We start from the raw sequence: 72,089 nt of genomic DNA on the forward strand, positions 1-72,089 counted from the left end.
TGACTAGATCACCTTCTTTTGCATTTTTTCCATTCATTTCCTTGATATCCCTGAAACTTTTTTCTTTCAGATGAATTTTTTTTATATAAAATATTTTAATATAATTTTCTAATAGTTTGGTAAGGCATTGAATAAATAGATGAATTTAGGTAGAATTGTCATTTTTATAATATTGCTTTGGTCTATCTATGAGAATTGATATTTTTCCAATTGTTTAGCTACAACTTTATTTGTGTGAAAAGTGTTTTATACTTGTGCTCATATGGTTCCTGGGTTTGTCTTGGCAGGAAGATTGTCAAGTATTTTACATTGTCTATGGTTGTTCTAAATGAAATTTCTCTTTCTATCTCTTGCTGCTGAACTTTGTTGGTAATATATAGAAATGCTGATGATTTACATGGGTTTACTGTATATCCTGCAGCTTTGCTAAACTTGTTAATAATTTCAAGTAGTTTTTAGTTGGTTCTCCAGGATTTTCCAAGTATAACATCATATTTTCTGCGAAGAGTGATATATTTGTTTCCTCATTGCCTATTCCAATTCCTTTAATTTATTTTTTCTTCTTTTATTGCTATAGCTAACATTTTAAGTACAATGTTAAATAACAGAGGTGATAATGGGCATCTTTGCTTCACTCTGATTATATTGGGAAGACTTCTAGCTTATCCCCATTACTGATAATGCTTGCTGATGATTTTAGATAAATAGCACTTATTATCTTAAGGTAAGCTCCATTTATTCCTAGATTCTGTAGGGTTTTTTTTTTTTAAAAATCAGAACAGGTACTATATCCGGTCAAAGACTTTTTCTGTGATTATTGTCCTAATATTGAACCAGCCTTGCATTCCTGGTATAAATCCCACATGGTATGATTCTTGTGATATATTGCTGTAATCTCTTTGCTAGCATTTTATTTAAATTTTTTTATATCAATATTCACTAGGAAAATCAGTATGTAATTGTCTCTGTTTTGGCTCTTCCTGATTTGGGCATCAGTAGCATCTTTGTGTCATAAAAGGAATTTGGTAAGCCACCTTCTTTATCTCTTTCCCCAAATAGTTTATATACTATTGGGATTAATCATTCTTTAAATGTTTGGTAGAATTTGGTTGTGAATCCTTCTAGTCCTGGGAATTTTTTCTTAGGAAGTTCATTAGGGGCTTGTTAAATTTCTTTTTCTAAGATTGGGTTGTTTAAGTATTTTATTTTTCTTCATTAATCTGGATAATTTATATTTTTGTAGATATTACCTTAAGATGATAATATTTAATTTAACTTTTTGTTTTCATTGTTCATTATTAAATGTAATTTTTGTTGCATTATGATTTGAAAAAGATGTATTTACTGTTTCAGGTTTTCTGCATTTGACTGTGAGGTTTTTACGTCCTACTACATGGTCAATTTTTGTGTAGGTGCCATGTATTGCTGAGAAAAAAGTATATTCCTTTCTATTTCCCTGAAATATTCTCCAGAGATCTATCATATCTAACTTTTCCAGAATTTTATTTACCTCCTTCTTTCTTGTTAATTTTTTAGTTAGATTTATCTAGTTCTGAGAGGGTAAAGTTGAGATCCCCCGCTAGTATGATTTTATTATCTATTTCTTCCTGTAACTCATTCAACAATTCTTTCAGAAATTTAGATACTATACCATTTGGTGCATATGTGTTTAGTATTGATATGACTTCATTGTCTATGGTATCTTTCAGCAATGTGTAGTTTCCTTCCTTATCTCTTTTAATTAGACCCATTTTTGCTTTTGTTTTGTCTGAGATCATGTTTGCTACCCCTGCCATGTGTATATCTCTGCCTTAAATGTGTTTCTTGTAAACAACATATTAAATGGGATTCTTTTAAAATCCATTCTGCTATTCACTGCTATTTTATAGGTGAGTTCATCCCATTCACATTTATAGTTATGATGACTAAATGTGTATTTCCCTCCATGCTATTTTTCACTTGTATATCCCCCTCTGTCTATTATACCCCCTGTTTGTGCCCTGGCCCATTCCCTTCTCACAAATGTTTTACTTCTGATAACTGCCTTCCCCAATTTACCCTCCCTTTTATCAGTCCCCCTCTCCCCTTTTTATTTTTATTTTTTTATTTTTTAAATTTATTTATTTAACTTTTAACATTCATTTTAACAAAATTTTGGGTTCCAAATTTTCTCCCCTTTTGTCCCCTCCCCCCCTCAAACACTAAACATTCTAATTGCCCCTATGACCAATCTGCTCTCTCTTCTATCAGCCCTCTCTGCCCTTGCCTCCATCTTCTCTTTTGTCCTGTAGGGCCAGATAACTTTCTGTACCCCTTTACCTGTATTTCTTATTTCCTAGTGGCAAGAACATTACTCGACAGTTGTTCCTAACACTTTGAGTTCCAACTTCTTTACCTCGTTCCCTCCCCACCCCTTCCCTTTGGAAGGCAAGCAATTCAATATAGGCCAAATCTGTGTAGTTTTGCAAATGACTTCCATAATAGTTGTGTTGTATAAGACTAACTATATTTCCCTCCATCCTATCCTGTCCCCCATTACTTCTATTCTCTTTTGATCCTGTCCCTCCCCATGAGTGTCGACCTCAAATTGCTCCCTCCTCCCCATGCCCTCCCTTCTATCATCCCCCCCACCCTGCTTATCCCCTTATCCCCCACTTTCCTGTATTGTAAGATAGGTTTTCATACCAAAATGAGTGTGCATTTTATTCTTTCCTTTAGTGGAATATGATGAGAGTAAGCTTCATGTTTTTCTCTCACCTCCTCTCTTTATCCCTCCACTAATAAGTCTTTTGCTTGCCTCTTTTATGAGAGATAATTTGCCCCATTCCATTTCTCCCTTTCTCCTCCCAATATATTTCTCTCTCACTGCTTGATTTCATTTTTTTAAGATATGAGCCCATCCTCTTCAGTTCCCTCTGTGCACTCTGTCTCTATGTGTGTGTGTGTATGTGCATGTGTGTGTGTGTGATCCCACCCAGTACACAGATACTGAAAAGTTTCAAGGGTTACAAATATTGTCTTTCCATGTAGGAATGTAAACAGTTCAACTTTAGTAAGTCCCTTATGACTTCTCTTTGCTGTTCACCTTTTCATGCTTCTCTTCATTCTTGTGTTTGAAAGTCAAATTTTCTTTTCAGCTCTGGTCTTTTCATCAAGAATGCTTGAAAGTCCTCTATTTCATTGAAAGACCAATTTTTCCCCTGAAGTATTATACTCAGTTTTGCTGGGTATGTGATTCTTGGTTTTAGTCCTAGTTCCTTTGACTTCTGGAATATCCTATTCCATGCCCTTCGATCCCTTAATGTAGAAGCTGCTAGATCTTGTGTTATCCTGATTGTATTTCCACAATACTTGAATTGTTTCTTTCTAGCTGCTTGCAATATTTTCTCCTTGACCTGGGAACTCTGGAATTTGGCCACAATGTTCCTAGGAGTTTCTCTTTTTGGATCTCTTTCAGTCAGTGTTCTGTGGATTCCTTGAATATTTATTTGGCCTCTGGTTCTAGAATCTCAGGGCAATTTTCCTTGATAATTTCATGAAAGATGATGTCTAGGCTCTTTTTTTGATCATGGCTTTCAGGTAGGCCCATAATTTTTAAATTGTCTCTCCAGGATCTATTTTCCAGGTCAGTTGTTTTTCCAATGAGATATTTCACATTATCTTCCATTTTTTCATTCTTTTGGTTTTGTTTTGTGATTTCTTGGTTTCTCATAAAGTCCTTAGCGTCCATCTATGCCATTCTCATTTTGAAAGAACTATTTTCTTCAGTGAGCTTTTGAATCTCCTTTTCCATTTGGCTAATCCTGCTTTTGAAAGCATTCTTCTCCTCATTGGCTTTTTGAACCTCTTTTGCCAATTGAGTTAGCCTATTTTTCAAGGTGTTATTTTCTTCAGCATTTTTTTGGGTCTCCTTTAGCAGCATGCTGACCTGCTGTTCATGCTTTGACTGCATGTCTCTCATTTCTCTTCCCAGTTTTTCCTCCACCTCTCTAACTTGATTTTCAAAATCCTTTTTGAGCTCTTCCATGGCCTGAGTCCATTGAGTGGGCTGGGATATAGAAGCCTTGACTTCTGTGTCTTTGTCTGATGGTAAGCATTGTTCTTCCTCATCAGAAAGGAAGGGAGGAAATGCCTGTTCACCAAGAAAGTAACCTTCTATAGTCTTATTTCTTTTCCCTTTTCTGGGCATTTTCCCAGCCAGTGACTTGACCTCTGAATATTCTCCTCACACCCACCTCGCCTCCTGATCCTCCCAGCCAGCGTTTGGGGTCTGAGATTCAAATGCTGCTTCCAGCCTCAGGGCTTTTGGCGGGGGCAGGGCTGCTATTCAGTGTGAGATTAAGTTTAGGTGCTCAGGTCAGGGCAGGGCTGCCTCACAGGCTCTCTTCCATCAGGAGGTTTATGCAGAGACCTTCAACAATGGATCCAGGCTCCTGCCTGCTTTGGGAGCCCCTGTCTGCTCCCACCTCCGCTTCTGCCTCCTGAGGGGGCCTGTGTTATGGGGGCACCCCACTCCCCTCTCGACCCCCCAAAGAGACCCTCTCACCAACCCCCGTCACGTGTGGGTGGAGGGACTTGTGCGGCCGCTGGAGATCCCGTCCCTGAAGCCTGCTCGGATCTGCTCCTCTCGGTGCTGCGCCCGCGGCAGGGCTGTACTTGGCTCCCAGTCCGCGGTGCAAAGGACCTTTTGTGAGAGGTTTGCAGGTCCCTCTGGAACAGAAATCTCCTTCGCTCCAATGTTCTGTGGCCTCTGGTCCTGCAGAATTCGCAGTGAGTTGCCATTTACAGATGTTCTATGGGTTGTGGGTTCAGAGCTATGTGTATGTGCGTCTTTCTACTCTGCCATCTTGGCTCTGCCCCCTCCCCTTTTTATTCTCATCCCTTTTTACATCCTTATAGAGTAAGATAGATTTCAATCTTCTCCCTCCTTTCTTCAGTGCAATTTTTTCTCACCTCTTTATTTTGTTTTTTTCATCCCATCAAAGTTACCTTATATTCACACCTTCTGTCTACATATACTCCTTCTAATTGATTTTATAGTAATAAAGTTGAGTTACAAATATTATCTTGCCATATAGAAATATAAACAGTTTAACCTTATTAAATTCCTTATGTTTTCTCTTTCTGGTTTCTTTTCTACCTTTTTATGTTTCCCTTGAGTCTTGTATTTGGAAGTCAAATTTCTTATTCAACTCTGATCTCTTAATTAGAAATGCTTGAAACTTCTTTATTTGGTGAAATGTCCATTTTTTCCCGAATGATTTTATTAACTTTTGCTGGGTAGGTGATTCTTGGTTGTAATTCTAACCCCTTTGCCTTCTGGTGTTTCATATTCTAAGACCTGTGGTTGTTTAATGTGGAAGCTCTTAAACCCTATGTAATCCTGACTGTAATTCCACAATATTTGAATTGTTTCTTTTTAGCTGCTTACAATATTTCTCCTTGATCTGTGAGCTCTGGAATGTGGCCATGATGTTCCTTGGAGTTTTCATTTTGGGATCTCTTTCAGGTAGTGATTGGTGGATTCTTTCAATTTCTATTTTGCCCTTTGGTTCTATTATATCAAGGCATTTTTCTTTGATAATTTCTTGAAAGATGTTGTCCAGGCTTTTTTTTTTGATCATGGCTTTCAGGTAGTCCAATAATTCCTATATTATCTCTCCTGGATCTATTTTCTAGGTTAGGCCTTGGTGGTACATTGCTCTACACTTGGAGCCTTGCTGCAGCCCCCCGTGTGGAACTAGTTGCTGGTGCTGCTCTTGGATCTCAACCCCTTCCACCACACTGAGACAGACCTTTCCTGTCATTCTGGTAAGTTGCTTCTCTGCTCTTAGACCAATTCTTAGAAAGTTTTCTAGTTGATTGGAGGGAAATTTGGGAGGGCTTCAGAGGGTTCCTTTCTCACTCCACCATCTTGGCACTGGAAGTTCTAAAATAAATAATGTTTAATGAACTGGTGGTGGTGGGGTTGAGCTAACTAATTAATTAATGAGAAATATGTTGCATTTTTTGTATCTAATAAGAAATACCCAAATATACTTCTGAGTTACCCTAGGACCCAAGACCATAAGATTAAATATGGGAATGAGTCTAGTAGCAGGCTAAAGGATGACCTATGGGTTAATTGACCCAAGATCCTTATTAAACCTTGTCGTATATTTGTAGGCTCTATGTTTAGTTTAAAAATAAACATGAAGATGGCTTTACTCACATGTGGCAGGGATAACAAGATAATCTGGAATCCGGCTCATCCCTCTCCAAGGGAAACTGCATTGTGAGAAATCTCCAAGGAAATCTACTATTGTAGAGAACAGTAGAAGGGCTATGACTGGGCATTTGCTCCTTCTCCTATTTATGTCAAGGAGGGAATATTAGGCTATCCATCACACCTCATATATTGATACACAAGAATACAATACTTTGGGGGGAGGGGAAGAGGATCAATGACACGTTCCCCTATTGTCAGCTTGATTCCCTGTCACTGAACAATACGTATACAAAAGACTCTCATAAAATACTTCTTTATTAAATTAAGTGGTAAACTGAATTATGGAAGTTATACAGATTAAGATGAACAAAAACCCAGAAAACAAACTCACAGGGGTAATTGGACTTTTTAGCTGGGAATGATCTAAGATTTCAGTTCAAGCCAAGAGAGTGATCTCATGATAGGGAAATTGGAACTCAGCAGTCTCTAGGATTGCAAGCAAGAGTCATTTTAGGGACCAGCTGCCCATATGTCTATGGCTCCAAGGAAATCTCCTGTCTATCATTCAAAAAGTTTTCAATTTCTCTCTGGATTGCTTCTTCCAAAATTCTCCAACTATCTCTAAAGAAATCTATTTTCTCCTCATGCAGGTCTGTAGTTTCAAGGCTTAGTGCTCTCCGTTAATCAAGAGTCAGGTCTCCTTTTTGTTGTTGAGTTGTTTCAGTTGTATCTGACTCTTTGTGACCCCATTTGGGGTTTTCTTGGCAAAAATACTGGAGTGGTTTGCTATTTCCTTCTCCAGCTCATTTTACAGATGAGGAAACTGAGGCAAACAAGGTTAAATGACTTGCCCAGAGTCACACAGCCAGGAAGTGTCTGAGGCCAGATTTGAACTCAGTTCTTCCTAACTCCAGACTCAGTGCTCTATTCACTGCACCAGCTGCCCCCATGTTTCCTTACACATATGCAATGGTAGGGTTATAGACATAGTTGTTTGTTTTTGTTGTTTTTGGTCATTTATTCTTATGGAACATAAGCCTCTTGAAGACAGGAACTTTGCATTTTTGTCTTTGTATTCCCTGAGTAGAGCAAAGTGCTTGGTACAAAGCAGGTGCTTAATAAATGCTGGTTGATTGATTGATGGACAATATAGTTTTCTTTGATCTTTCTAATACGGTTTGGATTTCCAAACTTTCTGAACATTTAAACATGTTATTTAATGTGATTCCAATACTTTCTAGTCTGCTAACAGTCAATGGATGAATAAGAGTTCTAAGAAAGAGCTTGTTTTGAATCAAGGGAGGTTTAGACAAAATATCATGTAGGTTGAAGGGCTGAACTAGTTCTCCCAACAGGTAGAAGTGGTACATAGACATAACTATCAAGGACAGAGAAAAATTCAAGTCAACTAGCACATGCCAGGCACTGGACTAAGTGCTGAGAATGGCAGGAAAAAAAAGAGAAAAGATCAGTCCCTTTTCTTAAGCACTCACAGGCTAATGGAACGGAAAATAGATAAAGGGAAGGAAGGGAATTGCAAAACTCTCTGTAGTTCAGATTTACAGGTTTTAGTCCAAGTCTTCATCATTGTAGAGAAATTGGTTTTGATCTGTGCCATTGAACTTGGGAAATGAACAACCAAACTCTTTGCTTATTTCTTCTATGTCAGAGATCTTAGAAAACTTCTCAAGGTAAGCAGACAATTAAGCTGACCAACTTTGGCTGGGGAAATTAGAGGGAGTTCCCTCAAAGCCCTTTGTCAAAGAAAGAAAAGTCAGAAGAGTCATTCATAAAGAACAAATAACCCTCGGTACTATCCTTTACTGGTTAAGCTCTTCTGGTTTTTTGGGTTGCGATTGTGGCAGGTTTTACCTTGTTAGTCTATGCTTTAATTTTCAGTTTCCAGGGGGGTGTCCCTAAAAAAGTTTTTGATGAACTCTAGACTCCATCTCCTCATGTTATAAATTTTTTGAAGGTAGGGATTATGGGAAGGAAGGAAACAAATATTTGTTTAAGCAATCACAATGTGCAAGGTGCTGTTCTGTTATTTGTCCTTTATTTTCAAAGAGGATCAATGACAGCATGGAGTGGTTTTGATTTGTGAGCAAATTGGATTTAAGTGAAGCCGAGTTACACAAATCTGTCAATTTCACTTTCTCTTTCAGAGTCATCAAAATCCAGTGGCTAGACATACGTCAGGCTGATTGATAATGTCTTGGGATGCATCTTGGTGTCTTCAATGTCAGACCAAACTCTAAGCACACTACAGTGCCTATATCTGTTGCCTTTGTGGTTAGTAGAACAAATGGCTCTCATCTACTCATTCCTAACTTACTAATGGGTTTGAGATCTGTTGGTTACCCTCAATCTGGTTTAGCCCATCTGTGGAGATAGTTTTATTTGGGTATGACCATTATGCATGGAGCCATATGTGAGAATTGGATGAGAGGTGGACACTAAAGGTTAATGAGCAGCCCTGTAAGCCTTTATACAAGAAGGGCTAGGCCTCCCTGAACACCCCATATACCCCGAAGTACTGTACTAAGTGCTTTACAAATATTATTTTATTTGGTCCTCACAACCACCCTCTGAAGTAGGTGCTGTTATGATCCCCATTTTAAACTGAGGAAACTGAGGCAGAAGTTAATTGCCTTGCTCAGGGTCCTACAAATAGTAAGTGTCTGAGGACAGATTTGAACTTTAATCTTCCTGATTCCAGGTTCAGTGGTCCAAGACATCCCTCCTGTGCCAAATAGCAACCACTCAATCTAGTTTCTCAGAATCACCAATGATCTCTCAGTTGCTAAATCCAATAGCTTTTTCACAATCTTCATTCTGCTTGTACTTTGCCACATTCAACATTGTTGAATATGTCTTCTTGGGAATTCTCTCTTCTTTTGGCTTCTGTAACATTGTTCTTTTGAGTTTCTTCTCTTTTCTGTTTGACTAATCCTTTTGGTCTCCTTTGATGATTCATAATCTTCTTCCCAACCTCAAAATACAGGTGTCTCTGAAGGATGTGCCCTTAGTCTTATCTTCTCTTTTTCTTCAGTGATCTTATCTCTTTCCATGGTTTCAATGATTACCCAAATGCCAATGATTCTCAGTTCTATATATTTAGCTTGACTTATTTAGCTTTGAATGCTATCTACTCCCACGTTTCACCACATTTCAACTGTCTGTTGAAAATTTCTGTCTGCCTATCTTATTAGCACCTGAATTTCGATACATCTACAACTAAACTTATCACCTCCTTTTCTGGCTTTTCCATCTCCCCATTTTCCTGTATCCTTTGATGACCTAACAACCTTTTCAGTCACTAAGGCTCGTTTCAGGGACTGCCGCTTCAACAACTTCTTTCCTAATTACCCTCTCTCCCCAAATCTCAGCCCCAGTGAAAATATTTTCTCATATTCAAATTTCTTTAGAGCACTTTGTCTGGATTTTTTTTTTGCCTCCATATTTAATCTATTTTACCTAAATATTTAACCTAAGCTTAACCTAAATTAACCTAAAATATTTAACCTATTTAATTTATTCTTATACATATTATGCCCTATCTATTAGAATATCAGCTCCTTGAAGGCAAGTTCTATTTCATTTTTTAAATCTTTGTATTCTAAGTATTTAGGAGGTGCCTTGATTATAGCATTTTTTTTTGATCAAATTGAGTGCCATTTCTCTAGTGCCTAGAACAGTGTTGAGCATCCTATCAAACTATAGTCTTTCTTCTTCTAACAGCATGTGATTGGAGGATGGCTAGTGAGGCTCATTGATGTGATGTGTACCAGTGGGGCATAGTTTTCCCTGGCAAGATGCTAAATATCCTGTATGCTAGTAGCCTCAATGTTGAATGGTATCACCATATTTAAGGTCAATAAACATATAAGGTCAATGGGTCAATAATTTCATGGGTTCAGTGACCCAGACTTCATTAGGAGATTCCTTAATCCACCACCCCGCAAAGGTCCATACAGATGCATAGCTAAGATAGCCATCAGATCCAATGAGATACACTTCCTAGTTGCCTTCTCAACATTGTTTAGTATTGTTTCCTCCCCCCCTTTCCTGGTATTAGTCATGGTTAAAAATGTCCACATCATCATAACCAATTTAGCTCACAGTTTTTCCCATTGTTTTAAAATAGCATTTGGGCATTTTATTTTTAAAATTATAAAAGGCAACAAGAGGATGTTGATGAGAACTGCCATTTTTTTTGGTATGATGCAATATGTACTGTGTGCCATTTATGTTTAGATGCAGCCATTACAGCAAATCTTGCCCATGTAACTATTTGTCTTTTCTATTACATTTATTTAGTGCATGTTTCATTAATTATAAATTCATGATAATTCAGAGAAGATTATAAACTTTCAGAGTTGGAAGGGCTCAACCAATCACTCAGTCACCTGGTATTTATTAAACATCTATTATGTGCCAGACCCTATAATGTGTGCTAGGGATATCGGTACAAAACTGAGAAAGTCCTTGTCACAAGGTAAGGTTATATACTACTGGGGGGAGGGAGAGTGTGCAATATATAACATATTCATAGATAAGCAAATATAGTGACAAGATTTAGACAAAATAAATGCAAATAGACACAAAAATGTAAATAAATACATGGAACTCCACCTTTGATCATTATACTTTTTTTCAAGTTGTCCCCAGTGCCTGGAATACACTTATTTTTTCTCACCTCTGACTCTTAAAATCCCTACTTTAATTCAAAGCTCAGTTCATGAACCACTTTCTTGAGGTATCCATTTATTAGTATCTTTCTCCAAAACTACCATGCATTTTTTTTTGTATATATGTATATGTGTTCTATGTTCTATATACTCTATCTACTGTACCACCTAGCTGCCCTTAGCACCTTACTAGGTAGTCACTAAATGTTTATCAATTGATCGATTGACATCACCTCCCTGATGTCATTCATGGTCCTCTTTGAGAGCAAAGGACAAGCAACAACCTCTATGAGTAACAGTAGGAGCTGCCCCACTGGGGACCCAACTGTGACCAGTTGGGTAATATAGTTCCATTCTCTGTGTCATTTCTTACCCAGCCTTGATCACTGAATGGGCACTGCCTCAGTCAAACTGAAACCTGTTAAAGACCTTAGCTTGGAAAGGCAAGGTCTCTCCACTGCGTCCAGGACCATCTCTAGTTGTCCTGATCTATATCTTGCCACGGGACCCAGATGACTCTGGAGGAGAAAGTGATGCTGGTGACTTTGCACAGCCCTCCCTCACTTGAATCCAATTCACTTGCATATCATGGCATCACCTCCCTGATGTCACGATCCTCTTTGCCCAGTTCTCTCTGATGTTGTGGTTTTGGACCTCCTTAAAATTCTCATCACTTTTCATTGACTATGCTCCAGCTTGCCACTGTCCTTCTTAAAATGTGGTACCTAGAACTGAACTTTGTTCTGTCGCTCTTCAGCCATATCCAGCTCTTCATGATCCTGTTTGGGCTTTTCTTGACAAAGATATTGCAGTGATTTGCCATTTCCTTCTCCAGCTCATTTTACAGATGAAGAAACTGAGGGAAACAGGGTTAAGTAACTTTCCCAGAGTCAAATAACCAGTAAAAGTCTAAGGCCAGATTTGAATTCAGGAAGATTAGCTTTCCTGACTCCAAGCCCTGTACTCTATCTTCTGGGCCATCAAGTGCCCCAGAACTGAACCCAGTACACCAAATGTGCTTTGAGTAGAGTAGAATACAGGGCGATGATCCCTGTAGTGCCCTGACTACCAGTCAGGGAATTAAACTTTTTATTGACTGAGCCCAAAATTGTGTTGCATTTTTAGCTGCCACATCATAATGTTGCCTCATGTTGAATCTTCACTCCACTAAAAGCCCCAGGGTTTTTTTTCCTTCTCAAATGAATTGCTTTCTAATCATGGTCTCCCAAGCCTGTATTTGTGTACCTGATTTTTTGGAACTTAAGGGCAGTACTTTACACTCATTTTTATTAAATTGATTATAGGTAGATATGGCTCCCTGGTCCCACCTGCCATTTTTTTTCGAGGGCAGGGGAATTCAGATTCTGTTAACTTTCCCATTTTCAAGTCATGTGGAAATTTCATAAACTCAGGTTGAGTGTTTCACACATAGGCTGGAGTTAGGTTTTCTGGGTAAGTAAGTATGGTAGGATGGTGCTCAAGTTATTTAAGAGAACAAACTGTTCCCAAATAGAATTCTAGGATGCTGTAAAAGAGGACCCTGACATACACAGGGCCTTCTATCACAGGTTCTTTGATCTGCTTTTCTAAAAGGAAAACCACCTTTTGAGGGTTTAGCAATCACTTGAATCAAGCACATGCAGTTTAGGGGAAAAAGTCAGCACCCTGAACTTCAGAGAAAATACAGAGAAATCTAAATCGACAGACAGGGTTTCCAAACTGTCTAACAGCAAGCATTAAATACATCACAAATCAACAGACATATGCAAACTTTTTGACTGCACACACATAGTTACCCCATCAGGAAGCACCAATGTCTGGGTTTTCAAAGCCAGGTGGCTGCTTAGCGGCTTCCCAGAGTCTCATCTGGCACACAAACCTTCTTCCAAAAACTAGGCCCCAAAGTAAAACCTCACCCTCAGAATATATATACCCTTTTTGGAGCCAGAGGGAATCACAACCCTTGAGAAGCGGTGCCTCATTAACAAAAGATGTGGGCTTTCCTACAAATCTTCCCAGGCCCTTTAATAGGTGGAGAAAATCTTTAATCACATTAAAAGAATTAATGATACAAATACATATACTGTTTCTATTTAAAGAAACTCTTGTTTCTTTAATATTTATTTCCATATCATATTTATAATTATAAATATATTTATAACATAAATGGAGCAAAAAATGGTAATGGAATGACACTCATGCTTGGAATGTCAATATAAATGGTTAAAGGTTATTCAAGAATAATGGTCCCAATGAATAAAAAAGTAGTGGTGATAGGAAAGGTATTGCTTCTTTTTGTTTTCGTTTTTTTAAAATTTATTTATTTTTAGTTTTCAACAGATACTTCTGCAAGATTTGGAGTTCCAAATTTTCTCCCCATCTCTCCCCTCTGCCCACCCCAAGACAACTTGCATTCTGATTACCACTTCCCCCAATCTGTCCTCCCTTTTACCACACCTCTTCCTTATCTTATCCCCTCTATTTTCTTGTAGAGCAAGATAGATTTCTATACCCCATTACCTGTATTTCTTATTTTCCAGTTGCCTGTAAAAACAATTTTTAACATTCGTTTTTAAAACTTTGAGTTCCAACTATTCTCCCTTCCTCCCTCCCCATCCATCCCCACTGAGAAGGCAAGCAATTCAACATAGGTTATGTATGTGTAGTTATGGAAAAGACTTCCATAAAAGTCATGTTGTGAAAGACTAACTATATTTCCCTCCATCCTATTCTGCCCTGCCCTTATTCTATTCTCTCTTTTGACAGTATCGTATCCTTCCTCAAAAATATTTATTTCTAATTATTGCCCTTCCCTGTTGCCCTCCCTTATATTATCCACTCCACCCCTTTGCTTCTTCCCTTCCTCCCTCCTATAGGGTAAAATAGATTTTCATATTAAATTGAGTGTGCATGTTATTACCTCCTTAAGCCAAATGCAATGAGAATAAGGTTCACTCTTTCTCTCTCACCTTCCCCTTCTTCCCTTCTATTGAAAAAACCTTTTCTTGCCTCTTTTATGTGAGACAATTTGCCCCATTCTATTTTTTGCTTTCTCCTCCTTATATATTCCTCTCTCACTCCTTAATTTTATTTTTTTAAATATCATCCCTTCATATTCAACTCACCCTATGCCCTCTGTCTATATGTATACAATCCCTCCAACTACCCAAATACTGAGAAAAGTCTCAAGAATTACAAATATGATCTTTCCATGTAGGAATGTAAACAGTTCAACTTAAGTAAGTTCCTTATTATTTCTCTTCCTGTTTACCTTTTCATGCTTCTCTTGATTCTTGTGTTTGAAAGTCAGATTTTCTATTCAGCTCTGGTTGTTTCAACAAGAATGCTTGAAAATCCTCTATTTCATTGAATGACCATTTTTCCCCCCCAAAGTATTATACTCAGTTTTTCTTGGTAAGTGATCCTTGGTTTTAATCCTAGCTCCTTTGACCTCTGCAATATCATATTTCAAGCCCTTTGATCCCTTAATGTAGAAGGTGCTAGATCTTGTGTTATCCTGATTATATTTCCATAATATTTGAATTGCTTCTTTCTCTGCTTGCAATATTTTCTCCTTGTCCTGGAAACTCTGGAATTTGGCCACAATATTCCTAGGAGTTTTCCTTTAGGGATCTCTTTCAGGAGGCAATTGGTGGATTCTATCAATATCTATTTTACCCTCTGTTTCTAGAATATCAGGGCAGCTTTGCTTGATAATTTCTTTAAAGATGATTTCTAGGCTCCTTTTTTGATCATGGCTTTCAGATAGTCCAATAATTTTTAAATTGTCTCTCCTAGATCTATTTTCCAGGTCAATTGTTTTTCCAAAGAGATATTTCATAGTCTGCTATTTTTTTCATTCCTTTGGCTTTGTTTTATAATTTCTTGATTTTTCACAGTCATTAGTTTCCATCTGCTCCATTCTAATCTTTAAGGAATCATTTTCTTCAGTGAGCTTTTGGACTTCCTTTTCTATCTGTCCAATTCTGCTTTTTAGGGCATTCTTCTCCTCATCAGCGTTTTGGATCTATTTTGCCATTTGGGTTAGTCTATTTTTAAGGCGTTATTTTCTTCAGCATTTTTTGGGGTCTCCTTTAACAAGCAGTTGACTCATTTTTCATGATTTTCTAGCATCACTCTCATTTCTCTTCCTCTGTGTCTCTTATTTGACTTTCAAAATCCTTTTTGAGCTCTTCCGTGGTCCGAGACCAATTCATATTTTTTCTTGGAGACTTTGGATGAAGGAGCTTTGACTTTCTTGTCTTCTGTTTATATGCTTTGGTTTTCCTTGCCCCCAAAGTAAGCTTTTGTAGTCTGATTCTTTTTCCGTTTTTTGGTCATTTCCTCAACCATTTGCTTGACTTTTGAGCTCTTTGTCAAGATAGTTCTCTGCTTCCAGTGGGGTTGGGGTGGGGGGTATACTATCAGCCACTTGATGCCCTCTCGACCTGTGGGCCTAGAGTTCCAGAAATAGTCACTGCTACTGCTGCTGCCTCTGTCCCCACTGCTGCTGTGGGCTCTTCTTCCATGGGCTCCTCCACTCCCTCCACCTCCTTGAGGCTGGGACCAGATCACTCTACTCTCTCACACAGGTCCCATAGGTTTTTTCTATTGACCTTCCAATTTATCCTTGGCATTTTGGGGTCATGAAGTGTGGAAACTGCAAAAAGTGCTCGAGATTCTGTCCCCCCAAGGCCTGCTCAGGTCCCATCTGTGCCAGCGGGGGACACACTGGACTGCTCTCTGCTCCCAGCATGGAACGATAGATACTTCTCATCGACCTTCAAGGCGGTCTTGGGCTGGAGATTTGCTTCACTCAGTCATTCTGTGAGTTCTGCAGCTCCAGAATTTGTTTAGAGTCATTTTTTACAGGTATTTGGCTGGGTTTGTGGGGAGAATGCTAGCAAGTCTGTGTTGTTACTCTGTCACTTTGGCCCCACCCTCTAAAGAAACTCTTGCTTCTGTCCTTTACTCCTAGTAAAGACTCTTGGTTGATAAAGATTCAATTAGAGGTACTTGATTATTTATATTAAAACAAAAACAGCAAAAGATCCTACTTTGCTTGCTATTATAATCCACCCTACCAGGATCCTTGTCCTTATAATTTAATTGGCCATGCATGCTAGAACAAATAGAGGCATTATACTTCTTGATTATACTAAAACAAAAACAGCAAAAACTTTGCTCACCGTTACAGATGTAGAGTTAGAAGAGATCTTAGAAATCATTTAGTGAAAGCCTTTCATTTTTCAGATGAAGAAAATGAGACTGAAATAATTTTAAATAACTTGTCTGAGCACCAGAATTGGAATCCAAACCTAGGACTCCTCCCTCCTAATTTAATGCTCTTTCCCTTCTATTGAAGGGAAATAAATCCCTTCAATAATTTTTAAAGCATTTGTTAATGAGAGTTTTTTTTTGCTAATTTTATATAATTTTAATCTGATCTTTAAAGTAGGTTTCCTAAAGATTTCTATTGGGCAGAATAACACACACATTAAAAAACAATTTCTGTATGTACTTGAAAGTAATAATACATTTCTTTATGCACATTTTTTATACTAAATTTTTTTGAATGAAATTTTTCACTATTTCAGATTAGCCTTCCCCTTTAATCTGATTTCCTAAAGTTTAATTATAAGATTGACAAAGCATTTTGTGATAAATATAATTATAAATGTAATTCTTGAACATGACATACTTAACATTATGCTACCTACTTGGAGTGGGGATGTATCTCTGTCATTCCCCCATCCACTCACTAGATTGGAAGCTCCTTGAAGACAGTGCATATGTTTTATTTCCTCTTGGTATCCTTAATCCTAGCAAAGAGCTTTGATTGGTAGGGTTGTATGGATAGGTGGGAGAAGGGATACAAGGCTTAGAAAATCATACTGTGTGATTTTTCCTCCCTCAAACTTTTTATGAAAGTGAAATTATATATGTATAAAATATTAATTTCAGAGTGGGAAAGGAATTTACAAAAGGCATCATGCATCCTGAATTTGTATGTGCAAAGTGCCAGTCTACCTTGTCAGGGGGCAGTTTGGTATGGTAGGAAGAAATTTGGATTTGGAGTCACGAGACCAGAGTTTGAAGCCTCACCAGTCAAGTCCCATCACTTCTCTGGGTCTCAGTTTTCTCTTCTGTACATGGGTAATAATACTTAGAATTCTAGCCTCATGGGATTGTGATGAAAAAGCACTTTGTGAAGCTCTCAGTCTCTGCCCAGCTACCAGTTACTAAAGCAGCAAAGTATTGCCCAAAGTGCTGGGTAGCACCAGCTGTTCTGTTCCTAGCCTTGTTTGTCATCATGATAGTTCCTGCCTGGGGAACAAATAGTCCCAGTGAAACAATAACCCCACTGTCATTATATCTATAGAACTGACAATAACAAAATATAGATCTGAGACTGTGACAGATGAGGAAACTAGTGCACATGGAGGGAAAGGGACTTACCTGACAGGTCATACAATGAGTCAGTAATGGAGCTGTAAATAGATGTTGCCTCTCTTGACTCTATATCTAATGTACTAGCAACTTTCCTAGACTGCACCAACTTCTCCCTTCTATAAATCTGCTTTGTATTTTAGATATTTGCATGCTGTCTTCTCTTTCATGATAATAGCTGGCATTTATATAGTATCTTAAAGTCTGTAAAGCACTTCAGAGATATTGTCTCATTTTGTCTTCCCTACAACCCTGGAAAGTATGTGCTATTATTATCATCCCCATTTGACAAATTAGGAAACTGACACTGAGAGAAGTTAAATGACTTCCCCAGGGCCAAGAATATCTAAGGACTTTAGGTCCCAATGCATTATCCATTGTGCCACCTAGCTGCACCCCCTAGGTTGTAGACTCCTAGAGAGTAGAGCCTAGGTCTTGTTACTCTTTAGATCCCAAGTGCCTTGCACATGAGTAGTACATATGGTAGTTACTCAAATGAATGTTTATTGAATATCTGTTGAATGAATCTCCTCCACTGCAGTCTTTGTCTAATGCCTCATTCTAATGGCTGTGTTCCTGAAGGTTGATGTGTTAAGTATTTGCTTTGCCAAGTCCTAGCAACTTAGAGAGACTGTGACTAGGGGCCTGGGGATGAACTGAATGTCTGTTGTCATGCTAAATCTGGTGAGCATCATCCCCTAGTTGGTTATAGGACAATGAATTTTTTTGCCAAAGAGTTTCAAGACCATCTGCTAAGTTGTTGGGAGGTGGCAATCGATAACCCCTTGGCGATGGAAAGAACATCATGCTTGCAGATGCTTGAAATATGGAAGTATTGGATTTTATTTACATATATAAGGCTTTAATGTAAGCCACTAGCATTTATTCAGCATTTATTTTGTGAAGGGCACTGTGCTAAGTATTTTGGATACAAAGATAAATAAAACAGTTCTTAACACTTACAGTCTCCCAGGTCCTTTACATACTATATTTCATTTGACAAAATAAAGGTTTCTAAATCTTCTTTTAGCCCTGAGTCAGAATCTGATCCTGCATTGAAATAATTATGAAGATACTACACCAAATTTCTAATATTTTCCTTTATTTCTTCTTCATTTGCTATGAATGCTCCATTTCATTTATGATTCTGGTAGTTTAAGTTTCTTCTTTCTTTTAAAAAAATCAAATTAGCTGTTTTATTAGTTTAAAAAAGTCATAAGGTTTACTTATTAATTTAACTTTTTGTTTCAATTTTATTTAGTTCTTCTTTGATTTTCTCAATTTCCATTTTGGTGTTTCATCTAGGTTTTAAAATTTGTGGGTTTTCTAGGTTTTTTTTAGTTGCATGCCTAATTTATTAATCTTTTCATTCTTTTGTTGATGAACACATGAGAACACACTCAAATATTTCCCCTTCCTTGTGGGCTATTTTGGCTATGAGGAAAATTAATTTTAATGCTGTATTATTTGATTATTAATATTCATTCGTAATATGCCTTTTCCTCCTATCTTATCCTTCACCTTTCCCCTTAACTTAATGAACCTAAAGATGTGGGAAAAAGGAAGTTGTTTCTTCTACATAAAAGCCAAGCTGCAGAGTAGCAGGAGATGGGGATATTATATTATGTTATATTACATTGTTCTGTTATATTATATTATACAACAATGGTGTAAAGTGTAATGAGCAGAACTGCCATACAGTACTCAGGAATAGCAATTTTGTAACAATGATCTGCAGTGAAAGACTCAGTTACCCTGATGGAGATAATGATAGGAGAGAGGAGGTGTCATGGTCTGCACAGCAGAAGTGAAGTGAGGGCCTGGATCTGGGCAAGGTATTTGTGGCGGAGTTTTCACAGTGGATAACTCATAATAGTCTAAGTCTTTTGTTGTACAGTTGTTGTGTCTGTCTCTTTGTGACCCCGTTTGGGGTTTTCTTGGCAAAGATACTGGAGTGCTTTGCCATTTCCTTCTCCAGATCATTTTACCAATGAGGAAACTGAGGCAAACAGGGTTAAGTGATTTGCCCCAGGGTAATACAGCTAGTAAGTACCTCAGGCCATATTTAACTCAGGTCTCCCTGACTCCATGCTCTATCCACTGTGTCCCCTAGCTGCACCTGATAAGTGTTATATTGGTAGAAAAAAATGGAGGTAGGATTTGATCCTAAGTCTTCTGACTCTATCTATATACAGTAATATTTCTTTTATACTACATTATTGTTCCTGTGGAAAAGCACTATTGTGCTCTGTTGAGATTTTGCTTTTCTGAATTAAAAAAAATACCAAAAACAAAGCAGAAGGAGAGAGAAGTTGTAGGGTGTTGGAGCAGGAAGTGAGAGGAAGGATGGTTTGGACAAGTTGTTCGGGCTACTTGGGCTGTTCATTACTGCTTTTTTCTCCTGCTCTTCCCTTGGGAAGAATGAAAGATGAATTTTTTTTCTCTTTTCCTCCACAATCGATTGATTAGCTCAAATAGTAAGATACTAGTGGCAAGGCTGGAAGGAAATTTAAAGGTTCAAAACTTCATTTTACAAATGAAGAAATTGAGACTCATAGAGGGTAAATATCTTGCCTAGGGTTTAATATGTAGCTAAAGACCTGCCTGGGAGTTGAAAAAATTATGTAGGATATACATCCAAACTTCCTCTTTTACCTTATAAGAACCCTTGGATTGCTTCTGATGTGGAAGTCGTCAGTTTCATTTGCTTGATTTGCATCCAGAAGTAGATGCAAGAGGAGGTAGGAAAATTAGTTCCATACTGACAAGATTTAATGGTGAATAAAGAGGATAAGCAAACACAGAATTTGGAAGGTCACCCACTCGACCAGGACCTCCAAGTTGTTACCTACGTCAAGACTTGATAGTAAGGTGATGACCTTTTGGAGGTTTGGCCCAGATTCAATGTGGCTGCTGTAGGCAGTCAGAAAAACCAAAGAGTAGACAGGAATAGGCATAGATAAGGAGGGGAGGTAGCCAAAGGAGTTGGGACCTGTCCTTTGAGGAGAGCAGGAGGCAGCTCAGGGCAAAGATGAACCAGAGGTTACAGGGAAAGAGAGTTTCTGTGACTAGGGAACATGATTCTCACAATGGGCAGATGTTATGTATTCTGTGCTGGGAGGACAAATGAGACTTTCAAGTTCTCTCCTGTTCATATTTGGGATTTGGGTGGAAAGAAGTGATGGGTTGGGATATTAAAGCTTGCAGCTTCATGAATAAATGAAGGATAATTGATGCTGATTTTCATTGATACTTCCATTTTTCTTTTGTCAGTTAGATTAAATGTTTATTTTAATTAAGCATGGAGGCTTGGCTAATTAGAGGGAAAGGATAGAGAAATTTTCCAAAAGTGGAATGAATAATTCATATACAAACCTTTAGACCAGAGATTCTTATTCTAGGATCTATAAGACCCTCAAGGGATCCAGGGATGGATGGTTAAAATTTTTAATTTTAGGGGGTCTGTGAACTTGTTTTTAACAATCTTTGGATATCTCTATTTTGATATAATTGGTTTCCTTTGCAATACTATGTGTTTTGTTTTATGCATTTGACTTTCCCAGACTGTTAAAGGTATCCATGACAAAAAAGATTCTGAAACTCCTGCTCTAAAAAATTAGGTCCATATAGGAAAATCAAGTAGGTGAAGAATATCTATCTTTCAGACTACTATATGCATTTAGATGGACTCATCCACAAGTTTATATGTTTTGGACAAACACCACAAATGAATAATGTCTATTCATTCCTCTCCACACATATATTTGCTATACTTAGTTCATTTGGTAGATTAATATGTACAATATTCTGTAAGGAATATTCTTTACTTGTTTTGGACTTGGATAGGTGTTGCCCTATGCATGAATTTCTCCCACAAAGCTGTAAGTAGGAGTAGACAAGGTCAACAGATACCTCAGGGGCCACATGCAGGAATCAGCCAGTGATAAACAGGACGACAACAAGAGATGGTTTTTCTTTTGATGTTGGTATTTGTTAAGTTATTGAAGTTAAGTCTTCAATATTTGGGAAGACTTACAAAGGCTCTGTTGACAGATATATGAGTAGAGGGAAGAAGAGACACATCTTGCAGGGGAAATGAACAAATATAGTGGAAAAATGTCCTGAACTTGGGACTCTAGGAGACCTTGGTCCAAATCCCAGATCCCAAATTTACTTGCTGTGTTTCTTTAGCTTCAAATAGGGATCATGATAATTTTGCTATCACCCTCCTAGGGCTGCTATGAGGAAAGCATTTTGTAATCTTTCAAACCTTAGACAAATATTAAATGTTTACATATGTGGTGGAATTCTTAGACTGAGGTAAGAGACATAGTGTCCAAGTCTAAGTTAGTGATAATCTGAAAGAATTCTGTTCTGTTCAGATCATTCTGGAATGCTGTGCTCAATTCTGGGTTCTTACATTTTAGGATGATGCAGCAGAGCATCTGGAGGGGTGTAACCAGGATGGTGAAGGGTTTCATAGTCATGTTATGTGAAGACTGGTTAAAAGAATTGATTATGTTTAGTCTGGAAAAGAGAAGATTGAAAGAGAATATAACGGCTGTCTTCAAGTATTTGAAGCATTCTCACTTGGAAGTGAGATTTGACTTGTTCTGAAAGTTATAGAGATGAAGATTCAGGCATGATATAAAGAAAAAAACTCCAAATAATCAGAACTAGCCAAAAATGAAACAGGAAGCTTGAGGAAGTTGTGGTTAACTTGCTAAGTAAAGTACTTCAGTTATTCCATTTCTCAATATAACTGTAACAATAATCTGGAAAAAGAGGGAACTAAATCATGGCCTTAAAACATATGCCTTCTAAAATTGAAGCCCTTACCTTACTCTGATTTTTGAGGATTATGCATTAAAGGTTAGTTTTATTTTAAAAAATAAGGATATACTTGTGTAGATAAAATAAATTCGGATTTAAATGGATTGAGATTTAAACTCATATCATCTAAACAATGACCTAGGTTTAGACAATATGTTGCTGTAGAAGGCCCAGGGAAATGCTATTAAAATGAGTCATGATTTGAAGAGCTACAGGATGAAAACATCTTCAGCCTGGAGAGAGAACCCAAGGGAAGAGGATCTGATCTGAGTCTGTTGTTGTTGAGTCCATCCAACTCTCAGTGACCCTATTTGGGGTTTTCTTGGCTGGATACTGAAGTGGTTTACTATTTCCTTCTCCAGCTCATTTTACAGATAAGGAAACTGAAGCAATCAGGGTTAAGCGACTTGCCCAGGGTCGCACAACTAGTAAGTGTCTGAGATCACATTTGAACTCAGGTCTTCCTGCATCCAGGCTTAGTGCTCCATTCACTGTACCACCTAAATGCCCTGTTCTAATCTGCAAGATGGTAAAGGAAGCTTTTAGTGTGTGTATGGGGGGGGGGGGGAGGGGGGAGGAGGAGAAGGGAGAAGGGGAAGAGAAAACTGACAAGTGGCAATCTCTTAATACTCTTGGTAACAGGATCTAGTAATCTGCCATCATGGAAATATTCCCATCTCTTCTTTGTAACACCTATGTGATCCTGGCTGATTAACAACATTATCCCTTTAAGAGGCCAAATGGATCCACTCTATAGCAAAACTTGTTATTCACTGAAAGTTCTGGTCTTGGTATATTCTTCCTACCTTGCCCTTGCCCTTCTGGTCCAGGCTGACATTTTGTCCTTGTTCTAGTCTCTGAAAGTAGATGAGCTGCCACAAAATGACCCTGTTTGCTCTCTCAGGTCCTGCAGTAACCTGAGCCTCCAACTCTGGCCTAGTAAAGCCTCTGCTGTGACTTCTTTTCTCTAGAAACATCCAAGTTTGGTTCCTCTTCCTCTCTTCATGCAACATACAACTAATTCTGAAAGTCATGAATAAGGCTATTAACCCTTGCTTAACTTGGAAAAACTTAGGACTCATTCCATTTCCTTCAAAAACCATCCTTTATCTAAACTTCACCTTATCTATTAAAGGTATCACCATCCTTCTAATCACTCAGGTTCCCAACCTCAGGTTAATCTTTGATTCTTTCCTTTCTCCCAACCCTAATTTTCAATAGGTTGCTAAGTTTGGTCAACTCTAAGTCCACAAAATCTTTCACACCTGTCATCTTCTTTCCACATACACAGCCTTTATTCTAGTTCCGTCCCTTCTCACCTCTCATGTGGATTATTCCATGTTTCCTCATGTCTCTCTACTTCTAGTCTTTCTCCTCACTAAGTCATCCTCCATATAGCTGCCAAATTAGATAAGAGTATCATAGATCTAGAGTTCAAGAGGAGCTCATAGTCCAACTCCCTTATTTTACAGTTAAAGAAACTGAAACCCAAGAGGTTAAGTGAACTGACCAAAGCCACACAAACATGAAGCATAAGCGATTTTCCTAAGGCACTGATCTTATTGTATAGATTCCCTAATCAAAAATATTTATTAACTCCCTCTTGCCTTTAGGATAAAATATATAGTCCTCTATTTGCTTTTTTAAAGGTATCTATGATTTGGATCCAACCTCCCTTTGTAGCTATTTCATCTTACTTAGAGATGTGAGGATCTCAGCCCACTGGCCTCATGTTGCTGCAAAACTCCCAGTAGGCTTGAACCACATTAAAATGTAATTGGGAAGTGTTTAAGAAAATAAATAAAAATGCAATACAAAATAAATAATGTTAATTTGTGGTTTTCTAAGTCAATCTTAAGCCTTTAGGGATCCAGTTCTTTTTGATTTTGACACTATTGATGTTACTTTCATGAGCCTTTCTTGACTCAACTTGGTGAAGCCTGGAAGAGAGGAATGAAATACAACAAAATATTGAGAAAAGAAGAGTTAGATGTAATCCTTTCCTCCACACTCTTCTTCCTACTTCCACAGACTTTGCAACAGAGATGTGGAAGCACAGGAAAAGCTATAAAGGCATAGATTGCTCTAGAAGCTATAGATGCTTTTGAATTTTGGTGACTTAGAGAGTTGTGAGGAGAAACCAAGGGGCTGTGTAGAGAGGTGGATAAAGAAGCAGGGTTGTTCCTATGTTCCATATTGGCTAAGCAAGTGGTGAGCAGGGTGAAGGCCAATGGCTATCATATGCCAGCTAGCTATGAGCTGCTGACAGTGGTGATGAGGAGACCAAAGTTAAAGCTGAAGTGCTAATCATAATGCTGATGTACTATGAGTGAGACATGATCAAGACCGGCCAGAGAAATTAGGAGTACATTGGTACAAAACAACAAACGTATGTAAGACAACCAGATCCATTGCACAGCATTTCTCTCCCTGCCTCCAACCCCCTCCCTTCCTCCCAATAAGATTCCCTGGAAAAATCAATAGCATTTACTTCCCTTTCCATATTTGATTCCCTTCTTCCTGTTTCTTTCCAATCAGTGAGAGGAGGTATGGGTGGGCAGGAAAGATATTTAACTTCCCTATTCAGGAGGTATTTTGGAAGTCTTGTTCCTTTTACCGTTCATTTGTGTTATGAGGTACTTTGAACAACTGCTAGCTCTATGGGCCATTTAAGGTTATTTTCTTTTTTCTGTTCTTGATTGCAGGGTTTGAGATTGGGATAGAAGTTAATCCAAAAAGGGAAAAAAATTTCCCCTAAATAACCAGGAGTATAGGTGAATGAGTCAATGAGAGTTTTTGTTGTTTTAGTAATATTGCCCAGTCTCTCTCTCTCTCTCTCTCTCTCTCTCTTTCTCTGTAGGTCATCTTTCACCCTGACTCTTAATTCAATATTTATTAATTTTATCTTGCCAGATTCTAAAGCAATCAGGAGATATGATTAGATAATTTCTTATTAGATAATTAAATTGCAATTTCTTATTCAATTATTTAAGTAACGTGACACTTATCCAATTCATTGGATATTATTTATTAAACTAGAGAAAACTCCTTTCCTAATAGTACTCATGTAATTTATTAAATCAAAATTGATAATGAAACAAAGATACAATTACTTACAATATTTTAACTGTACAAAAAAATCACAGATAAAGTCACCTAAAACTCTAATTATAACAGCAGAAGACTTCATTTCTAGAAACCCAGTTTTACCAAGTTCACTCTAGATATTGCCTAAAGTCCCTTAAATTCTTCATGTTTTGTTTTCAGATGAGATTTTCAAGTTATCAATTATTTAGTCTGTTGGAAAATGTTGGCTTAGTTTTTTTCTTTTTCTGCTATTTAGCCATCATAGGAAATAGTCTTTCCAGAAAGCACTGTAAATAATCAACTTCTCACAAACTCTTCATGAACTTCTGTTATGAGTTAAAATAAGAAACACATTTCTCTACATCTTTTTCTTCTTCAAGGAATTTTCTCAATAGTTTATTTCTTTAATCTCTCAAAGGTCAAAGATAGTATTCCTGGAGAAGCACTTCATAGTGACATTTTTACATTTTTCAACAGAAACATAGCTGTCGTCAAAAGTTATCTTTCCACAACATTCCATTAGGCTGTTAGATACGGTGACAATATCTCTGTAGTATCAATATAATTTTTAAAAAAATTAGTTAATTTATTTTTAATTTTCAACATTCACTTCCACAAGATTTTGAGTTCCAAATTTTCTCCCCATGTCTCCCCTCTGCCCATCCTAAGAGATTCTGCATTCCAATTACCTCTTCCTCCCATTTACCCTCCCTTCTGTCACACCTCTCCCTTCTCTCATCTCCTGCCCCTCTATTTTCTCGTAGAGTAAGATAGATTTGTATACCCTATTGCCTGTATGTCTTATTTCCCAGTTGCATGTAAAAATAGTTTTTAAAATTAGTTTATAAAACTTTGAGTTCCAACTTCTTTCCCTTCCTCCTTCTGAACCTATCCCACTGAGAAGGCATTCAATTCAACATAAGTTACACATGTGTAGTTATGCAAAACACTTCCATAAGAGTTATGATATGAAAGACTAACTATATTTCCCTCCATCCTATTCTGCCTCCCATTTATTCTATTCTCTCTTTTGACCCTATTCCCCCTAAAAGTATTTATTCTAATTACCCTGTCCTCCCACTTTCTCTCCTTTCTATCATCCCCACCTCTGTTTGTCCCCTTCTCCCCTACTTTCCTGTAGTGTAAAATAGATTTTCATACCAAATTGAGTATGCATGTTATTCCCTCATTAGGCCAGATCTGATGAGAGTAAGGTTCATTCTTTCCCTCTTACTTCCTGCCTCTTTCCCTCCACTGAGAAAGCTTGTTCTTGCCTCTTTTATGTGAGAGATAATTTACCCCATTTTATTTCTCCCTTTCTCCTCCAAATATATTCTTCTCTCACCTCTTAATTTTATTTTTTTTTTAGATATCATCCCTTATAGGTATATAATCCCTCTAACTACCCTAATATTGAGAAAAGTCTCAAGAGTTACATATATGATCTTTCCATATAGGAATGTAAACAATTCAACTTTAGTAAGTCCTTTATGATTTCTCTTTCCTGTTTTCCTTTTCATGCTTCTCCTGATTCTTGTATTTGAAAGTCAAATTTTCTGTTCATCTCTGGTCTTTCCATCAAGAATGCTTGAAAGTCCTCTATTTCATTGAATGACTATTTTTCCCCCCTGAAGTATTATACTCTGTTTTGCTGGGTAGGTGATCCTTGGTTTTAATCTTAGCTCCTTTGACCTCTGGAATATCATATTCCAAGTCCTTTGATCCCTTAATATAGAAACTGCTAGGTCTTGTGTTATCCTGATTGTGTTTCCATAATACTTGAAGTATTTCTTTCTGGCTACTTGCAATAGTTTTTTCTTGACCTAGGAGCTCTGGAATTTGGCTACAATATTCATAGGAGTTTTCCTTTTGGGATCTCTTTCAGGAGGTGATCAGTGGATTCTTTCAATATCTATTTTACCCTCTGTTTCTAGAATGTCAGGGCTGTTTTGCTTGATAATTTCTTAGAAGATGATGTCTAGGCTCTTTTGATCATCGCTTTCAGGTACTCCAATAATTTTTAAATTGTTTCTCCTTGATCTATTTTCCAGGTCAGTTGCTTTTCCAATGAGATATTTTCCATTGTCTGCTATTTTTTTATTCTTTAGTTTTGTTTTATAATTTCCTGATTTTTCATAAGAGCATTATCTTCCATCTGTTCCATTATAATTTTTAAGGAATTATTTTCTTCAGTCAGCTTTTGGATCTCCTTTTCCATCTGGCCAATTCTGCTTTTTAAGGCATTCTTCTCCTTATTGGCTTTGTGGATCTCTTTTGCCATTCGGGTTAGTTTATTTTTTAAGGTGCTATTTTCTTCAGCATTTTTGGGTCCCCTTTAGCAAGCAGTTGACTTGTTTTTCAAGATTTTCTAGCATCACTTTCATTTCTCTTCCCAATTTTTGCTCTACTTCTCTTACTTGCTTTTCAAAATCTTTTTTGAGCTTTTCCATGGCCTGAGATCAATTCATATTTTTCTTGGAGACTTTGGATGTAGGAACTTTTACTTTGTTGTCTTCTTCTGTTTGTTATTTTGGTCTTCTATGTCACCAAAGTAAGATTCTGTAGTCTGATTTTTTTTCCAATTTTTGCTTATTTCCCCACTCATTTACTTAACTTTTGAACTCATTGTTAAGGTAGTTCTCTGCTTCCAGTGGGGGTGGGGGGTGTACTGTCAACCACTTGATCCTCCCACAATCTGTGGACCTAGAGCTTCAGAAACAGCTGCTGCCTCTGCCCCTGCTACTGAGGTTGGGGGCTTCTCCATCCCCTCTGCTGCCCTGGGGCCAGATCACTCTACTGTCTCACACAGGTCCAACAGCTTTTTTCTACTGACCTTGCAATTTGCCATCCTTGGAGTTTTCAGGTTGTGAAGTCTGGAAACCACCACAGGTGCCAGAAATTCAGTTCTCTCCCCTGCCCCGCCCCAGGCCTGCTCAGGTCCCATCTATGCTGGTGCATCCCATGCTAAACTGTGCTCTACTCCGAGTGTGGTGTGATAGTTGCTTCCCACTGACTTTCTAAATTGTCTTGGGCTGAAGATTTGCTTCACTCCATCATTCTGTGTGTTCTGCAGCTCCGAAATTTGTTTAGAGTCATTTTTTATAGGTATTTGGCTATTCTTGAGGGGAGAGCTCTAGCAAGTCTCTGCTTCTCCTCCTCTATCTTGGCTCCATCACCTATAGTATCAACATCTTATGAGTTTAGTGTAATCAGTGTTACATTTACATATGTTAGAGGGTGATCTTTGTATGTCAACAGTTTGGTTAATTGAAAGGGGGCAGAAAAGGACAGGTGTGTGAGATACACTAAAATAACCCAAACCACTCCATAGAAAAAATGCAGTTACTCAGGGCAAAAATGTGTCTTGTTTCATAACCTCTAATTTATATATAATTGACACAAGCACTTTGAAATTAATTGCTGGGAAACCTTGATCCCTTGAACTGTTTGCTAGCTGTGGGACAAATATGTATCCTGTAGTAAAGATGTAGATAGCAGAAATGTGGGTTTTGGTTTATTGTCGTAGGACAGTAGCGATTCGTTTTGCTGAAGATCTCCTGCTTTGCACCAGTAGGATAAGTGAATATAAAATCAGAGGAGCAGAACTGATCTCAAAACAGAACCTCTGACCATGTCTGGGAAGATACCATAGAGTCTGTACTATTACCTGATGCCTGAAAAAGCTGACCAGAGGAGAAAAGGTTTTTATCTTTTCTTATGTTGTCATGTACTGTTGGGAAGATAGAAGCCTTTCAGATCCATTTACAAATGAGTTGAACTGGAAAAACTCTGCAGACCTTAGACTTTCTGCTTTTGCTGCGCTACCTCAGAACCCAACCAAAGGAACAGACCTGGTAAAACTTTGCAGATTTCAGGTCTAGGGTTTCTGATTATGTGAAAAAGTATAACATTACCTCAGCAGAGGAAAAGGGAGGACTCGGTGGGGCATCCTGTCTAGGATTGGCCCCATTTATCAGTAAATTGTTATCTGGCTACTCCTGAGGACAGCAAAGGATATCACAGTCATAGTCCAGAGTTGGACACACATACCTCGCTGTTATTATTCTTTGTGTCCACTCTCCCCCTCCATGGATACTGTGTATTTTGGTGGGACTATGTGTCTTTAGTTTACAAGTTGAATGTTATCTTCTTGTTTTTTCTTTTTCAAAATAGTAAATGTTTGCTTAAGAATGAATGGAATTCAGTTGACTGATTTGTTTCCTGGGAAATAGGCACAAGAGCTATAGGGTATAAAGGTAGGAGAGTCATCCTCCTACTAGAATTATGCCTAGGACTCTGAAAGAAGTAGTTGTAGAAGTGGAATTCTAGTCCGGCCAGTATGGATGTAGACTGGGTGAATTAGCTGACCCAGAGAGAAGAGAGGGACATGGGTCCACATTTACAGTCTTTGTTTCTTTCTGTCTACCTATCATCTATCTCACTAAACAGACCTTTTGAACCTCTGGAGGGCCAAAGACTTTAACGCAGATTTTTCTGATTGTGGGGGGCACTGTACCCCTAACCCCTGTGATATGGAAGGGATAATTGTAAATTAAATGTTAGTTACACTTATTTATTTCTATTTATTATTATTATTATCATGATCAACTCTATTAGTACTATAGCAGTAGCAGAAATAGTGTGATTTCTTTTCGGAGAGTTCTTTTATTATTGCAATGGCTAGTGCTATTATTACTATCCTTTGTGTGGTGTCAGAAGACTTCTGATACACATGCTCCATGAGGCTCTTTTCTTATATTGAACTGCCTCCCCTCCCCGCTTTCACCCAAAAGAGATACAAGAATTTGACAACTGAAAAAACCCAGCATATTGCAGAGCTTCCTCTATGAGGTATAAGGTTATTCAAAAGAGACCACGCTGATGATCAATACAGAAGAAATCACAGATAAAAGATGTTTATTGTCTAGATTATGGCATACCATGCATCAGTACATACATTCAAGACAAGAACTGAAGACAATTAATTAGGGCTGGAATTGAACAGAAGAGAGTGGTTTGGATTATGTTTGGGAAATTGTCTGCTGCTTTGAACAATTCCAAGTAACTTGCTGGCACAAGAACCCATTTTTACCGTCATTAATGTTCTCTCAGTGCAATGCGCTTACAAATCTTGGAAAACCACAATTGCTGAGACATAAGGCAATGGGGAATGTTACTTAGCACATAACATACAGGGTATCCCCAAAAGTCTTAGTGCAGTTTTCATCTTTCATAGCTCATTATTCCCTGACTATTCTTCAGGAGTATCCCACATAACAATTTAATAGCTTTAGGTGGCTTAAAACTACACTGAGACTTTTTTTGGGGGGGCGGGGAGAATCTGTATTTTCAGTGATGAGCTGTCCTTAAAAAAGTAGTATAAGTGGCATAATAGGGGAAATGTATAATAAAAAAGGAAGTGGGCCAGTCATATGGTGAGAGTGAGAGAACTTGAATGCTCTACTGGTACCATGGAAGCACAAAAATGCCTGAATCAGGGCCTTGAGCTCATTAAGGTTAACCTTTGTGGAGGATCTATAGAAGAATGTAGAAGACTCACACAGGATGAGGTGTGTGACTGAATTGTCATCTGTACTGTTGGAAAGAAGACCTATGTTGATGGATGACACCATAGATCCAATGAAGCACTGAAATAAAAAACAAACAAAACAAAAATAGAAAAAACTGTCTTTAGTGAAAAATGAATAAAAAAGTCTTATAAGCTTTCTCCTCTGAAGCCATCTGGGTCCAGTGGCAAGATATAGGTCAGGATGACTGGTGATGGCCCTCTCTGTTTTGCTATGATTTGGATAAATGAGTTTGTGTGTTACCTGTGATGTGTATTCATTGAGCAACTGGTATTTGGTGGAAAGGAGTCAAGATTCAGATATGAAGCTTGGGGCCCAGCTTTCCCAATTAATGAAACAGCAATCAGAACCTAGCTCATGTCTGAAAACAATATCCCCTAGACTAACAATATTTAGGGGAGCTGATAAATATCATTCTACCCTAGGACTTTCTTCTCTCTGAGGAGAGCACAGTGGTCTCCAGCTGCAATCTCCTGCTTCCCTTTTCAGCAAGAATTAAAGTCTCTTTTGGAGAACGGTTGGGGAAAAGAGTCTAGAGATGTCTGTTCGGTCTCCGTTCTAGCTACACCACACCCCCATTTTATGAGGGAATAGCCCCTTCAGATGGTTGGGCTAACCTTCCTTGAGCAATTCCAGATCTCTTCCTGGATGCTCTGCAATGTTTCAGGACTCAATGTATCATTACTTGCTCAACTCCAAGTCTGGTCTTCCTTAGCAGATGCTTTGTTGAAGGTCATCCAGCCCCATTAATTAAACTTTATCACTAGTTTGAAGGAGTGTTGACAAGCCTTATTATAAATTGAGAATTACCATATGTAGAATAGTTAGTAATGAATTTTATGCCATTTAGAGTTTCATTTTGCTATACTCAGGAAAACTCTCTGAGGTAGGTAGTGAAGAAATTTCCCAGAGAATTTCATTTCCCAGAGAAGAAAACAGAGGTAGACAAGAAAAGTGACTTGGCTGTGATCACATGGTATGTCTCTCTGGAGTCCAGGTTCAGAGTTCTTTTCACTATCTTGTGGTGACTTTTCCTGTTGACTTTGTTTTAGTTGATCTGCTTGCTGTTCTCTAACTTTCTTGATGTCTTGGACTTTGGATCCTGTTTGTTTGGACAGGAAGACTGACATACTTCACCCTATTTTTGATGACTTAACTGTATATTGAAGTGGGAAGCCAAGAATCCCAAAGCCTTGAGTCCCCGCTCTGACTTTCTGCCCTGCTCTGCCTTTCCCCAGCTGGACCAGTGACCAAGGATGCTCAATATGGGGTGGATTTTATGACTGTGTCTCATTCCCCTCTCCCCATCCTAGATCTTGGTTTTTCTTAATGGAATCACCATCCTCTCTTTATCCCAGGATGATAAGATTAGAATCATCTTTCAATTCTTCCTCTGCTTTGCCCCACACATGTAATCAATTGCCAAGTCTTAATCTTTCTACCTTGGAATATCACAGGATCAAAGAACATAGAGCTGGAAAGGACCATCTAGCGAATACCCCTCATTTTTATGAATGAAGAAGCTAGGGGCAAGGGAGATAAAATGATTACTGACTCAAGTCACACAAACATTATCAGAGTTTTGATTTGAATCCATTTTCTCTGATTCCATAGTGCTCTTTTCATTCTATTAAGCTATATCACTTGTTTCTACCTCCTCTTCTTTGTTCCTATTGCACTCATTCTATTTATTCTATTTTTCTTTCTTCTTTTTTTAAAATTATATTTATTTTGTTTTTAACTTACAGAATAAAACAAACATTTCCATAACAAGTATAATTAAAATATGACTACACTCTAAGTTATAAATCTATTATGTACACCTTGCTATTCTTTTAAAATATATAATAAAGTTATATTAATTTCTTTTGTCTCTCTCTCCACCCTAGAGATGACTACTATTAAACACAAATATGTCAATATATATATGTATATACGTAAGTAAAACCATTTTATACACACTTCTATTTGCCAATTCTTTCTCTGAATACAGATTGTGTCTTTCTTCATATGTTCTTTGTAGTTAATTAGGGTATTGATAATAGGGTATTTATATACTCTCTATATTTATATTTTAATTATAAATTATTGTAAATAAATAAAAATATGCATATTTAGAATTAGGGCATTTATAATAGTTAAAATGACTTAGTCACTCAAAGTTGTTCTTAAACAATGTTGCCATTACTGTATATAACCTTCTCTTGATCCTGTTATTTCACTCTTGACTATTTCATGCAAGTTTATCCATGTTTTTCTAAGAACATCAAGCTTATCATTTCTTATAGCATAGTAGTATTCTATGATGATCATATACTACAACTTGATCAGTCATTCCCTAACTGGTGGGCATCCTCCTAATTTCTAGTTCTTTGCTGCCCCAAAGAGAGCTGCTATACGTTTTTAAGAATATTTGGGTTCTTTTCTTTTTTCCCTAAACATCTTTGGAAATAGACCTAATAATGATATCACTGAGTCAAAGAGTATGGGCAGTTTAATACTTCTTTGGGCATAATTCCAGACTGTTCTCCAGAATGGTTGGATCAGTTCATAATTCCGTCAACAATGAATTAACATCCCAATTTTCCTCCCTTCTTGCCTCTAGTAATATAATAGCCTCCTAACCAACATTTTCCCTCCTGTCTATCCTCTTGTTATTTTTCAATTGCATCTGACTCCTTGTGACTCCTATTTGGAGTTTTCTTGCAAACATACTGGAGTGGTTTGCTATTTCCTTTTCCAGCTTATTTTTATGGATGAAGAAACTGAGGCAAGCAGAGGTAACTGACTTGCCCAGAGTCACATAGCTAGTGAGTATCTGAGGTCACATTTGAACTCAGGTCTTCCTGATTCCAAGCTGGGAAATCTATACACTGCATTACGTTGTTGGCCTGTCTATCCTCTTACCAACCATGACCAAACCACTGCCCAAATAATCTTCCTAATTCACCATTATGACTATGCCATCTATTTGGCCCATAACGATTAAATGAAAGAGATCTGAGGATTTTTGTGGATTAGAAACTTTATTTGAGTTAACAAAGTGATAAGTCAGCCAAAACTGCTACAGCAATCTTGGGCGGCATTAAGAGAAGCATAATTTCCAGGAACAAGAAGGCAATAGTTCCTCCTTTCTTTGCCCAGGTCAGACCACATTTAGGGACCACAACTGAGGAAAGACATTTATAAGCTGAAAAGTACCTAGAGGATATCCAGGACATAGTAAATGTCCTTGAGCTCTTGCCATATAAAAACTGGTTGGAGGATCTCAGAGAGGTCTTTGGGTAGAAAAGTCCTTGGGTAGTGGGGAAGGGGAGTGTGTGAAAATTGCATTCAGAAATTTGAAAGGCTGTTATGTGGAAGAAGAATTCACTTCTTCTGTTTGGTCCCAGAAGACAAAACTAGAGGAAAATGGTAGAATTTGCCAAGAAGAAAATTTGGTTTTGGTATCAGGAAAAAATATCCCAGAAAGAGCTATATGACATAGAATGGGCTGCCTCAGGATGTAATGGGTTCCCAATCATTGTAGGTTTTCAAGCAGACCCTGTAGGACCATTTATTGGGTACAATAGAATAGAGATTCTTTTTTAAAAAAGATATTTGTTAGACACACTGTTCACTGAGATTCCTTCCAAATCTTCAAATCTCTGAAATCTGGGAATATTTCCTGGCAGCCAGTACATAAGAGGAGCTTGAAGATGAGAACTAGGAGTTGATTGATAAGGAAAACCCTCGGAAGAGATAGAAAAGGATGGTTTAAAGGGCACATTTAGATTTGTTTATGTTGTTAAGAGGAGCCACCTCTTCATCAAGTGAAGGAGAGAATGGGGGATGATGCCAGGGAACTGTGCTAAGTGCTAGGGAAACAAAGAAAATGCAAAAACAGTACATACACGCAAGAAGTTTATATTCTAATGGGGGACACAGTACATACTATATATAGTTAGATATAACATATGCAAAAAGTACAAGGTTACCCTAGAGGGAGAGACACTAGAAGCCAACGTGGGGATTGGTGGGAGGCAGAATTGAACCGACTTCCTGCAAAAGATCATGATCTTTCCTCCACTTTCTGATGAATAGATACTCCCCACCCCCTGTTCTTTTGATTCCCCCCCACCCCCCTTTCTTTCATGGAATTCATTCAGTGGGAACTTGCCCTTTGCATCATTCCTTCTCTGTCCTCTTTAAACTTTTGTTATCCTCTATTTTCTTCCCTTCTGTCTACAAATATGCCCAGCACTCTGCCATCTTTGAAAATAAAACAAAACAAAACTCTTCATTTAGCCCCTCAAGCTACAGTCTGATATCTCTTCTTTCTTTTAGATTCAAGCTCCTAAAAAGGAATTATCTTTACTCCTTCTCCCCTCCAGCTTCCACCCTCTTCTCTTATGATCTGATTTCTACCTTCAACACTCAACTACCTTTAATCTTTCCAGTGTCACCAGTGATCTCTTAATTGCCAAATTCAATGGATCTTCTCAGTTCTCATTTTATGTGACCTCTCTGCAGCTTTATTTGTCGTCAACATCTGACTCCTCCAGACAGTTATCTCTTTCTTTCACTTCCATAACATCACTCTCTCCTCTCTGTTTAACCATTCCTTCTCATTCTCCATTGCTGGAATATCATACTATTTCCTGTAAAGATAAATATCCCATAATTCTGTCTTGACTTCTCTTCTCAAATCAAGACCCTTTCTTGGTGAGCTCATCAGCTCCCACAGATTCAATGATCATCTCCATGCAGATGATTTCCTAAATTATATATCCATCTCTAATCTTTCTTTTGAACACCAGTCCTACCTTACTAACTGCCTTCTGAATGTCCTATAGTAATATCAAACTCAGTATTTCCATAATGAACTTCCAACTTTCCCCTGATTTCATCTCTTCTCTATTTATATAGAGACAAATACATATTTTGATTCATCTAGGTTTGATACGACATAGTCATCTGTAACTCATCTTTCACCATACTTTTAGTTGTCTTGCCACACTTTTAAAATCCTTTCTTGTACCCATCCTCTTATCTCCACTCCTGCAGTTTCTGCCTTACTTTAGCCTCTCATATTTTCTCACAAAGACTATTACAATTGCTGATTTCTCCTTCTTCTTCCAGTTTTTTCTTTCTGTCAGGCCAACCATCTCATCTGCCAAATATTCCTAGAACACAAATCTGACGATGTCATTCCTCCACTCAAAAACGTGCCATGATTTCCTGTTGCTACTAGGATAAAATGCAAAATCCCTCAGCTTGGCATTTTTAGCCTTTCATAATGTCACCCACCTGCCTTTCCAGGTTTATTTGATCTTACTCCTCTTCATGCACTCCCTGTTCTATTCAAATATATGTTTGCTGCTCTGCTTACAAGACCTCACTTCTTCCACCTTTCTCCAGGTGATCTCCTCTTCAGGAATGGCCTCTCTTCTTAACTCTGTATTTTAGAATCCCTGATTTACTTTAAAACCCATCACAGAGGCAACCTCTTAGGTAAGATCTTTTCTGGTCCCCCAGGAGTTAGTCAGTTAGTCAGACAGTCAGCTAGCCTTCATCATTACCTATGTGTCACTGTGCTAAATTCTGGGATTATAAAGAAAGGGAAAAAACAATCTCTGCTCTTCATGCTCTTTCTTTCTTGAAATTATTTTGAATGTCTATATATTTTATTTGCTTATCTATATATATTATATGTTCCTAATCATGTAACTTTTTGAGGATTTTGATTCATTATTTTTTGTCTTTGTGTTCTCAACAACTAACATTTGGCTTGGATGTCAATCTTCGTGATAATTGGAAAGGGATCTACAGCTTTCCAGCTACCTCACAGTCTGACAAATTATAGAATATCCTAGAGGCCAGGTTTTATTTAAAATGCAAAGAAATATTTCAAATCATTAATAATAAGAGAAACATAAATCAAAGTAAGCCTGAAATTTCATATCACATCCTGAAAACTGGCATAGATGGCAGGGTGTAGTCAAAGTTGGAGGGGTAATGAGAAGATAGGAATACCTCTGTTGGACTAATATGCTTTCCATCTCTCTCCTTTCTGTCAGCAACTCTGCTTGATTTAACCTCCATGGGACAAGATACCCTTCCAAGATAAGCTGGATTTAGAAAATTCCCACTAGAATCTATAAATAGTCAAGATAACTCTGTTTTCCTCTCCAGTAGGTCTCTACACACTTCAGGGACCTATATAGTCTTCAACATTTTTAATACTAACTGTTGACCTGAAATCTTTGTTAAAGAAAAGGCAATAGGCTAAATGCATACATTTTATGATTTAATTAATTAATTGATCAATTCCCTATTAAAGAAAACGGTAACATAATGCATTATGGAGCCAGAAATGTTCTGGTTACCGATACAAAGAATTGGGCAGCCTTAAATCTGTTTTAGGACAAAGAAGTGTTCTGTGTCCTGCAGATTTATGATCTCCATGAGTGATTGACTTGACCATTAGAAAGGAATTTCTTAATTGCATAGGTTGTAAATACAATAAGATAACAGAGTTTGACAAAGTTTCACATAGAAATTACAACCCAAGATGTCTATGTTTTCTTTGCCATTAACATGCCATAACATAGTATATTTCTACAAATATTAAGATATGGAAAATGTCCCAATATTCAAGATAGTGTCTTAGGTTAAAGGTCTCTTAAGGAATGTTAAGTCAGCCCTGGCAGGCTTTTGTTGACATAGGAAGAGACATTCTCTGAGTTTGCTTCAGAGAGAACAAAGGCATCATACTGTAGGGTTGACACCAGTCCTCCACCCCTCTCAATGGGTTTTTAAAGAGTCAATCTCTCTCCTAATGAGAACCACTTTCTCAAAATAATTGATACCTTTTTTTAACATCATCACAATTTATCCCAGCTCACTCCCAGAGAAGAATCCAATAGAAAAAATAACTTAAAAATTTTTTTTTGTTAGATTTCTACCTGGCTTTACTTTTTTGGGGTATTTTAAAAAATTTAGTTTAAGGAAATACAAGATGAGAAAAGAAAAAAAAAGCATTGCCATGTACACAGCAAAACATAAGAGAGGATTCAATGTAAAACAATAAATTTCCATTTCAAGAAAGCCTTGTAATAAATACTACACATTGTTTTCAAAGTTCCCCAACTTTTTTGTATTTCCTTTTGTTATTTTCTGTGCACTTCGTTTTTCTTCTCCCTTCCCCTCAACCTAAAGAAGGGTACAATTAAGCATGGATATTTATCCATCTAGACATCCATAGATATCTATAAACATAGAAATATATACACATAGACACTCTTATACATATGTGTAAGACTGTTTTATGCTTATTTTCACTTGTCATCTGTTTCTCTGCAGGTGAATAGCATCTTCCTTCATAAATCCAAGTCTTTGCATGTTTTTCTAAATCAATCAGCTCATCATTTCCTACACCACAGCCACTTTCCAACTGAATCACATCCTGTCTGAGAGATTGTCTATTGAAGCTTTCCCCTAATTTTCTACATTCCTTCTCTTCTTGGCTTCTCTTCTTGATTTTATTTATACAAGAAAAGTTTAATTTAAAATAATCAAAATTATCTATTTTATGCTTCAACAATGCTCTCACTTTATGATGTAGTTGGTCTTGGTTTACCATACCCTTCTCCTCTCATCTCTTCTCTTAGCATTTCTTATAGGTTTATTTTTAGGTCAACTGTATGTTGAGAGATCAGCCTAATAGATAGTCCTGCCATGGAGTCAGTGAAGGTCTTTCCAGAGGCAGAGAGGAAGGCTGAAGGCAGAAGGAGGAAGACCAGCATTTCCCATCTGATGCATGACAATACTAAGCTACTATGGTCTGAAAACCTGAAAGCCTGGCTCCTGGCTCTCCTCTTCCCTACCTGTTCCTCTCCATTTCTCCTGCTGGTTTGCTCTGCCCTTCTTCATGGCATACAGCAGGTGGTTAATGGATGTTTACTAACTGACTGACAAAGGGTTAAATATTTACTAAGGAAATATAGTAAGAACAGAAGTACAAACACATCTCCCTGAACTGGGGAACATTTTCCCCTCTTGGGAGTGCATGTTCAAACTTAAAGTGACTGCTAAACACATTCATCTAAACAAACTCCCTTCTAAATGTGGCACAGCCATTTCTAAGCTGCTCCTTTGCTTGCAGGACACAGTATCATGACTGCTAGACACATCTATTGCTGAGATCAACCCAACTGATTCTCCTTGGCCAAGCAAGTCTCTCCTCAGAGTTTCAGGGCTCTTGTGGATGAGGTGGTTATGCCAGTCCTTGCCATGGACCCCAAGCCATTATGAGACTTTGGGCAGTTTTTCTGACCTTTCAAAGTGCACAAGATTGTTTTTTCTCCAATGCTCTTTTACCTCAGATCCAGAAAGGACAAACATGTCATGAACAGAAGAAATAGCAGAAATAGCATGTAGTGTTCATGAACTGAATGGTGGCCTAGATGGGGAGATAAAGCAGCTGAATAGCTTCCCTCCCCTCCCCCCATCTGGAAGGTATGGAGTTTTTCTCATTCACCACCATGGAAGAATGAGAGAGGTCAAATCCCCCCCTTTGAGTCATTTGTAGGCACAGTTCTGGCTCAGCAGACAACTAAAAAGCTATTCTTTACCACGAACTGGACAGGAAACAATCACAGAATGACAGTGTTTGCTCCAAATCAGGGAAGAAGACTCATTATTCTGTGTCATCATGCATGCCCAGAAGGAGGTTCTCCGAACGTCCAGGTGGTTCGACACCAGGCGGAACAGGAAGACTGGCTTCCTGTTGCACAGTCTCCCTTGAGAGCTAGGACTACATAGATGAAAAAAGCGTTTCCTACTTTCATCCAATAGAATGTAAGCAGTTTGAGGGTAGGTAGTATATTTTGTTTTCACACTATCCTTAGTACTTAGCACAGTGCCACTGAACACAGAAGGTGCTTAAAAATGTTTGCTTAATTGAATTGAAAACAACAGCATGAATAACATTGGGGAATGGTGAGTTTGAAAATATTCAGTGAATCATCAAACTTGGTTTGGATGAGCAATCAATCTCTAAGGTAGACTTTTCCATCTTTTATTCCTGGACTTAACTGAGTTCAACTTTGTTCAAGATTTTTTCTGTGATCAGAATGATTTCAGCTGTTATTTTGGGGGCCTCTGACTCTTTTTTTACTTTTCATTTTAATGACTAAGACGTAATAGTTTCCTCTCAAAGTGCCAGTGATTTTAAGGTGTGGGGAACTTACTGGTGTGGAAATTCAGTGTACTGTGTGTAACTTATAGTCATAGAGGGCATCAAGACATTAGGCAAGTTCAACTAATCAATTAAAAAGCATTTTTAAGTACCTACTATGTGACAGATACTAGCCATACAAAGACAAAAAATGAAAAAATACCTGACTTCAAGTAGCTGACATTTTTATAAGGAGTGACAATATATATAAATAACAAAATTAATATTCAGTAACTTTTTTTGCAGGGGATGTCATGAGGCACTTATTAATTAATTAAGGAAGGAAGTAAGTATTTAAACTAAGGATTCTGAATATTCTAAGAGCCAGAAGTAAGGAAGGAATGAAGGAATAAAGGCACAGAAATGGAATATTGTGTGTGAAGAGTAACAAGTTGTGATTAGATGGAAGAGTAAGTGACGGAGAGGAATGTATAATAATGTCAAAAAGGTGGGATGGAGCTAGGGTTGAGTTATGACCTGCTTTAAATGACAGACATGAGAATTTGTATTTGAACCAAGAGGTGATAGGGAGTCACTATAGCAAAGATTCTTAATTTTTAAAAATTAATTAATTAATTAACATCATGACCTCAGAAATATGCGGGAGCATCTTGGGAGCCAACTGTTAAATTTCCAGGGTGAACATTTACACCTCAGAAATAGGAGAACATTATAAACAAGGACTTATTGTTTTGTTGATGGTCTCCAGAGTCTAGACTTAAGAAACTGTTAATAATGAAGATGTAAATGAAAAATGTGTCTTGGGTACAATTTTGTTTTTGAGAGCCAGTTGTTAAACATTTGCTAGCACATTCCTACATGGACCCCTTCCACACTCTGATAAAGCCAATGAACTCTTAAGAATAATGCTTTTAAATATATAAGATAAAATAAAAATATGATTACAAAGCAAGTTCATTATATATGTTTTCAAAATATTGAAAACAAAGAAGTTCACAGACCTCAAGTGAAGAACCTTTGGATTAATGACAGGATTGGAAGAAGTAAGAGACAGAAGTCTTGGCATATACAGTTAATTCTACTAAGTGATTTATTTCTGACATCATACATCTGACCTATTTATTTCTGACATATTTCTAACATTTTATTTCTGACATCAAAGAATGAGAATCATGATTTCTAGGTCTCTCTGATGTTCATCTTTGGCTGAGATATATTTCTAGCTTGGATAATGACTATATAAATTTAACCATTTTCTTCATCTTAATTTAACTATCTTAACCTTTTTCTGCATCATGAACTCTTGGGCAATCTGGGGAAACTCATGAACCTCTCCTTAGGACAATATTTATAATGCTCAAAATAAAATGCGTAGGATTTAAAAGGAAACTAATTCTCCTAAAAAGCAGTTATCAAAATATTTTTTTAAAAAGGTTTACAAATCCCAGGTTAACAATCTCTGGGATAGAGTTTACTGAGCAGGGGAATGAAATGTTCAGACTTGTGTCTTAGGACTTGTGTCATTTTGGCTGCTGTGTGGAGATAACTAGTAGTAAATGTCAGAGGAAGGGCATGCTGTCCTTGTTTTTTTCTTCCTTCCTTCCTTCTTTTCTTCGTTCCTTTCTTTTTTCTTTCTTTTTTCTCTCTCTTTCTTTCAATGAGATACTTTTATTAATTACTTTTCCAACCCACTTTTAAAAATTATCATACACTAGGTGAAAAGTTCACTGTTTTTAAAGCCTCAAATTTAAGTTTTTCACCTTGGCTGATCAATATTTTTCCTGTTTTAAAATTTATTTTTAATTTTCTTTTCTTTTTAAATTTTGAGTTCCAGATTCTCTCCCTCACTTCTACCCCTCTGCCACTCATTGAGAAGGCATACAATATAATATCAGTTATGCCTGTGAAATCATGCAAAACGTATTTCCACATTAAAAAAAAGCAAAAAAAATAAAAAGAAAATTATACTTCAATTTTTACTCAGAGTTTGTCAGTTCTCTCTCTGGAGTTGGATAGCATTTTTTTTCATCATGAGTTCTTTGGAATTATCTTGGATGGCTGTATTGATCAAAGCAGCCAAGTCTTTCAAAGTTGACCATCATTATAACATTACTATTACTGTACACAGTGATCTTCTGGTTCCTCTCACTTCACTTTGCATTAATCCATATAGATCTTTCCATGTTTTCTCTGAAACCACATCCCTTGAAATTTCTTATACCACACATTACAATCTTCTTTCAAGTGGGGGTGCTTCAAGTGGGAGCTATGAACTTGTTTTAAAAAATATTTCAGTATAATTGATTTCCTTTGGAATCCCAAGTATTTTATACATTAAAAATATCATTCTGAAAATAGGTCCATAGGCCTCACCGAGCTGCCAAAGAAGTCCATGAGATAAAAAAGGCCAAGAACTCTTGTCCTAGGCATTGTATTAGGTGGCCTCAGACTTTGTAGCTCTGAGATTTGGAGATCTAATTTGCCCATCTGATCACTTATCACAAACGTTGTGGTTTTGGGGACAAGCTGTATGTTGTCTATTCAGCAAAAGTGCAAAGGGGACTGTTATACCTCAAATAGGTATTGGAGTTATGTAAAGAGAACTGGATTTGGCATTGGAAAAATGTCTCTGGGCATCAGTTTTATCATTCATAAAATAGGGGGGTTGAACTAAATCTCAAAGATCTCTTTTATCTCTAAATCCTATGAACTATGAGGTTGAATTTGAAAGCTAAGTTTCCATATTATTTCACATGTTGGTCCTTGATTCCCAATCATAGCAGCTGGTTGATAAAAGAATTATGGAAAGAAGGGAAATCTGTGTCAGGCACTGTGATAAATGGTCTATTATGTGCTACAATTTGTGATAAATACTTTAACAAATGTTTCACTTGATCCTTACAATCCTGTGTGGTAGGTGCCATTGCTCTTTCAATTTTTATAGGAGAAAACTGAGGCATACAGACGTTAAGTGACTTGCCTAGGGACACATAGCTAGCAAAATGTCTGAGTCTACAGTTGCACTCAGGTCTTTGTGAGTTCAGGTCCAGCTCTATCTAGTACATCTCCCAAGCTGCCTCTTATCATTGTGTAAAGCACTTCATTCAGCTTTTTGTTGGTTTTTTTCTCTCATTCTTCTCCTAGGCGTGTTACCAACACATCTCATGTTATTTTTTATACTCTAGGGCACTGATTTGCTCAGACATTCCTCTGAACTCATAGTTGAATTCAGTGACTTTTGGAAATGAAATCACTGCCATGAGGTGAATATTGCTGAATGGATTTAGGGGATCAGAAGTATGCATTGTATTATTTAGTAAAAGCAAGCAAACAAACAAAAACCCCAGGTTTTTTTTCTTAATGAGTCATATTTAAAATCTCCTGCTGGGAAAAGCTGCCCCAACATCTAGCATACCCAATTGTTTCAATTGCCAGAAATGGGCTCTCAATGCCCTAAACGTCTATAACTTCTAATCTGACTTATTGGGTAAATGAGCCAGTTGTGCAACTCTGAAGCCTGAAATACTGCATAATCTCTGGTATTCTGGGAACAAGGGGATCACTTGCTTTCCTCAAATACGAATGTTGTTGATGAAATTGGCAAAGTGACCTCTTATGGAGGGGAGAATGCATGGACCTCAGAACAATAACAGTTACTTTCATTTTTCCCTTCTGTTTCTTAATCCTCTTACAGTGAGGTTTCACCCTAACCATAGCTCTTGGTCAGCATGCCACATCCTGTCACATTTCAATTTAATTTTAAGAATGCTATGGGTGACTGAACAATGCATCTTGGAAATCCCCACCATTAGAGTGCATAATAGAGCCTTGTACACTGATAAAGTTGTAGGGTTATGGTTTAAATCTTTTTTTCACTTAAAAATTATTTATTTTAAACATTTTTTCTTTTGAAATTTTGAGTTCCAAATACTCTCCATCTCTCCCACCCCTCCCCTACTTACTCAGAAGGCAAACAATATGCTATCAATTATACATATGAAATAATGCAAAACACATTTCCGTATTAGTCATATTGCAAACAAAAGCAAGAAAAATAAAGCAAGAAAACCATACCTTGATTTGAACTCAGAGTTTCTCATTTTTCCTTCTGGAGATGGATAGCATATTTTTTCATCGTGAGTCCTTTGGAGTTATCTTGGATCATTGTATTGATCAGAGTAGCTGAGTCTTTCGCAATGATCATTACTAGAACATTGATGTTGCTATGCACAATGATCTACTGGTTCTTCTCACTTCACTTTGTTTTGCTGTGCTTTTTTTCTTCCCTGAAACCATGGCTCTCATCACTTCTTTAGCATGATAGTACTCAGTCACAATCATATGCTAAAGCAGGTTCAGCCAGTCCCCAATTCATGGGCATCCTCTCAATTTCCAATTTTTTGCCCACCAAAAAAAGAGCTGCTTTGGAGGTACTTTTCTTTTTTCTTTGATCTCTTTGCGGCGCAGACCTAGGAATGACCTTGCTCAGTCAAAGGGTCTGCACAGTTTTATAGCCCTTTGGGCAGACTTTCAAACTGTTCTCCAGAATGGTTGATCCAGTTCACAACTGTACCAAGAGAGCATTACTGTACCTATTTCCCCTCATCTCCTCTAGCATTTGTTATTTCTGATAGGAATAAGGTAGTACTTTATAGTTGTTTTAATTTGCGTTTCTCTATTCAATAGTGATTTAGGGCATTTTTTCAGCAGCTAGGTGGTACAGTAAATAGAGTGCTGGTTCTGGGCTCAGGAGGGCCTGAGTTCAAATCAAGCCTCAGATATTTACTAACTGTGTGACTCTGGGTAAGTCACTTAACCTTTTTTGGCCTCAGTTTCCTCATCTGTAAAATGAGCTGGAGAAGGAAATGGCAAACCATTACACTGTCTTTGCCATGAAGACCCCAAATTGAATCAGGAGGAGTCAGCCACAACTAATCAATAAAACAACAACAAGAACAACAAAAAAACCCCAGATAGCTTTGATTTTTCTTTTTCTGAAAATTTCCTGTTCAAATTCTTATCAATTGGGGAATGGCTCTTATTTTTTTTCTAAATTTGACTCAATTCTCTTGTGTTTGTCCTTTGATGCCAAAGAAGACCATGCTATCAGAGAAATGATGACATGACTTGCACTTGACTTTGTTTTGAGTGAGGGAGGGCTGTGCAGATCACCAGTCTCATTTCTGCTCCAGAGCCATCTGAATCCAGTGAGCAGATATTCATCACGATGACTGGAGATGACCCAAGATGCACCGGGAGACCTTGGCCCTTTTAGGCCAAGGTCTTTGCAGGTACTCACTTAAGGTAAGGTAACACCCATTCATTGAATAGGACTGTTTAAGCAGTAGCCAGGGCATGGCCCCTTTAATGAGGTCAAGAAAAAGAAAGACATCAGGCTGGGAGGGAACCAGCAACGGTTACTATTGATAATCACTCTGAAGCCAGGAGGGTCCAGAAAAGCCCTTAGGGAGGCCCCATTGGCGATCCAGCTTCAGAGTGCAGTAGGTTTCAGGTTTTGGGAGAGCACAGCAGTGCAGAGGAGAGGAGAGAAACTAGCCAGTAAAATTCAGTCAACTGGGCATCTTTTGGTCATCCAAATTTACCTTCCTTTGGAGAGGAGAAGGAGGGAAAGGAAGAGGCAGATAGGAGAGGAAGAGCTGAGTTACCCAGCTAGCTGGGTCCCCATTCAGCCAGCTGTGCCTACTCACAGGACTGTGTTCATCCTTCGTTGCTGAAGAGGACCATGCCATCAGAGAAACAATGACATGACTTGCACTCGACTTTGTTTTGAGTGAGGGAGGGTTGTGCTGGTCACCAGCCTCACTTCTCCTTCTGACTCAATTCTTTATACATTTGAGAAATGAGAGAAACTTGCTGTAAACTTTTTTTTGAATCTTTTTTTAAATTAAATTTATTTATTTAACTTTTAACATTCATTTTCACAAAATTTTGGGTTACAAATTTTCTCCCCTTTTATCCCCTCCCCCCCCAAACACCAAGCATTCTAATTGCCCCTATGACCAATCTGCTCTCTCTTCTATCATCCCTCTCTGCCCTTGTCTCCATCTTCTCTTTTGTCCTGTAGGGCCAGATAGCTTTCTATACCCCTTTACCTGTATTTCTTGTTTCCTAGTGGCAAGAACATTACTTGACAGTTGATCCTAACACTTTGAGTTCCAACTTCTTTACCTCCTTCCCTCCCCACCCCTTCCCTTTGGAAGGCAAGCAATTCAATATAGGCCAAATCTGTGTAGTTTTGCAAATGACTTCCATAATAGTTGTGTTGTATAAGACTAACTATATTTCCCTCCATCCTATCCTGTCCCCCATTACTTCTATTCTCTTTTGATCCTATCCCTCCCCATGAGTGTCGACCTCAAATTGCACCCTCCTCCCCATGCCCTCCCTTCTATCATCTCCCCCACCCTGTTTATCCCCTTATCCCCCACTTTCCTGTATTGTAAGATAGGTTTTCATACCAAAATGAGTGTGCATTTTATTCTTTCCTTTAGTGGAATGTGATGAGAGTAGACTTCATGTTTTTCTCTCGCCTCCCCTCTTTATCCCTCCACTAATGAGTCTTTTGCTTGCCTCTTTTATGAGAGATAATTTGCCCCATTCCATTTCTCCCTTTCTCCTCCCAATATATTTCTCTCTCACTGCTTGATTTCATTTTTTTGAAGATATGATCCCATCCTCTTCAATTCACTCTGTGCACTCTGTCTCTATGTGTGTGTGCGTGTGTGCATGTGTGTGTGTGTAATCCCACCCAGTACCCAGATACTGAAAAGTTTCAAGAGTTACAAATATTGTCTTTCCATGTAGGAATGTAAACAGTTCAACTTTAGTAAGTCCCTTATGACTTGTCTTTGCTGTTCACCTTTTCATGCTTCTCTTCATTCTTGTGTTTGAAAGTCAAATTTTCTTTTCAGCTCTGGTCTTTTCATCAAGAATGCTTGAAAGTCCTCTATTTCATTGAAAGACCAATTTTTCCCCTGAAGTATTATACTCAGTTTTGCTGGGTAGGTGACTCTTGGTTTTAGTCTTAGTTCCTTTGACTTCTGGAATATCTTATTCCATGCCCTTCGATCCCTTAATGTAGAGGCTGCTAGATCTTGTGTTATCCTGATTGTATTTCCACAATACTTGAATTGTTTCTTTCTAGCTGCTTGCAATATTTTCTCCTTGACCTGGGAACTCTGGAATTTGGCCACAATGTTCCTAGGAGTTTCTCTTTTTGGATCTCTTTCAGTCAGTGTTCTGTGGATTCCTTGAATATTTATTTTGCCCTCTGGTTCTAGAATCTCAGGGCAGTTTTCCTTGATAATTTCATGAAAGATGATGTCTAGGCTCTTTTTTGATCATGGCTTTCAGGTAGACCCATAATTTTTACATTGTCTCTCCTGGATCTATTTTCCAGGTCAGTTGTTTTTCCAATGAGATATTTCACATTATCTTCCATTTTTCCATTCTTTTGGTTTTGTTTTGTGATTTCTTGGTTTCTCATAAAGTCATTAGCCTCCATCTGTGCCATTCTAATTTTGAAAGAACTATTTTCTTCAGTGAGCTTTTGAATCTCCTTTTCCATCTGGCTAATTCTGCTTTTGAAAGCATTCTTTTCCTCATTGGCTTCTTGAACCTCTTTTTCCAATTGAGTTAGCCTGTTTTTCAAGGTGTTATTTTCTTCAACATTTTTTTGGGTCTCCTTTAGGAGGGTGCTGACCTGCTGTTCATGCTTTGACTTCATGTCTCTCATTTCTCTTCCCAGCTTTTCCTCCATCTCTCTAACTTGATTTTCAAAATTCTTTTTGAGCTCTTCCATGGCCTGAGCCCATTGGGTGGGCTGGGACACAGAAGCCTTGACTTCTGTGTCTTTGTCTGATGGTAAGCATTGTTCTTCCTCATCAGAAAGGAAGGGAGGAAATGCCTGTTCACCAAGAAAGTAACCTTCTATAGTCTTATTTCTTTTTCCTTTTCTGGGCATTTTCCCAGCCAGTGACTTGACCTCTGAATATTCTCCTCACACCCACATCACCTCCTGATCCTCCCAGCCAGTGTTTGGGGTCTGAAATTCAAATGCTGCTTCCAGCCTTAGGGCTTTTGGCGGGGGCAGGGCTGCTATTCAGTGTGAGATTAAGTTTAGGTGGTCAGGTCAGAGCAGGGCCGCCTCTCAGGCTCAGTTCCCTCAGGGGGTTTATGCACAGACCTTCAACAATGGATCCAGGCTCCTGCCTGCTTGGGGAACCCTGGTCTGCCGCTGCCTCTCAGCTTCTGCCTCCCGAGGGGGCCGGAGTTATGGGGGCACCCCACTCCCCTCTCGACCAGCCAAAGAGACTCTCTCACCGACCCCCGTCACCTGTGGGTGGAGGGACTTGTGCGGCCGCTGGAGATCCCATCCCTGAAGCCTGCTCGGATTTGTTCCTCTTGGTGCCATGGCCGCGGCAGGTCTGGTCTGGGCTCCGCGTCTGCAGCGCGACGGACCTTTTGCGAGAGGTTTGCAGGTCCCTCTGGAACAGAAATCTCCTTCGCTCCACTGTTCTTTGGCCTCACTGCTCCAGAATTCGCTGTGAGTTACTTTATACAGATGTTGTATGGGTTGTGAGTTCGGAGCTATGTGTATGTGCGTCTTTCTACTCCTCCATCTTGGCTCCGCCCCCCTGTAAACTTTTTTAATATTAGTTTGTCTATGGTACCTTTTAGCAAAATATAGTTTCCCTTCATGGCTCTTTTAATTAGGTCTAATTTTGCTTTTGTTTTGTTTGAAATCGTGATTGCTATCCTTATCTTTTTTTTTAACTTCAACTGAAGCATATTAAATTCTGTTTCAGTCCTTTAATTCTGTGTGTGACTTTCTGCTTCAAGTATGTCTCTTATACTGTTAGATTTTGGTTTCTAATGAAACCATTCTAATGAAACTATTCACTTTTGTTTTATGTGTGGCTTCATTCTGTTTACTGTGATAATTATGATTGCTCACTCCTCCTGTTTTGCCCCATCTTATTTTCTTCAGCTTATTCTTCCCTGTTTAGCTTTATCCTGTCCCTCTTCAAAAGTCTATTTTGCTTCTGACCACTGCCTCCCTTAACTTACCCTCCCTTTTATCCTCTCGCTTTGTCCCATTCCATTCCCCACTCTGTTCCTACTGGGTAAGATGGATTTTTATACCCAACTGAGTGTGTATTTGTATTCTTACTTCTTTGAACCAATTCTAATGAAAGTGAGGTTCAAGCATTGTCACTCTATTTTCACCCTTTACTGCAAAAACTCTTTTTTATTTACTTCTTTTATGTGATAAGATTTTGCCCATACTGTCTCTCTACTCCCCTTTCTAGTTCATCCTTCTTTCTCACTTTCTGGAGCTCATCTCAACATAATTGACTCATAACCATACTTTCCATTTATGAGGATTCCTTCTAACTGCACTAAAAATTATGAAGTTTTTAGGAGTTAGATGTATCATTTTCCCATGTATGAATGTAAACATTTTAACCATGTTAAGTCTCTTCTAATTAGTCTTTTATGATTCCCTTTTCATTTTTCTGTTGACTCTTCTGTTTGAATGTCAAATTTTCTATTCAGCTCTGGTCTTTTCATCAGGAATATTTGGAAGTTTTCTTTTTCATTAAATATCCATTTTCTCTTTGAAGGATTATATCTAATTTTGCTGGGTAGGTTATTCTTGGTTATAATGCCAGGTTATTCTTGGCTGTGATCCTAGCTCCTTTGCCTTCTGTAATATCATATTCCAAGCCCTACACTTCTTTAGCATGGAACCTTCAAAATCTTGTGTGAGCCTAACTGTGGCTCCATAATATTTGAATCGTTTCTTTCTGGCTGCTTGCAATATTTTCCCTTTGACCTAGGAATCCTGGAATTTGCCTATAATATTTCTGGGGGTTTTCATTTTGGTATCTCTTTTAGAAGGTGATCAATGGATTCTTTGAATTTCTATTTTACCCTTTGGATCTAAAACATCAGAATGATTTTCCTTTATAATTTCTTGAAATATGATATCTAAGGTCTTTCTTTTAATGATGGCTATTAGATAGTCAAATAATTCTTAAACTATCTCTCCCTGATCTATTTTCTAGGTCAGTTTTTTTTTCTAATGAGGTGTTCATATTTTCTTCTTTTTAAAATTCTCCTGATTTGTTTCTTGATGTCTCATGTAGTCATTATCTTCTACTTGCCCAGTTCTAATTTTTAAGGAATTATTTTTTTTCCAGTGAGTTTTTGTACTTCTTTTTCCATTTGGCCTATTCTACTTTTTAAGGAATTTTTTTCTTTAGTGAATTTTTGTGCCTCTTTTACTTTCTGACCAATTTTGTATTTTAAGATATTTTCTTCAGTATTTTTTTGTACCTCTTTTATCAAGCTATTAATTCTCCTTTATTAACCTTTTTGCATCACACATTCCCCCCCCCCCCCCAGTTTTTCCCCTACCATTCTTGTCTCCTTGCAGGAATTCTTGTTGGGCTTTTGTCTAATTAGATTTTTTTTTGAGGCTTTGCTCGTAATTGTTTTCATGTTATTGTCTTCTGAGTTTGTGTCTTAGTCTTCTCTGTCACTCTAATAGATTTTTTCTGGTCAGGTTCTTTTGTCGTTGTTTGCTTATTTTTTCAGTCTGTTTCTTGACTGTGAACTTTATGTTAAAGTTGAACTCTGATTACCTGGGAGTTGGGATGCTCTGTTCCAAGCTTCAAGCTCTTTTCAGAGCTAATTCTGGGGAGTCTTCAAGTTTTTAGAGCTTCCAAAGTGAAATAGTCCTGGGAGAGGTGTTGACACTGCTCTCCTGGTCTGTGCTCTGGTCTCTACCCAAGAAGGATACTTGTTTCCCTGAGAATACAAGTACTAGACCTCTTCTTGGTGCTGGAACTGTGATCAGGTCCCTTGCTTTTCTGCTGCCACAAATGGTAGCATTTTTCTCTATCTTAGAACTGTGGCCAGGGCCCTTAATCCCTTGTGATGGACCACAAGAGCTCCTCTTAACACTGGAAATGTGACCCAGAACTGCATATGGGCAACAGAGCTGCCAATTAGCACCAGTTGCATCTGGTGCCAGCAAAGGGTCCCCTATGATCTCTTTCTGACCAAGTATCTGATCCCCTTCCTGTCTCTGGGCTGAGGCTCCTAAAGCAGCTGTTGCTGCTGTCTCTGCCACTATGCCAGCCATCTCCAAGGCCCACTGCTGGTGCTGCTTCTGCATGTGCTCTGATCTTGTACCCAGTGCAATGGGACAAACTTCTCTAGTCAATCTCCTAAGTTGTCTTATGCTGGAAAAATGTCTCTGACATTTTTGTTGGCTCTATTGCTACACATTTTTGTTTGAGGTATTATTTCAAAGTTGTTTGGAGGGCAATCTTTTTTCTTAAAATAGTATTTTATTTTTTCCCCAATTACATGTCAAGAAAAATTTTAGCATTCATTTTTATAAGATTTTGAGTTTCATTGTTTTCTCCCTCTCTTCCTCTATCCCCCTTGTGAAGATACCAAGCAGTTTGATATAGTTTATACACATCCTATTATGTGACACATATTCCATATTAGTCACAGTAGTGAAAGAAAAAAGGAAAAAGAAAATGGAAAAGAGTAAAGTAAGCAAAAAAAGTGCTTTGATTTGCATTCACAGTCCATTCAGTTTTTTATTTGGATATGGATAGTATTTTCCTGTGTGGCTCCTTTGTACTTATCTTGGATTATTGTGTTGCTGACAACAGCTGAGTCATTTATAGTTGATCACAAAGTCTTTCCAGGTTTTTCTGAAATCTGCCTGTTTATCATTTCTTATTGCAAAATAATATTTCTTATATTCATATATCACAATTTGTTTAGCCATTCCCCAACTGATGCGCATTCCCCCAATTTCCGCTTCTTGGCCACCACACAAAAAGCTGCTATAAATATTTTTACAAATGTAGATCCTTTCCTCTTTTTTATGACTGCTTTGGGATATGAAAGAGAGAATAGGATCTGCACAAAAATATAGCCTGTCTTTTGGTGAATAGTTAAACAAACTATGGAACGTGAATATCATTGTTCCATAACAAACAACCAAATAGACAGTTTTAGAGGAAAGTGGGAAAACCCAATGAACTGAAGCAGAGGGAAGTGAGCAGAACACAGAGGATGATATGTGTGTGTGTATGTGTACATATATATGTATATTTATATACGTAGTAGGTGTATGTATATATGTATATACATATATAATGATAAAAATATTATAGAAACAACTTTGAAAATTTTTACAACTCTAATACATTTATAAACTCTGAGTCTAAATGAATAGATATGAAACATGCTATTACCTGTCTAAGAGGAGAGATAATGAGTTTAAAATGCAGGAGACATACATTTTAAGAATTAGTTTATGGAGGAATTTCTTTTTGCTGGGCTGTGCAGTTAAGCATTGAAAACATTCTTTTTTCTTTCTTAAATTCCTCAATATAGAGAAAGGAGAAGGGGAAAGGTAGGGACAGATTAAACAAAAATGCTTATTAATTAAAAAATTAAAATTAAGATTTAAAAAAGTTTTTAAAAAATTAAAAAAATTCAATCAGAAGAGGAATAGATGCATGTTTCACTCACGTAATCATTCTGTTGAACTTTATCAGAGAATTCTCTCTAGAGAGAGGAATAGATCTTCTTGAGAGAAGTGCACCCTTCAATGGGGGTTTAGTGAATGTAGATCAGATAATGGAGGCCAAAATGAAAAAAAGCGAATATATCAGCATGCTAAGGAAGCTGCTGATAGCAGCGTCAGCATCCTAGGGTACAGGTTGAATTTTTATGAACATTTCCAGATCCTTTTAGAGTAAACAGCCAATCAGCAACAGCATTCTGTGGTAACACTTTTCATAATAGAAAAAAGGGGTAGAGAAAGGGGGAGAATCAGATAAAAGAGGAGGGGGGGGGAAGATTTGCCACACATCTGGCAGTTTGTTATCTGAATGATGAGATATTCCCTGCTCAAGGGCAGGGGATAGAGGCAACCAAACACCTTTTAAAATTGTGAATTTTTTTAAAGACAAAACTGCAAGATTGAAGTCAACATTTTGACAAGACTTTTGGGTTATTTCTTATCCAAGGACAGAAAATAGTTGTTACTGCAATGAATGAGAAGATACACTTTGCATAGTTGGTTCTATTTTATTTTTCTTTTTTTCCCCACTATCATACCATCAGACAGTTGGAAGATTTCTGCATTATTAGTTCATCAAGATGCTATGAAATGGCTGTGGTTATTATCACATTCAATCATCAAAACAACCCTGGGAGGTAGATACTATTATTATCCCCATTTTATAGTTGAGGAAAATGAGGCAAACAGAGGTTAAATAACGCCCAGAGTTACACTGCTAGTAGGTGTCTGAGGTAGGATTTACACCGAGGTCTTTCCCGGCTTCAAGTAGTGTTCTATGCTCTATGGTGCCACCTAGTGGCTAATTGAGCATCTAGAAGGTATTGGACAATGTATGTTAAACTGAAAAGTGCCATACTGTAATCTTCCAAGCTAGTGTAATCTTAGGTAATATTAATAAAAGTATAATGTCCTGGGTCAGGACAGTGATCATCCTGCAGTCTTCTGCCTTGGTCAATTGTCAATTCATTTTTTTTGTCATCATTTCCAGATCATGCTCCTTCCTTCTTCATTCTAGTTCCCCTTCATGTATTGTCTTTCCCTGTTAGAATGTCCCCTCAAGGACCGGTCCCATTCCTCTTCAGGATTACACTCTGAAATTCTCCTACCATGCCTTGACTAATTAATCATTCTAAAACCTCACTCCAGTCTTGGAATTTATACATTGTTAAGTACTTTCTGTCCTTGTGGTCCCTTCTTCCGATTTGACGGCTTCTTCCAGAACTTTCATTTAATGAGGATGCCCAAGTCAATCATATATCATTCTTCTCCAGGCTACATTCCAGATTTTTTCCATCATTCCCTCCCCCTCTCCCCTAAATCTCTTTCTCCAAATCTTTTCAGTTTCCTTTTATGTTTTGTCTTCCCCCGTTAGTCTGTAAACTCCCTGATGGCAGGAGCTAGCTTTCTTTCTCCTTGACATGTTGTTGATCAACTGCTATCTTACTATCTTATTAAAAATTTCCTGACAAATTCTGGTGAAATTATCTGTGTGGGATTACTCCATTCAGAGAAGTCAGTGCCAACCTACAACTGAATGGAAGTGGAAACTTGAAGCTTTTGATGTGACTGATTAGGATAAAAGCATGTGGTAGTTTAAGTTTTTGCTTGTTTTCTTTAACCTGATTCACATAGAAGATTTGATCAACAGAACGCTTTACTCCTGCAGAGGATGCAATGACAAAAGAGTCAATTACACCTTGGACAATGACAGATGTTTTTCCTCCTTAAATTCTCACATATTCAATAAATCAGCTTAAAAGGCAGCAAATGACTCTTATAGAGCACTTTTAAGTAATCTTCATAACAATTTTTTGAGGACTGTGGAATAACAGACTGTAATAACAAGTATTTGTTATCCCCATTTTACACATTGGGAAATGGAACCTTAAAGAAATTAAGGGATTTGTCCACTGTGACGCAAATAGTGAATGTTAGGGGGGTGGGAATAAGGATTAGAGCTGTGATTTTACTGAAATAGAAAAGTCCTGAGAGAGGAATCTCTTTGTAGAGATTGATTTACCCCAGCAATCCTAAATGAAAACAGTGTCTGTAACTCCTATCCCATAGTATTTTGGTAATGTTCACGATGCTATGGAAACTTCTTTCATGATCAATTTTGTTCTCATACTATTCTATAAATACGTTCTCTTCTACCCCTTTCCTACTACAGATGTAGACCACACTTATAATACTATATGCTAATTAGTATTATGATATTATTAGAGATAGTACACTAGATCTGGAATTGAGACCTGAGTTCAAATCTCAGCTCTGTACTTAACTTACTTTTTATGTGACCTTGAGTAAATTTTTTAACCTCTTTGAAACTCAGCTTTTTCATATGTAAAATGAAGGAGTTAGAAATTGTAGTATGTAAATAGAATGGGATATTACAATGAAACCAGAAACTATGAATGTTAATAATTCAGAGAAGCATGGGAAGACAGATAATTGATCCACAATGAAATAATGTGGCTAGAGGGCATAGTGGATAGAGTGTCAGGTCTGGACTCAAGAAGATCTGAGCTCAGAACCAACCCCAGATACTTCCCAGCTGTGTGACCTTGAACAAGTCACTTAGCTTCTGTCTGTTCTTCAAATGTAAAATGGGAATAGTGATAGCATCTACCTTGCAAGCTTCTGTCTGTTCTTCAAATGTAAAATGGGAATAGTGATAGCATCTACCTTGCAAGGTTGTTGTGAGGATTAAATGAAATAATTGTTAAGCACTTAGAACAATGCCTGGCCCAGAGTAATCATTATATACATGTAGCTATTATTATTATGAAGAACCAGGAAAAGAATGACATAATGACTTTAATAGCTTATATGGTAAGAAAAAAAGGGCACAGACAGAACACTATGTAATTCCCATTAGCAAGCTTGACCAAGGAGGAGAGTTGAGAAAATATGCCTCCCTTCCCCCTCTTTTTTTGGCAAAAAATATGCTATATGGATATTGAATATGCTGTAAGTCAGGGCTGATGAGCTGGTTGGTATTGCTGACATTTTTTCTTTCTTTTAAATTTTTGTTACAAGGGCCAGCTTCTCAGAGTCAGGGATGGAAAAGAATATATTTGGGAATGAAGGTGATGTGAAAACATATCAATAAAAATGCCATTTAAAAATGTGAGTCATTGGCCTAGATGATTTCAAAAATTTTCTAGCTTGAAGAAATCTTGCAATTTTACTTTATAAGATTTTGTTCTAAGGAAAACACTTAATAAAATCCAGGGTGCTGTGTAAATGTGAATTAAAATTCCAGCCTCTATGAATCTATTTTTTTATCTGCAAGAGAAGAATCATGGTACTCGCACTACTTATCTTGTGAACTGTTATGTGGAATGTGGTTTGTGAAGGTCAATTTTTACTATTACTGTCATTCTTACTAAATGACTACTCTTGCCCAACTACCCATTAATGATATCTAGCATTTATATAGTTATTCCTTAGAATTAAGGTTGGGGATTAGAATCAATCCTGGATCCAGACACTTCTGGATCCTTATTATCTCATCATCTCTTGCTCCTGTTTCAAGGAAGTTCTTTGGGTTCACTGTGGGACCAGCTTCGGTTCAGTGTCATAGACTTCCAACTGATTTCTAATGTTCTACTTTTCCCCAGATTCTGTCGTTAGAATTGCCCCAGAAACTAATGCAGTCTCCATAACTGATGACACTCTGAGTACAGAGCTCATGTGGAAATAAAAGCTAAAATAACTCACACTCTTGGGCAATTGATTGAGTGTTTGGTGGGGGAGAAAGTCAAAGTTCACCCATTTGGTTGTCTCTTAGTAATTTTGACAAAATGTCTGGTCACCCATACTCCCTCAAAACGGGAAACTTGGTCAGAAGGATGAGATCATCACACGATACAACAGGCAATATAGCATCACCGAATTTTGAGTTGGAAGGAGCCTGAGAAATCATCAGGTTTTGAAATTTGGCAATCATCACAACTCTTGTTTCAGCTCCTTTTTTGGCCATTCTTAGACTTGAGATATCAAGAGCTGCTGGGGGAGAATGGAGCTTGTAAAGTTACCTTGGCATGACCAAGAGAACCATCTTTCCCTTTCCTTATATCACTGATCCTTACCTGGTGGCGGTTTCACCCTAGTCGTGGTGGTCATCTAGATTTCAATACCATGAAACGATATTCAACTTCCTTTTTCACTGAAAACAGAGTTTCACTCGAGGTGGGGGTTTCACTCTCAGTCACTGATTATTTCAGATACAGCGCTATAGGGACTGAGGACCCCATACCTTTGGGACAGGATATTGGCTCTCCTGGGTGTGATTTGGGGTAGAAGAGTCAAAGATCGTGTCTATGATTTTCATATACCTCCAGAGTGTGTATAATGCTCAGTTAAAACCCTAGACATTTCTTTTCCTCTGATAACAAACCAAACAAACAAAAAGAAAAATAAAGCTTACAAACTTTGAAGCCCAAAGCTACGTGGTAGAATAGAGTGGACTTTTCCTAGTGGCTGAACAGCACAATAGCATAGTCCAAGAAGGAGTAGGTATCAATAACTTCTGTCATGAGACAGGCTGGAAAGAAAAATTAGTGGCAGAAATAGGGAGGGGGATCTTTGAATGCCAGCTAGGTGGTACAGTGAATAGTACAGAGTTTGGAGTCAAGAAGACCTGCGTTCAAATCTGGCCTTGTATACTTACTAGCTGTATGACCCTGGGCAAGTCACTTAACTCTGTTTGCCTCAGTTTCCTCATCTGTAAAATGAGCTGGAGAAGGAAATGGCAGACCACTCCAGTATCTTTGCCAGGAAAACCCCAAATGGGGTCTTGAAGAGTCAGACCCAGTTGAAATGACTGTACAACAACAACAAAAAGCATTTCTTAAGTGCTTACTATGTCCAAAACACTGAGCTGAGTTTTGGGGACATAGATACAATGGTCAAGCATGAGGGAGAACAGCTGCTACCTTCTCATGGACTGGCTCTTATACTGGAGGCACCAGGAAGCTGTGTCAATAGTCTGAACCTTAGTCCTTTGAGACAATGAAGTCTTGAGAATGATTTTGATACCTCCTAAAGAAAAGTTAGCCTAGTTTACATGGCAGATATTGCTCCTAACACACTTACAAGATAGTAAAGGTCTTCTGGGAGGACTTTCCACCATTTAATGGCTTTTTAAGACTGTTATAGGACAGCCACAGTCTCAGAGGTGAGAGAGATATGGTATAGGCAGCATTAGAGATAAAAGAAAAATAAAAAGAGAAAGGCAGCGAAAAAGACAGCAAAAATCATAATGGACCTCCCCTTTGGAAGAACTATGAGCTGTATTTTAGGATCCACGCCAAATCTTTGTAGTTCACAGTGGGTTCCTCAATGTGATATGGTGACAACGGGTGGGAGAAGGACCAGGAACACCAGAGTTGTGAAACTGATGACGATATTTCTGGCACAGTCACCAACCATCATGGTGGGTCAGGACCATTTATAGTAAGATAGCTTTGCCCTTTTGCATGCAGCCTGTTCAAAGCAAGGGTTAATGTCAAGAATCTTCTTGTATAACTACTTTCTTAGTGTTTTGCAACCTACTAGCCATGACTTGTCCTCTCTGGGAGTCCCATGAGTGTGTAGAATACCAAATCCTTGTCCCTTTTATATCTCTTTACTGGAAGTTTACCCTTTCTCCCACAGGGCCTGGATAGACAGTTTTATCTCCCTGTTGCCAGAAAACAAACCTCTTTGCAACAGTGCTACCCTTTGGAACTCCATATTCCTTCTTTTCATGATTTTCTTGTGTCTCTCTCATTTCTCTTCCCAGTTTTTCCTCCACCTCTCTTCCTTGATTTTCAAAATCCTTTTTGAGGTCTACCATGGCCTGAGACTATTGAATATTTATTTTGGATGTTTGGGATACAGAAGCCTTGACTTTTATGTCCTTCTCTGATGGTAAGCATTGTTCTTCCTCATCTGAAAGGATGGGAGAAGATATCTGTTCACCAAGAAAGTAACCTTCTATAGTCTTATTTTTTTCTCCTTTTTGGGGAATTTTCTCAACCAGTTACTTGACTTTTGAGTCCTTTGTCAAGAGTAGGGTATACTCTGGGGATCTGTAAGATCTCAGTTCCTCCAAGGTGGCACAATCAAGCATGTACACTGGTCTGGGAACAGGGAGGGATTTTTGTGCCCAGAATCTTAGCAGAGTTTCCTCTCCACAGACATCTGGCCTCCAGTTTCACCGAGTCAGCACTGGAGGCTGAGATTCAGATAAGCTCCGTGGGCAGGGCCGCCATTCAGCGTAAGACAAAGATCAGCTCCCTCAGGGCCTCTACACAAGGCTGAGATAATAATCAGTTCCTCAGTGCCCCCAGGGTTTTTACGATCCAACAATGGATGCAGGCTGATGTAAGGGCTGCTGTGGGAACTGCTGCCACCTGCCTGTTGTGGCCTCTGCCGCTGCTGCCTGCCCCTGCTGCCTGAGGACAGAGCTATGGGAAGGCACTTCTCCCTTCCTGGCCAGCTGAAAAAACCCTGTCATTGACCTTTGCTGCCTGTGGGTTGAGGGATCTGCAAACCGCTGCTACTGTGACTGGAGATTCTGCCCCCAAGGTATCCTCCTTCCAGAGCTGTGCCATGCTGTGCAGCCAAGGCTGGGCTAGGCTCTGCTCCATGTCCAGGTGCAACAGATGTTTCCCGTGGGCCTTTCAGGTCACCCTGGACTGGAAAATCTCCTCCACTCTGTTGTTCTCCACTTCTGCTGCTTCAGAATTTGTTGAGAGTCCCTCTCTACAGGTGTTTTATGGGCTGTGTGGGGAGAGCCCACACATGTGTATCTTTCTACTCTGCCATCTTGGCTCTGCCCCTCCATATTCCTTCTGGGAAAAAGTTGACTAATGGCTGCTAGATTGCCTACTGATAACAATGTAGAAGTACTACATCAGTGCTTGTTTTGGTCTTTGCCCAGGACAAGTATCCCTCCATAGGTAGCAGCATTGCTGCCAGCTCTTTGGTCACTAGGGCTCCTACTGCTGGAGCCATATATTCCTTCCCCTCCTGCTCTATGCAGGAGCCTAGTGATGCTCACTCTAAATCGATCTGAATGATTTCTAGTCCCTACCCCTATGCTGGAACCAACACTGTTTTTCTTTATTGGGCCAACTAATGCTGTGAGTGCTATTGCTGCCCCTAAACTGGTGCCCATTATGCAGAGTTCCTCTGTGGAAGTTCCAGAGAGAAAGTTATAATCCTTAGGAGAAAAAATGGAAATGGACTTTTCTTTAAAATGGATGAAATCTTTTACTTCTTGGCAAATCAAGTGGGGATAAATTTGGCACATTTGTCTATATCCCCAATTCTAAAGCGATTCTCTTAGGAGAAAATGCTCTTGGGGAAGATCAAGCATTTTTCTTTGAAGTATCTTCCCCTTGGACCAAAGAATTCCAGTAAGGTCCATGTGGCACTGTTCCCTATGGTTTCCAAAATGTTATGTAAAATTCCCAAGTTATTCCTTCAGAATTTAGAGTCTGTGTTCTTAGAAAGTTCCAAAATTTCAGTCTTGAGGGAGGAGTCAGGCCTATTTTAGTTGGTGAACCTGTAGATTGCTATCATGTGCAAATACAAAAACAACAAATGAAAGTGTACAATATTATCTTTAGGTTATAGACCTTAAAAATGTGGAACAATTCATGCCTGTTTCTATTTACTAAATCCCTGTAGATAATTTGCTTTTCTGTCCCCAGGGGAAATGAGGATCAGCTCATTGTATATTTCTAGTCCAACTAGAAACATGGAGGACACCCAGGACTCATTTTCTCTCCATTTTCCTTCCTCCATTTAAGTTATGGCATTTTAATCCAATTCTGCCAATGATTGTCAGTTGTTATTATAATAAGAACTTTTTTTTAACAAACCAGAATATATTCTCTTAAATACTTAAAATAATTTTTAACTAGAAGGGTGCATTTTACTAAAAAACTCAAATAAATGATAGCTCAAATTCATAATTGTACAATATTCAGATCAAAAGAGGAGCTAACCTCCCAATGGTATAAATGCATTGCTCTATAGGAATCATTCCACAAATTAACAGCACCTTGATACAATGATTTCCCAAAATCACAATGTAAGAGACTCTAAGATTAATGCATAGAATGATACCATGGATTTAAAACAAAGACACAAAACATATTGTTAGACTAATAACATTAATTCAGTTGAATGCATCTCCAACTCATCTCACATGGAAAAAACCATTCCATTTGTCCAGCTGTTTAGACATCCTATGCTGGATGCATTCTGAGACCATTATAGGGTATTTGTCCCTTTTGTGCTTATAGCTACAAAGATATGGCACTGGCATTTACCATTCAGAACATAAATCAACTATGCTTAAATCATTACTTTCCCCAATTACTTCATCAGATGTCTCCCCTTCCGTCCTCAAAGAACCCTCACTTGACCCTTCTATCCTGGCTAACCACTGTCCTATATCTTTTCTGCTTTTTGTAGCTAAACTTCTTGAAAAGGCCATCTACAATGGATGCCTCCACTTTCCCTCCTCTCATTCTCTCCTTAACCTTTTACAATTCAGCTTGTGACCTTATCACTCCAAGGAAACTTCTATCTCCTCTCTATCTCTCAACCCCCACCCCATATCCAACCTGTTGCCAAAGCTTATCAATTTCACCTTTGCCACACATTTTGAATACACCACCTTCTCTGCTCTGACACTGTCACCTCTCTAGTGCAAGCCCTCATCACTTCATGCTTGGACTATTGCCATAGCCTGCTGGTGGATCTACCTGCCTCAAGTCTCTCTTCACTCCAATCCATCCTCTTCTCAGTGAGTTTCCTAAAGTTTGGGTCTGACTATGTCAAACCCACATCTCCCCTCCACTCAGTAAACTCCAGTAGCTCTTTATTGCCTCCGGGATCAAATATTGCCTCTTATAACATAGCCCCTTCTTATCTTTCCAGCCTTCTTATTTATCCCTTTTTATGTCTTCTTTGAGACAGTGATGCTGGCTTTCTGGGTGTTTTACAAACAAGAAACTTCATCTCTTCACTCTGCCTACTGACCTCCCTGGCATCTTCAAAGTCCCAGTTTAAATTCCATCTCCTATAGGAAGCCTTCTTCAATCTCTCTTGATTCTGGTGCCTTCCCTCTGTTAATTATTTCCTATTTATCTTGTATTTAGCTTGCTTTGAATACATCTGTTTGCATGTTCTCTCCTCCATTAGATTGAGCTCCTTGAGGGTAGTCATTATCTTTTGCCTCTTTTTGTATCCCCAACATTTAGCAGGGTGCTTGAAACATAGTAGGTACTTAATAAAGGTTTATTGACTAAGTGATTGACAGGTTTGGGCTTATACATTCATTCATACAATCACTGGCCATTTGTACTTGTTTGTAGCTCAAATCCTTTGGTTCTTCTCACTAGAGATGGATTTTCTAGAGGCTGAGGAGCAAGAGTTTCTGTCTCAGTCCTAGCTCTGTTGTTGAACAAAGAGGTGTCCTATGTGTTGAGGCATGAGGTTCCCCTATACAGCCTTCACAGTCTTTCTCCCAAAGCTTGGGAAGTAGGTGCAGCTGCCAAAATGAGTAGGCCTAACCTTAGTCAACGGCTTATGACCAAGGAGCTCCCTAGGCTGAGCAGGGTCCTTTCTTTAAAGCCCTACCAACAGAAAAACAGCACCCTTTCCTTCAGTGTTTATGTGTGCTTCACTCTGATTTCTTTCGGAAAAAAGCCACTTAGAGAAAATGACTTCATTCCCAGTAAGTTGGACAACATAGGACATCACAGGAGGCTTTTAAAGTAGGTAAACATTTTTACCTCATGTGGAATCCAGCTTTCCCAGTCTGATCATTCCACTGGTTCAGATGGAGCTGACTTACTCATTCCATTTCTCATCCTTACTCTTTTTTCCAATCCTTTCTCATCCCATTTCTGATAAAATTTCTCCATCTCTTGGGCCAGGCACGGCCATCAGTCAAAGTCTGATAATTGTGGGTCAAAGACAAGAAGACAAGAAATGAAATGTTTTAGCATGCTGAGGACTACACTCTGATAGAAGTTTCATATTCCTGGGGTATGGATTTAGTTTTTATAAACTTTAAGGCAGCCAATCAATAGCATTCTGTGGTAACCTAGGATGCAACAATAAAACATTTCACAAGAGAGGGGAGATTAAAGAAAGTAGGGAATCAGTCAAGGGAAAAAAGGGACTATTCGGAATATAAGTGGGAGGATTTATGATTAGAATAAGAAAATATTCTCTGTTCAAGAACAGGAGACAAGACTAAGAGACTAAATTCTTTATAATTGTGAATCTTATCCAGCATTGGATGAGACCCTCTACTTTACTGTATCCTTGAATAAGGTGTCAAGAATTTCTAATTTTGGGCCACCAGGTAGTTGGATATTTATACATTGTTAGTCCATCAAGATGTCATAATTATGCTTCTCATTCTTTCACCTACCCCCAATACTCATAAATAATTCAGTACTGACTTAGTTGAACCTCTGGGTTGGCCATGCCAGCATGCTAGTCAAACCTGAGGGAGACAGCAGCTCCTGCCTCCTTGTGGACTGACTCATACTTTGACTACCATTAAGTTATCTTATTGGACTGAGCCTCAGTCCTCCAATCCAATTCATTCTTGAGGATATTTCAATATCTTCTTAAAACAAACAAACAAACACCCTTGCTTACCCTACATGGCAGTTATTGTTCCTACCAAACACCCCAATGTCAATTTTTGATAAATATGTATGATAGATGTAAGCAAAGGCAGGCACTGGATGGTGGACACAGGAGAAGTGGCATGATTGTATAAGAAATTATTAGGAGTGCTAAAGCTCAGAATGATCTGAAATTGATGAATGAACCCAAAGAAAACAGAATTTAAGCAACCAAACAAACAAAAAGCTATCCTGGGAGAAGAAAAAGGATCAATAAAGAATCAAGGAGTCACAGCTTAGATGGATGAGAAGAATATAAAAGTCACCAAAGAGAGGACACCAGTGTTTAATATTTCATTTTTGATTTTCTCAGCCAAGGAGGATGAACTTTGTACTAGATATGGCAGAATCCAAAGGACCAACAGTGAGTTGATTCCTGAGATAAGTGAGGGGATAGTAAGAAATCTCTGATGCCCCTGATGATTCAAGTCACTCGATCACAGATGCCTTGATGATTCAAGTAACTGGAATGGTATGAATATTATTGGAGGTACTGAACATCTGGTGGTTGTGATTACTGTACCATTAACATGGATATTTGAAAAAAAATTGAGAATGAGAGGAATGATGCAAGACAGTTTTCAAAAAAAAGAAAAAAGGGAAGGGGGTGGAGTTCTCAAAAAAAAAACCACAGTGATAAACTTTACTTTGATTCCTGGAAAAAAATTGGAATGTGTTATTAAAAGGATGGTTTGTGAGCATATAAAAAAGGAAGTGGTGATCCTAAGATGAAGATGGCTTCATCAAACATAAGTTTATGAAATAAAGCAAAACCCAAAAAGCAGAACCAAGAACAGAGCCTGGGCTAGCTATAACCACATAAAAGAAAAAGTGACCAAGAAGCAAGATAAAGAAAACAGGTTGAGATGTAGAGGTCATGGCTGAAATATTGTTATGATAATTTTAAGCATTTAAATTTATTTACTTAAATATGGTTCATTTCAAAACAGATATTTTGGTTGTTTTTGTGTTTAAGATTGTTTATAATAAATAATTTTTAAATTAAAGTATTTATAACAAATCTTCCTTTTGGATAATGTTTTCCTTTTTGCTAGTGCTACTATTTGACACAATGGAATAAGCATTTATTAAATGCCTATTATTTGCTAAGCTCTACATTAGATGCTAGAAATACAAAGACAAAATTTATATAGTCTCTTTCTTCAGGGAGTTTATATTCTACTGGGAGAGGGGAGAGAAGGGAAGGATAATGTGTACATAGGTAAGAAAATACAAAATAATTTCATGTTAAGGAAAACATTAACAACTGGGGGGAATCAGGAAAGACTTCTAGTTGGAGGAGGCATTTAATCTGACCCTTAAAGTGAACTAGTATTTCCAAGAGGAGAAGTAATGAGAGAACATTCCTAGCATGGGGGACAGCCAGCACAAAATGTTTTGGGTGGGGAAACTCAAGTGGGTCAGTTTAGTTTGAACATAAAGTATATGAAGGGGAATGATGTCGAATTAGCTTGGGAACATAATGTAAAGCTAAATTACAAAGATTTTTAATGCTGAATAGATAGTGTTGCTAAATGAATAGGTTAAAGGAATGCTATAAATAGACACCTGCAGATTTAAACAAAGCATTGAAAGAAGTATTTTTAATTATATTCTTTTATTTTATTTTTATTGTATTATACTATTATATATCAGTTATTTGATATATTATTTTATTATACTATGTTATATAAATGTTTATCTTATTCCATAAATTAAAAGGAAAACAAATGTAAAAAAAGAAAGAAATCTTGATAACAACATGATAGAGAGGTGTTGATTTGAAATAAGGAGGTATATTTGGAACTCTCTGAATAACTGAAAAAAGTTATTCATGGGTCAATATCAGTTTGGAGGGCAGTCTCTAGTGGAGTGCCCTAGGAATCTCTGCTTGGCCTTATGATGCTAAACATTTCATCAGCCACTTGGATGAAGGTGATAAAGAACATATTTGTCAAATTTACTGATGATAAGAACCTCTGAAGGTTAACATGTTGTATAATAGAATCGGGACTCAAATAGTCTAGATAAACTCAAATAATAAGCCATGACTAATATCAAAGAGTATAAATGTTAATAGGGGTAAATGCTCAGCTTTACATTGGGTTAAAAAAAAATCAGCTGAGAAATATAGGATGTATTTGGGACAGGGATGGGGGAGCAGTGTGGTTATGCAAAAGTTAAAGTGAAAAAAAAATCTGTGACATTTAGTTAACTATAAGAATTGAAATGACTGTGATATGGCATTTGAAAAAGGTTAATGCTATCCCAGGCCCAGGCTCAAATAAGAGAAGCATTGTTTCTATTATAAGAGAAGTGAAAGGCTCACTATACTCTGGCCAATTCACACTTGGAGTAATGTGCTAGGTAATGCATTTTAGGGAAGACAAGAAAAAGTGGACTCTGTCCAGAAGAGAATTACCAAGAGGTTGAAAGTGCTAGATAATATACTAAAGAAGATTCCTCTGAAAGAATTGTCATTGCCTCAGCTGGTGGAGAGATGACTTAGGGTAGAATAACTGGCTTTAAATATTTGAAAGACTGCCATACAGTAGAGGGATAATTCTTCTGCTTTTCTTGAGAGGGAAGATCAAAGCTGAAAGTGACAGAGACCCAGATGTAATGCATATAGTCAGACAGTTAGAAGCTCTGTCTGTTGGTTTTTATTTCTCTGCTTCTATTTTCTCTGTTGGCATATGTGATTAAGGAAGATTGTTTGTCCTTCAAAAGTTGCTTTCCTATGGGGCATAGATCAGTGCCTGACAAAAATAAAATCAATTGGGTAGACAATCTAGGTATAAAGGCTAATACTATAAACAAATTAGAGGAGCAAGGGGCAGTTTATTTGTTAGATTTATGGAGAATGAAGAAATTTTTGACCAAACAAGAGATAAAGAACATTATGAAATGTAAAATGGATAATTTTGATTACATTAAACTGAAAAGTTTTTGCACAAACAAACTCAATGCAACCAAGATTAGGAGGGAAGCAGAAAACTGGGAAAGAATTTTTGCAACTAGTGTCTGTGATAAAGACCTCATTTCTAAAATATATAGAGAACTGAGTCAAATATACAAGAATATAAATCATTCCCCAACAGATAAATGGTCAAAGGATGTGAACATGCAGTTATCAGAGGAAGAAATTAAAGCTATCTATAGCCATATGAAAAAATGCTCTAAATCACTATTGATTAGAGTGATGCAAATCAAAACAACTTTGAGGTACCACATCACACCTATCAGATTGGCTAATATGACAAAACAGGAAGATGATAAACGTTGGAGAAGATGTGGGAGAATTAGAACGCTAATTTTTTGTTGGTAGAGCTGTGAGCTGATCCAGCCATTCTGGAGAGCAATTTGGAATTATGTGCAAAAGGCTATAAAAATGTGCAGACCCTTTGACCCAGCAACATCACTTCTAGGATTGTATATCAAAGAGATCATAAAAATGGAAAAAGGTCCCACATGTACAAAAATATTTATAGCAGCTCTTTTGTGGTGGCCAAGAACTGGAAATCGAGGGAATGCCCATCAGTTGGGGAATGGCTGAAAAAGTTGTGGTATATGAATGTAATGAAATACTATTGTGCTATAAGAGATGATGTACAGCAAACTTCAGAAAAACCTGGAAGGACTTGTATGAACTGATGCTGAGGGAAATGAGCAGAACCAGGAGAACATTGTATATAGTACCAGCCACAGTGTGTGAAGACTATTTCTGATATACTTATTTTTTCACAGCAATGCAAGGATCTAAAATATTCCTAAAGGACTCTAGATTTAAAATGCCATCTACATCCCGAGAAAGAACTATGGAATCAGAATGCAGAATGAAGCAGATCATTTTCTTTTGTGTTATGTTTTGGTTTGGTTTTTCTCATGGTTTCTCCCATTCATTTTAGTTCTTCTACGCAACATGACAAATGTGAAAATGTGTTTAATAAGAATATATGTGTAGAACCCATATACTATTGCATGATGTCTTGAGGAGGGAAGGGGGAGAGAGGGGCAGAAAATTTAAAACTTATGGAAGTGATTGTTGAAAACTGAAAACAAATAAATTAATTAAATTTTTAAAAAGTTACTTTCCTTTCAGAAAAACAGATCTAAGAACCTGTGCTAGCAGGTTTTGTGTCAGAGTGCTTGCTGCTACACCAGATTTCATCCAAATGTAAGGAAAAAGAAACAAAGAAAAAGCATATACAGTATAGAATTCAATTGTATGAGCTCTCTGCAGAAGTCTTCACTGATCACAGAATCACCAAATGTTAGAGCTATAAGGAACTCAGAAAACATCTGGGATAACTCCTCATTTTAAATCTGACATTTTTGTTCTTTTTTATGTTTTTGGTATGCTAGTGAATTCTATAGATATGTATTAATAAGTATATAGATTATAAAAGTTACAGAAAATAGCAATTTTAAAAATTATGAGACAAAATAAGTATTTGACCTCAGAGTCAATAGAGAGCCACTAAAATTTATTGAATAAGGAAGTGATATGGTCATACCAGAGTTTTAGGAAAATCACTTTGTGAGCAGTACAGAGGATATGTCAGAATCAGGAGTGACTTGAGAGTCACTTAGGGGTACTCAAGAAGGTCATTGAAATAGACTTGACAAGAGGTCATGAGGGGGAGGGGGACAGGTCACCTAAGCATGACACCTTTTGTGTGTATGAATCAATTGAGGGAAAGAGCACAGCATCCAGCTGGGGCCAGTTCTGACCACTTAGAACTCACATGGGGTAGAGACCTAGATCAGTGAACCATAAAATATCCATTGTGTGTGAGAAGAGGCTGAGATGCTTTGACATCCAGCCCCCAAGGAAACCAGAATCATAGGAGAAGGAGTTCGGAAGTAGTGATAAGGAAAATAATAGGAGAAAAAGATTAAAAGTGCCAAAGATTTAAAGAAGAAGAAAACTCAAAGATCCTGAACAGAAAATAAAGCTTCTCAACCTAGTAAACAAACTCAGACATCTCTGAATAAATTTTGCAAAAAAAAAAAAAAAAAATCCACGATTTTCTAGTTGGTGAGACAGAGGACCCTATGTTATCTGAGAATATGGAACCACATGTTGTTCCTGAATGGTTTGAAAGAGAACTGAGAATTATAAGAGCAGATCTGATGTCTAGTACAGCAAAAATAATGAGCAGAATAGAAAAACTTGAATCTGAAATGGCAAGCCTCACTAAAGAAACAGAGGGAAAACAATAGATTAGGAATGCAAATACACAGAAGTCAAGGACAACCTAGAAGAAGAGAAGCAAAAACTAAAATATTAAAAGAAAATATGTTCTCTGTGCAAGCAAGATATACCTATCTAGAAGACAGGATGCATAGAGACAACCTAAGGATCATAGATCTCCCAGAGGAACTTGTCAGGACAAAAAAAGCCAAAAAACCTTATAGAACTTCTCAAAACTTACAGATATAAAAAATGAAGTTTCAATTAAAAGAATTCATAGATTGACTCCAAAAAAATAAAAAACCAAAATCCAAAAATAAAATCCAAGTTTCTAAACTCTAAAGACACTTTGTAGTTGTTTAATAATTAAATTCAGAAATAACCTATTCTTCAAGCCCTCAGGGAGGAAAGACCTTCAAATACAAAGAAAAAGACATTCAAATAACACAAGACTATTTATTCTATCCTACTAGAAAACAGTGGAGAAAATGCATTAAGTATTTCAAAAAGTAATGGAGCTCAGGATGCAGCCCAAGATGGCCTACCCTGCAAACATGAGCCTGATCGTATGGGACAAAAGATGCACCTTCAATGATAGAGGGGTCTGAAGCATTTTTAGACAGAAAAGCAGGACTGAAAAGGTTATTTTCCTCCCACACACCCCAAACAACAGAAATGCCCAAAGAGTGAATAAATGCAGCAGGTATGGAGGGTAATAACCACGGAGTGACATCTGATAGACTAGGAAGACACTTCTATGTAAATGTGCATAGGGAGACAGGGTTGATGGCAGAAAACTGGTCCAGGTAACAGTGAAGAGGATAGGGGGCATTATGGATAGAACCTGGTGACACCTGACTACAAGTGAATGCTTCATTTGTGAGACTGTTCTATAACATGGGAATGTGTGTGTTAGTCTTTCATTGCTGAAGAAGACCATGCCATCAGAGAAATAATGACATGACTTGCACTTGACTTTGTTTTGAGTGAGGGAGGGCTGTGCAGGTCACCAGCCTCATTTCTTCTCCAGAGCCATCTGAATCCAGTGACCAGATATTCATCAGGATGAGGCAATTGGGGTTAAGTGACTTGCTCAAGGTCACACAGCTAGTGAGTGTCAGGTGTCTGAGGTGAGATTTGAACTCAGGTCCTTCTGACTCCTGTACTGGTGCTCTATCCACTGCACCACCTAGCTGCCCCACAATATGGGAATGAATGTGGAAGGGGAGGAGTGGAGCAGGAAGGATGAAGGGAAGGTGACTTCTGTGGTCTCAGAAAGAGATGAGCCTACAGGGCAATGGCCGAGGAGAGGAGAAAGATTGACAAAGGGGAGAAAGGAAGAAGGCCTTACTTTGAAGGTATTAAAGTGTTGCCTTGAGGAATGTCCCTATTTGTAAAAGGAGATAGGTTGAAAGTGGGGGGAGGATGAGCACTTTACAATGGAGGAGCCTGGTGGATTTGGTGATTCAAAAGTCTACTTGTTCGAAGAGTGGGAACCTCTGGGGGGCAACTAGCTTCTGGAGGAGTGGGACAGTATGGACATAGGGAAAAGATTTTCTGGCAAAAACAGAGGAAATGGTCAATAAGAGAGGGCATAGATCAGGAATGGGCTGTGTAATCAGGGTTGTAGTGGGGATGGGACTCTACCATGGGGCAGCGTTAGATGGTACAGTGGATGGAATGCTAAACCCAGAGCCAGGAAGAGCTGAGTCCAAATCCAGCCTTAGACATTTACCATCTGGGCTAGTCACTTGATCTCCATCTCATTGTGTAACACAGGGATAATAATAGCAGCTCCCTCCCAGGGTTGTGAAGATTAAATGAGGTAATACTCATAAGGCACTCAGCACAATGTCTGACATGTAGTAAGTGCTATGTAAATGTTGGGTATTATTAATATTATCATCAGCAGTATTACTCATTGACATTGTTCTGGAAAAGGGGAAATCCATGGAGATGAGCTCTACAAAGCAGTGGCAGAAAGTGCCTAGAGGGGAGACCCTAGAATGGATCTCTTGGAAGCTTTGGTTGCATGAAGAATACAGAGAAAAGAGAGAGAACAGATAATTCTAGAGGTCATGAATCAGAGAATGAGGGTCTAAAGTAAACAGAGAAGGTGGATAATTAAGAGAGTGGGAGAAATCTTTCATGGAAAGGAGCTCAAAAATTTAAAAACTAAGGAGGAAGATTAGCTGAAAAGGGATTATTAAATGAGAAGAGCAGAGGGGGTAAGGGACAGAGAGATAGTGGGAATAGAACCACCTTAAAAAAGGATTAAAGTAAAATAACTGAAGGAGTGTAATACTGTGTTTTTAGTAGAAGATGGAAATTGAAACCGAAAAGTTTCTGCCCAGACAATATTAATGAATCTAGAATACAAAGGGAAATGGTCAATGGGAAAATTTTTTTGTTTCAGATTTCTCTGATAAAGACTGGGTTATCCAAGATATATAAATAATTAATAGCTGCAAGACTAATATCCATTCTCCGATAGATAGTCAAAGGAAATGAAAAAATGTTCTAAATTACTAATAATAAGAGAAACCCAAATCGAAACATCCTAGAGGCTTTACCTTATACCCTGCAAATTGACAAAGATGACAAAAAATAGTAACACTAAATGTTAGAAGGGTTGTGGACAGTAAGATATACTGATACATTGTTGGTGGAGCTGTGGAATAGTACAACCATTTTGGAAAGCAATTTGCAGTTGTACAAATAAAGTGACTAAAATGGCTTTTGAATCAGAGGCTTCATTACTAAGCTTATACCCTAAGGACTCCATTGACAAAAAAATGTCCTAATATGTTCCAAAACATTCATAGTAGCAGTTTTTGTGATAGCTAAAAATTTAAAACAAAGTAGATGCCCATAAATGGGGGTATGGCTAGCTAAATTGTGGTACATGAATGTAATGGAATATTCCTGTGCTGCAGAAAATGATGTTTGCTGAGTATATAGAGTATAGAGTATATATAGTATATAGAGTATATAGAGTATATAGAGTGAAGGAAGCACAGCCAAGAAAACAATATACTATACACAGCAATTACAATTTAAATGGAAAGAAAAAGGATGCACCAAAAATGGTCAAAGATGGATGTAACAAAATTATAAAGATTAAGTAAGACTGAAATGAAAAGATATGAGAAGACAGTCCCATCCTACTTCTTTGTGGAGGTGGAAGGTTTATAGATGTTACTCATTGCACTCATGTCCTAATTCCTTCCCCTATGATTGTGGTTTCTTTTGGGGACTGGATGTCAACCAGCTGTGCTGACTTTTTTTCTCTCTCCAAAAGTTATTATTTGTCATATAGCATAGTGATATGAGAAACAGAAAATATCAACAAAAATTTTTTAAAAAGATCTTAAAAAGAGATATGAGGGTATGAACAGTGTGAGTAGAGAGGAGATAGAGATGATAAAGATTTGACAATTTATTAAATGTGTGGGATGAGGGATAGTCTAGAATAGGGGGATGACCCTGAGGTTGTGAAGTT

This window comes from Notamacropus eugenii, chromosome 2 (assembly GCF_028372415.1).
Source record: "Notamacropus eugenii isolate mMacEug1 chromosome 2, mMacEug1.pri_v2, whole genome shotgun sequence".
NCBI lineage: Eukaryota > Metazoa > Chordata > Mammalia > Diprotodontia > Macropodidae > Notamacropus > Notamacropus eugenii.